We start from the raw sequence: 56,498 nt of genomic DNA on the forward strand, positions 1-56,498 counted from the left end.
TCCTTGATTTCCCCCACTGCTCCACAGTTTAAAATTACAAATGAAACCATTCACACAGGGTGGCACGGTGGCGCAGTGGTAGTGTTGCTACCTCACCACGCTTCCCGGGTGGAGTTTGCATGTTCTCCCCGTGTCTGTGGGGATTTCCTCCAGGTGTTCCGGTTTCTTCCCACAGTCCAAAGACATGCAGGTTAGGTGCACTGGCAGTCCTAAATTGTCCCACACTGTGTGTGTGTGTGTGTGTACCCTGCGGTGGGCTGGCGCCCTGCCCCGGGTTTGTTTCCTGCCTTGTGCTGGCTGGGATTGGCTCCAGCAGACCCCCGTGACCCTGTTGGATGGCTGGATGATCAAAGAGTTGCTCAGTACTCGAGTAGTCTTTTCACCAAATACTCTTTTACCCTTACTTGAGTCATTTTTTGGATGACTACTCTTTACTTCTACTTGAGTAATATTATTTTGAAGTACCGCTACTCTTACTTGAGTACAATTTTTGGCTACTCTACCCACCTCTGCTCCTCACCAACACCTCTTCCAGCATCAACCCAAGCTTCTTCCTAGATAGATAGTCTTCCATCCAAGTACTGGCTGGGCCTGAACACGCTCCTCGGCCCTTTTCTCATTTTTCTGTCGCTCACTAGAGCCTTTCAGTCTGAGCTCATGGCTGCTTTTGCCTCCAAGTAATAAAACAAAGGCTCTAGAGAGGCCGCAGCTCCCAGTGGGGTTGCCCAAGTGGGACACAGGGATGTGAGAGAATTGTTTTGCACCAGCAGAATTCTAATTAATCATTTTCTTCTGGGAGGAATCTGCCCCCCTCCAGGGCCCTATTAATGTGACATTAGGTGGATTATATGGTAACAGCATTGGCCTTCCATTTAAAAATCACACATTAAACAGTATAAACAAGTGTAGGCCTGGGATAGGCATATAAAAACACCCTACGTATTATTCTGTTTAAGATATTCAAACAAGGAACATAAACCATAGAAAGAAAATAGAACTGATTTTTTTCTTTCTCCATTAAAAGATCAGAGAATTTTTTTTTTTTTTTTTAAAAACTGCACACCCGCTGTAGCTCACGGGGCAGTCTGTACATTCTCCACAAACAAACCCAGCGTCAACTCCTTACAATTGGCTTCAGCCCAACAGCTCAGACTCGCTTTTGATTATTTGAATTAAGATAAGAACTACGCAGTCATCACTCATTAACGACGACACACGCTGAACGGCCAACTGCAAGAAACACACATTAAAAAATGCAAGCGGGGTGCGTCATTCAGGTGGCGTTTCGAGGACTGTGTGGGCACTGTAGCCCTCAATGGAGCGAGCTCAGTAGTGGGTTCTACTTGCCAATCCATTTCTGGGTTACAGGGGCCAAAGACGGTCTCACCAGGATTTGGGGGTATGTGGAAAGGCCAAAAACAGGCCTGGTCTGAACTCTAGGCCATCGCAAAGATCCCTCTCACTCACTCACCCACGCACACCCCATTTTTACACACAGTGACAATTTGGAATTGATAAGTCACATATCCTTAAAAAAAAACTTTTGCTTGAGTATGTCTGGTGGTTTTAATTTTCATAAAATGGGACTTGCGGAGCTGTTCAGTCATAACAAATGTTAGGGAATAACAGAAATGAAAGGTAAACCTGATCACAGCAACTGACCATTATGGACATCAGGTGAATGTGGCGCTCAGAAGGTACATCATACAGGGTGGTCCAGATCTAATTACGCAGATCCAGATCGTCTGGATGCTTTTCATTTATGCGGGGACGATTCCAGTTTGCCGCAAAGACGATTCTTCATGTCGTCAGTTCGCACACTTCTTGATTTTTCGGGTGATTTTCTACGTAATAAACTTGATAAGTTATAGCGTGATGAAAATTGCATAATTAGATCTGGACCACCATATAGTGTGACCAGATTTTCAAAATCCCAAACCTTGACACTTGTGTATTATGCATACCCACACATAAATAACCCATCGTCATTTGTTTAATGCCTGCTGCATCTCATCGTCATCATCTGAGAGGGATCAGGACACTGTTGGTGGGGTTGGAGGATGAGATGATGCTGGTTGAGGACATTGTCCATTGTTGACTGGAAGGAAGTATCAATGTAAATAAACATCATGTTTTGAAACGACGATGTGAACATTTAAGACCTCACAGCCCTATTCCACAAATTACTTGAAATTTAAACAAACGTCCACTTTTGTCTGCCTTGCTTGTGGTGGCGCAGTGGTAGTGCTGCTTCCTCACAGTAAGGAGACCTGGGTTTGCTTCCCTGGTCCACCTTGCGTGGAGTTTGCATGTTCTCCCCATATCTGTGTGGGTTTCCTTCCACAGTCCACAGACATGCAGTTCAGGTTCATTGGTGATCCTGGATTGTCCCTAGTGTGTGCGCCCTGTGTTGGGATGGCGCCCTGTGCTGGCTGGGATCGGCTCCAGCAGACCACCTGTGACCCTGTGTTAGGATACAGTGTGTTGGACAATGACATGACAAGATCATCTAACCTACCTATTACAACTTAAACTTTATCTTAAAGCATTGAGAGGAGTGAGATGCATGCAGTGATTTTGGTGGGCAACAAGGCGAATGTGTCATTAGAGGATTACCGTCCCACGTACGCACAAGCAGCCAGTGACAGCGTTTTCCTACCCCACGCTCTTGTGCAGTCTGCTGGCATTTCATTAACTTGTATTGGGGATTTGTTTGCCATCAGCAGCGTGCTATTGGAGGTGATAAAGAGGGAAATATGCAAAATATACAAGTTGGCATACCTGTCAAGGTAAAACTGAAACAGTAAATTCATTCACAGTTAAAGTTATGCTGTACACTTCTTAAGAGTTCGCAAATTCGTCAAAGCTTTTCAATGGAAGATTTTGATATTTTTAAAACGATGTGCAGCGTGATCGGTTCAAGATATCTCAACAAACATTAAACTGTCTTGACCAATATCCCTGAATAAGTAGTATTTCAACTAAATTGGCCCTTTGGGGGGGGTGGGAACCGAGTTGTTTCGTGCAGACAGACATGGCTACTGCAATAGGTGCTTTGCACATTATATGTAAACATCACATGTGCCACCTCGGATCTACAGAAGCCAGGAACTCCCACTTTTTTATGACTTTAAAAGCATACTAGATTCAAGAAGAAACTTTAGAACACCCCTTTAGATGGAACTATAGGCACATGAAAGGAACCTTCAACTACACAAGTCCAGGAAATATACAATCTTCTAATCCACCCTCGCTTTTAACTTATGGATGCTAGGTAAACGGGATAAAGAACTACATTGGACTGAATGATAGTATCTCCAGCTATCCTTTTTCCGAACCCCATCTTCCATTATAGGGGTTCTTGTAGCCACAGCAGGCTACAGAGGTTTACTGCTACATCAGAAATCAAATGCTAATGTTTCCCAAAAGGTGGGATGGTTTCCAATATTTTGCAAAAAATGAATTCCACATAAAGATGATTGATATTTTGTTTAATCAGAAGCATTACTGAGAATACACTTCAACTTCTGTCACATATCCTTTTGAATCCAAGACAAGACACTCACCTTCCAGGGATTCACATAAAGATTTTAATTTACATCACATGTGGAAAATACGGGCCTTAACGTACCCATCTCAGTTCATAGTGATATCGGTGCTTGTTGAGTAAAACACCAAAAAGGACTGTGACCAATGCATTTATGGAGTTGGGACCATTCACATCTCTCTCAAAAAAAAAGAGGAAATCTTGTTAAGGTTTTTAACAAAAAAAATTAAAAACCAGTTAGCTATTACAATTCATCCACAAATGGCACGCTGACCAAATTTCCACTGGCAGCCATGGATTTTTTCCCAGAGACAAAAGTCTTTGCAGCCTAATGAAGAAAGAAAGAAAAAAAGAAAGACGAGAGGTGATCACTTTACATAATCTTGCAACTGGAGAAATGGTGGCCTATGCTAAAACAGAGTGACTTACTTTCACAACATCATCTGCGGACACGGCATCGATTTTCTGGACCACCATATCAGGCGGCGCATAAGCAGCACTGCTAAGCACTTGACAGCCAATCTCTTCAAATGTGCAGTCCGAGTTTTCCAGAGACATGAGATAGTTTGCCTTCAGTTGATTTCTGAAGTGATGGATGTGTAAAGGGAGAAAAACAGAAGCAAAGGTTGTTTGCTTGTGAGCTGAACTTAAAAGAATTTTCTAAAACGACCACTTCAATAAAAACACACACATATCTTTGTTCCTACTGTAACTGGGTGAATCCTTCAAAATTTAAATGTACAGAAACTAAACATGTTCCAGTGCCCAGCAGGGCTGTGGAGTCGGTAGATACAGTAAATCCTTCGACTCAGACTCCTTAGTTTCTGGTACTTCTGACTCCGACGTATTTAATATGCTAATGAAAGGAAGGCAACACGTCATTTAACCACAAAACTACTGGCTAGGAAGCTGACTCTCTACCGTATTGGCCAGTTTAAACAAAAGACAAGAACCCCTGAACACCCATCAGGCCATAACACACACCTCCACCTACATCATTACACTTGTTTACACTCACATGAACTTGTTAAACACATTATATCTGAAATAAAACGAAAACACTTTGTGTAATTTACCATAATCCAGATTACAATATGTGAAAGTCAGGTTGTATGATAGCTCATCTGAACTTCACACTAGTAGTAACACAACTATGCACTGGGCTTTATTCTTACATCAGAGAAGTACTTCATTAGGACTACTGTTTGTGAAATGGGACATTTGAACTTGCTGTATTTTTTTTTTTTTAGTACAAATTAAATTTATTAGGAGTCGGAGTCAGTACATTTTTGCAGACTCCGACTCCAGGTACCCAAAATTGTCTCCGACTCTGACTCCACAGCCCTGGTGCTCAGCATATTACAATACAATACAATAAAATATATTTTTGTATAACCCAAAATCACACAAGAAGTGCTGCAATGGGCTTTAACAGGCCCTTCCCCTTGATAGCCCCCCAGCCTTGACTCTCTAAGAAGACAAGAAAAAAGCTCCCAAAAAAAAACTTTGTAGGGGAAAAAAATGGAAGAAACTTGGGAAAGGCAGTTCAAAGAGAGAGACCCCTTTCCAGGTAGGTTGGGTGTGCAGTGGGTGTCAAAAAGGGGGTCAATACAATACAATACAATACACAGAACAAATCCTCAATACAGTATCAAAATCAAAATGTTAGAAGTACGGAGCAGAATTTAACAGTAGATGATATCACATAATATGATTTGGATATGTCTAGAGTCCTGGAGACTCTCTAGACATCAAGCTGCCTCCCCCATTTGGCCATTCCATGGCTGAAACAGCCAATCCAATGAAAGGACCCCCCTTTCCCATGATTCCTGCAATCCTCCATCAGGGATGACTTTACCTTAGGCAGGCAAAACATTAACTAATCCATAACAAACATATTTTCAGCAGCCCGACTTCCTCACTTAATCTTATTAAATGGAGGGCAGAGTTGTGCTGCGTTAGCTGTTAGGTGGTGAAGTGGTGAGAGAGAAAGCCAATTAGAGACCAGGGATGACTAGTGGGCCAGAAGGACTAGGCCGTGGCAGGCAAAAGTACAAAAAGGACACACAGCAGATCAAGCCCAGTTTACTCTTATCACATGTAGATATTTATTCAGAGACTTCATAAGATATGGAGAATCCTGTCACCTAGCATCTCTGATTTCCAAACTCCATCCTCTTAGTTGATTCTTAAAATGAGAGCAGAGCCTTCCTACTTCACAATCCTAATTCAGGCCGTTGATCAACATTTTCACTCAGCTCTGCATAAAGCAAGTGCCTTCTGATTTTCATGAAGGCAAAATGTGCAGATTAGTTTAAAGAGTACAGCCACTGAAAGGCAGCATACAGCATCTAATAATTTCATGCACATTCTTTCCCATCGCATTCCTAAACTGCGACCCTGCTTGATGTAGAAAGGTATTTGAGATGCCACCCCTCTAATATCTCTTCATTTTGTGCTTTTAACCTTCTCAAACAGAGCATCGTGTGGTGACAGGAAATAATCATTATGCCATCTGAGTGCAGGGTCAGTGAATGACGATGGCACACCTGCCTCACTGCTGTTGGCACTCTTATAATGACTGGCAGGCAAACAGGTAGGTGAAGTGGCCAAGTAGCTAAGGCACTGAAATGAAATTAAGTATGTCATGAAAGCACACTGCAGCATAGCAAAGAGTGTGTGTGTGTGTGTGTGTGTGTGTGTGTGTGTCTGCATGGTTAATATTCGCCAACACATCTTGTTTGTAGTCGTATGTTTGTATACTATACACGTAAGAATTTCAATGTGCTATCAACATGCAGGTTAGGTGAACTGGCATTGATAAATTGGTCTGTGTGTGTGTCTGCATTCACTCTACGTTGGACAGGTCCCCTGACCGGAGGATTTATCCTGCTTTGTGCCCTATGCTTGTAGAGAAAAGATTCCAGCTTCCCACTCAGGGAAGAGTGGCTAAGTGGGTTAAGAAAATAGATGTGCATAATAATAAACTCAATACAGCTAATAACTTTCTAAAATCAATCCAAGGCATAATTCAAATTGTGAAAACTGTCGACCGTCTCACTAGGATTCCCGCTCTGGGAATGCTCTACACTCCCGATCATTCAGACTTAAAAATCTTCACATATCTAAATCTTGGATCTAAAATCTAAATCCCAGTTCATGAACAGCAAAATCCAGAGTAACACCAGAATGAAACAAATGTATGCAATGGAAAAAATCTAACTGGGGTATCCCATACTGCATTGCTTACACAAAGACTCTGCTTGCTTGCTAACTTGGGAGAATCTCAACTGTGTGGAAAAAGTGATGTTTTAAATTTTCTTAACCTGAAAAAAAATTAAATGTGCTCCAAGGATAGGTTCAAGAATTTTCTAGAATTTAGGGTATTGTAAAATCAACTTGCTATGTATTTGCTTTTTTAAATATATAAAAGTATGACTAAACAAATTAAGCTCTCATCATGGAGCTTTTAATTTGGGAAGGGGAAGGCACATGTATCCATTTATTTGAAATTTTGTATTAATAGTGTCTAAGGCTTGTTCTTGCCTTGTATTCTATGCTAGCGGGGATAGGCTCCAGCAGCGCACACACACACACACACTATATATATATATATATATATATATATATATATATATATATATACACACATACACACAGTTAGGTCCATAAATAATTGAACAGAGACAACTTTTTTCTCATTTTGGTTCTGTACATTACCACAATGAATTTTAAATGAAACAACTCAGATGCAGTTGAAGTGCAGACTTTCAACTTTAATTCAGTGGGTTGAACAAAACGATTACATAAAAATGTGAGGCAACTAAAGCATTTTTTGAACACAATCCCTTCATTTCAGGGGCTCAAAAGTAATTGGACAAATTAAATAACTGGAAATAAAATGTTCATTTCTAATACTTGGTTGAAAACCCTTTGCTGGCAATGACAGCCTGAAGTCTTGAACTCCTGGACATCACCACATGCTGGGTTTCCTCCTTTTTAATGCTCTGCCAGGCCTTTACTTTCAGTTGCTGTTTGTTTGTGGGACTTCTGTCCAAAGTTTAGTCTCCAACAAGTGAAATGACTGCCCAATTGGGTTAAGATCAGGTGACTGACTTGGCCATTCAAGAATTTTCCACTTCTTTGCTTTAATAAACTCCTGGGTTGCTTTGGCTGTATGTTTTGGGTCATTGTCCATCTGTATCATGAAACGCCCGCCGGCCAATCAATTTGACTGCATTTAGCTGGATGTGAGCAGACAGTATGTCTCTGAACACCTCAGAATTCATTCGGCTGCTTCTGTCCTGTGTCACATCATCAATAAACACTAGTGTCCCAGTGCCACTGGCAGCCATGCACGCCCAAGCCATCACACTGCCTGACTCCACCGTGTTTTACAGATGATGTGCTATGCTTTGGATAATGAGCTGTTCCACACCTTCTCCATACTTTTTTCTTGCTATCATTCTGGTAGAGGTTGATCTTGGCTTCATCTGTCCAAAGAATGTTTTTCCAGAACTGTGCTGGCTTTTTTCGATGTTCTTTAGCAAAGTCCAATCTAGCCTTTCTATTCTTGAGGCTTACGAGTGGCTTGCACCTTGCAGTGCACCCTTTGTATTTACTTTCATGCAGTCTTCTCTTTATGGTAGACTTGGATATCGATACGCCGACCCCCTAGAGAGTGTTGTTCACTTGGTTGGCTGTTGTGAAGGGGTTTCTCTTCACCATGGAAATGATTCTGCGATCATCCACCACTGTTGTCTTCCGTGGACGTCCAGGTCTATTTGCGTTGCTGAGTTCACCAGTGCTTGCTTGCTTTCTTTCTCAGGATGTACCAAACTGTAGATTTTGCCACTCGTAATATTGTAGCAATTTCTCAGATGGGTTTTTTCTGTTTTCGCAGCTTAAGGATGGCTTCTTTCACCTGCATGGAGAGCTCCTTTGACTGCATGTTGTCTGTTCACAGCAAAATCTTCCACAAGCAAGCAGCACACCTCAGATCAACTGCAGGCCTTTTATCTGCTTAATTAATAAGACTTAACGACGGACTTGAACACACCTGCCATGAAATATCTAACACTCTCTCCCACTGGGAGAGGACGCTGGCGTTGAATGTTCGCCGCTTCTCCCTCTGAGTCTGTAGTATTGTTTGTTGTGGATTTTACGCATTTTTTTTATCAAATTTTTGTTGTCTATTCACCTGTTGTCTGGACTTTGTTTTTATTGTTTGCCGTGGATTCTACGGATTTTTATCAAGATTTTGTGTCTACTCACCTGCCGCCGGGAAATTCTGCTTTACCGTTTGTTGTGGATTTTGCGGCATTATCTAGATGGTATATTTTTCTCCCTCTTCAGTTGGAATGGTGCTCAGCTATTCCAGTTTACAACTTCGCCGACTAAATCCTGTAACCACTCCTGGAATTAACATCCACATCATTAAAGAACTTGGACTTCTTCGCCGTCCTCGTTACATTCATAGAGGCTCTGGTCGGAAGTTCATTTTCATTAAACAGCAAAAGTGCTCTGCTACTAACATTCCATCCTTTTGGTCACCTGTCGCACGTGTGATGCGTCATCAGAGCACCGTTGTTTCAAATACTATAAACATTAGAAGTATCGCGAGATCTCTTCACTCTTGCGTGGGAAACAACCGAGCCACTGTGAGAAATACCGCGAGATCCTTACATCCCTGGCTGGATTTATTTTGTGGAGCAGATTCCATGCTGCGTGGAGTGGATTTTAATGTTTTGAGACCTGTACTGAGATTTACTCCAAAATTGCTGGTCAAATTTGAATTGTTTAATACTCAATCCATCAGCAATAAATCCTCACTGATTGAAGAACACATCAGGGAGAAGGGACTTGACTTCATGTGTCTAACAGAAACCTGGCACCAGTCAGAGGCTTACTCTGCCTTAAATGAAGCATGTCCATCTGGCTACAGTTATTTGGAAGCAGCTCGCAGCACTGGGCGTGGTGGTGGTTTAGCCATCATCTATCGTCAGGTAATGGGGGTGTCCCCTATTTCGTTACCTGTAACATCTTCCTGCGAGTGTCTTGCATTTAAATGCAAGCCCCCTTTTCCCATGACTGTTCTTCTTATCTATCGACCTCCAAAACCTAACTCTGCTTTTATTCGAAATGACTGATCTTCTCACAACATTGTGTGCTACCTCTGCCAACATCATAATCCTGGGAGATATAAATATTCATATTGATAATCCTAAAGGTTATCTCACTGTTGATTTTCTTGAGTTGTTAGATTCCCTCAACTTACAACAATATGTTGATGTCCCCACACACTCTAGGGGTCATACACTTGACTTGGTTATTTCAAACTTTGCTTTAATTAGTAAGTTACAGGTTTATGATCTTGGTATTTCAGACCACAAAGTAGTGTCAATGGAGCTACCCTTTTTCTCCCCTCGTACCAAACCAAAACGGCAGATTCATTTTAGAAATTTGAAGAACATCAATGTGGATGCCTTGGCCCTGGACCTTAAACTTCTTTCCACTGATCTTACCAGTTCCAGCTCTGTTGATGACCTCGTTGATCTCTACAACCAGTCTCTGAGCAGTCTCCTTGACTTTCATGCCCCTTTGACGTCTAGGTCCGTCTCATTTTCGTGCTCAGCACCATGGTACACCTGCAAGCTGCGAAAAATGAAGGCGGCTGGGCGTGTCCTTGAGCGACGGTTCAAGGCTTCTGGGTTGACTGTTCACAAACAGGCCTATAGGGAACATAGAAGGGCGTATGCGGAAGCTTTGAAGGTTGCACGGTCCAGATTCTATTCTACCATCATTACAAATAGCTCCAGGGATCCAAAAAAACTTTTTTCTACTATAAATCATCTTCTTAAACCTCCTTCATGTGCTCATTCCGAGGCCACTGATGAGAGGTGTAATCTGCATATCAATTTTTCAGACAAAAGGTTTATAACATTCGCTTAAACCTCTCTACCATGGATTTTCTGTTATCCTCAACTGTCGACCAGCTGCCTGAGACTGTCCAGCCCCTTTGCTCCTTCTCTGTTGCCACACGGGAAGAGGTGGAGGACGTCATCAGGAAAATGAAACCGTCTACCAGTTACCTGGACCCTTTTCCCTCAGCCTTGCTGAAGGCCAACATTTCTGCTATTTCTACACTTATCACCGGGATTATAAACCAATCCCTTTTGGTTGGCCATATTCCATCAGCACTAAAAACTGCTGTCATCAGACCACTAATAAAAAAACCCACCCTGGATCCTGAAGTTCTGTCTAACTATAGACCCATCTCTAATCTTCCATTTCTTTCTAAAGTTCTGGAAAAATAGTTGCAGTACAACTTCGTGATCATCTCAAACTGAATAATCTGTTTGAAAAGTTTCAGTCTGGTTTTCGCCTGGCCATAGCACGAAACAGCCCTGGTCAGGGTCACAAATGACCTTCTGATGTCAGCAGATACTGGTTCTCCTTCTTTACTCATTCTCCTTGACCTGACAGCTGCTTTTGATACAATTGATCATGATATTCTTCTTCACCGTCTGCAATACACCCTTGGACTTTCAGGAACTGTTCAAAATTGGTTTACATCTTATTTGACCGGTAGAACTGAGTATGTCGCACTTGGCAGTGCAAAATCTCACACCCATAATGTTACCTGTGGTGTTCCACAGGGCTCTGTGTTGGGCCCCATCCTTTTCAACATTTATATGCTCCCCCTTGGAAGTGTCATTAGCAGACATGGTTTTCTTTTCATTGTTATGCCGATGACACTCAGCTTTATCTTAGGACTACTCCCACCTCCTCTACTGCTCCTCTGCCAACATCTGCACTGACTATTTGTTTGGAGGAAATAGAGGCATGGATGAGGCTCAACTTCCTTCAGCTAAACAGATCTAAAACAGAAGCCATTTTAGTTGGCACACCACACCAGCTTCGTTCCACTACCATCACCAGTATCACCTTCTCTGGAAAAAGATACCTCTTTCTACATTTGTTACAAACTTGGGTGTTAAAATGGATTCTCAACTAACTTTTGACACCCACATTAAACATCTCTGTAAGTCATCTTTTCACCATCTCAGGAACATTGCTAAACTCCGTCCAACAATTACCCTGGCAGATGCAGAGAGGCTTGTCCATGCCTTTGTCTCGTCCAGGCTGGATTACTGTAATGCGCTCCTCATTGGGATTCCTGGCAAGAGTATCCAGAGACTCCAGTACATTCAGAACAGCGCTGCCAGGATCCTGATGAGGGTGCGAAAGCATGACCACATCACTCCTATCCTGAAAACCCTTCACTGGCTCCCTGTACCACTTAGAATTGAGTACAAGGTTTCCCTCCTTACCCATCAGTGCATCTATGGATCTGCTCCCTGTATTTACAGGAACTCCTTATCCCTCATACTTCCTCACGCACCCTCCGCTCTGTGCATACCAACACTCTTCAAGTTCCCAGAACTAAACTTAGCACTATGGGTGATAGAGCCTTTTCTTCGGTGGCCGAGGCTGTGGAATTCCCTCCCCGACTACCTGAGAGCCCCACAGTCGATTGATGCCTTCAAACAAAGCCTAAAAACTTATCTTTTTAGAAAGGCTTCCTGTTAATTTATTTCTGTAGATTTTTTTGTTTGTTAATTTTATTCTTCTTTTGTAGCACTTTGAGATTGTTTAATATAAAGCGCGATATAAATAAAATCTATTATTATTATTATTTATTATTAAATAGCCTTTGAGTCAATTGTCCAATTACTTTTGAGCCCCCGAAATGAAGGGATTGTGGTCAAAAAATGCTTTAGTTGCCTCACATTTTTATGCAATCGTTTTGTTCAACCCACTGAATTAAAGCTGAAAGTCGGAGTTGTTTCATTTAAAATTCATTGTGGTAATGTACAGAACCAAAATGACAAAAAAGTTGTCTCTGTCCAAATATTTATGGACCTAACTGTATGTATATATGTTATACTGTTATTCTATAAGATGGCCCTTCAATGATTTGTAGCGGTAAAATGCATTGCACTTGTCTTGAACATATGGCACATCTCAAATATCAACACTCTTTTATGAATTCCATACCAAATGGCATATAACAGAGACAAATGCATTGTACGGTGCACTGGAAACGTTAGATTAGAAGACTTAGATGGGTAGCACCGCTGGTATATAAATAAATAAATAAACACACAGACTATTGTGTTGATCAACGTAGTGTATTTTAGGCTGGAAAAAAACACCTCATTGTAGGCAGTTCTAACAACCAACCAATTAACCGCTTTTATGCAGTTACAGCATAGGAACACCACTCTTTACAGGTGTAAAATAATGCAATTGTTATTGTGCATTGAATAATTGGCTTTCTGATGTTTGCATGCTACAATTGAGTTGGATATTTATAACAGTTTTGTGGAGGAGTCCAACGCGTTAGCCACTTGACCACACAGTCGGTAAATCTTGTTCACTACTTGTGTACCCAAAGCAATCACTCCAACAATCCACAAAGTACTCTGCAGCAATATGAAAATAAACGTACCTTACCTGAATAAAACATTAATATTGAACGTTATACATACACAGCTACTAAAATACATACAACCACTGTTCTAAGAGGATATGAAATGTTTATGAATATGAGAAAACAAAATCTGCCATTTTCTTTCAGGACTTTCTGTATGCTAGCTCAGGGGTCCTCAATCACGGTCCTGGAGAGCCGCAGTGGCTGCAGGTTTTTGCTCCAACCCAGTTGCTTAATAAAAAGCACTTATTGCTAAAGTAACACTTCTGCTTCACTTTAGTGATTTTGAGCCCTTATTGCTTAATTTTGTCTTAAACAGCTATTTGAATTGCTCCTTATTATCAATAATATGCAAATGACAAGACAGAGCAGCATTTCTCCATTTAGCTTATTTACATTTACATCTGTGTGTATTTATCTGCACTATTGGGTTTAATGAAATACTTGGAAGAAAAATGAAGAGAAAAAAAGTGAAGGACTGAGAATTACTCGTCCATTTTAGCCTTCAAATCATTTGCATGATAGAAAGGGAAAGAAAATCTAGGATATGAGAATGAGCTGACATAGCAGAGTTAATTTAATTGCATAGCTTGTTAGTGCTTTATTGGCAAGAATTGCTTTCTAATTAAGCAACCAGGTCAGAACAAAAACCTGCAGCCACTGCGGCTCTCCAGGACTGGGATTGAGGACCCCTGTGCTAGCTCATTATTTCTCACGGACATCTTGTTGATGTACTCACATGCATATCTAATAAAATGCAACATTTAATGTGACTCGTAACAAGCGCATGTGCAAGGAACTTACTTGGCTCTGGTCAGGTCTGCTACTGTAATCCCACCTTGAGCTACTGCCTTGGCTTGGGCCATCGTTGCTTTAATTACCTGCAGACAGAAGACACCATTAGCAACTGTAGCTTCTCTCAAGTATTTCAAACCTTGTTACCCCATCTTCTTTGAATATTTGTATTGAAAACATCAGAATCTGTAAGCAATTACCTATTCAGTCATTTTCTGTACCAATTGTATTCCCCCCGAACATTTTTGTTGTCATTTTTAAGTTACCTTCTCCTAATGAAACAACTAGCAAGATTACAATGGGACAATAAAAATAAAAAACAAGAGAGTGTGCCACCATGTCTGAGACTCCACATATAAGGGTGTTCTGGTACATTGGTAGTTTCCAGTGATACCAGCTGTTTTCTGTAGGTTTTCATTCCAACCATTTTATTAAAAATGAATCCCCTTCTTATATAATACGGTGTACCGTGGCTGTCCGTTTGTCTGTCCAGGATTTTAAGTCACCTGTAGCTTGCAAACTCTTTGAACTATTGACCTGAAATTTGGTACACATACACTACGTGACATCTACTATCCACTTTCAGGGTGATGATCGACCTCCAAGGTTATTCCTCTTTTTATTTTATTTTATTGTAGAATCAACTCTCGGAAGCGCAGCAGGGCGGGCGTGCAGCACATGCGTATGGGCGCCGTTCTCAACCCCCTACCTCCTTCGCCGTCACTTCCCCTACCTCTTCATATCTTAAATCATTCTTGAGGCAGATTGAAGACTTAAGTGCCAACATAAGTGAAAAATTAAGGAAAACGTACAAGTAATTGACACACAAACACTGACTTAATCAGTTTTAAAGTGAAAAGATGCCGACGGAAGAAGAGACGAAGCGGGCCGTTAGGTGAAGTAAAGAAGAGCTGCTCAGGAAGTAGCAAGCGCATCAACCTCTGAGCAAACGAATGGTAAACGTACAGAGAAAGACGATGAAAACTAGGAATGCGCAAGTCAAGTGGATTCACTGCACGTTATCGTGCAGTACGCCATTACTGCGATTACATAATTAACACAAATTCTGCCTGTCCTTGGTTACACAATAAAATCCCAGCATTATGTCATTTTTGAGGTATGGAGTATCCATAAATCCATCCCTTTTTCTAGTATGGAGGGAGGAAGTAGCCGACATGGAATGGCCATCATCTATAAATGTTTCCACTAACCCAGTTTAGAGATGCCAGTCAACACAGCCGCACGTAACTGAACTATGGCACAGGTGAAGGTTGATCGTTCAGTAAGACTTTCCTTTTTTTCTTTCTTTTTTGAAGTCGCCACTTGATTACTAGAGTTGACTCCATAATTGCTAGTGATGTTCTGATCCATCAGCTGCTGACCAAGATCAGACGATTTCACTCCAAATTAATTGAATTTGTTCATTACTTGATATCAAAAAATGATTTTTTTCAAACTCTTGGGAAAGGCGCTATATAAATATAATAAATAATAAAAGCTTTACAGTTATTGTATAAAGGAGCACAGCACTCTTAAAGTACCATGGTGCTCGAGGAATCCCACCTGTCTTTTTGCTGTTGCACTTTCTATAAACAGACCGCAGACGGCCAGACTTTAGGAGAGAGGAAGACGGGAATATTGGCCTTTACATGAAAGAAAGTGGAGTAATTAATGAAGGAAAGTTGTCCTGTGCATGGAGAGGAATGGCAAATGTATACTGTCGCTTGTCTAGGAGAAGTTGGAGTGCAAGAAAAGAAGAGGCAGGAGTTAAAAAGAGAAGGAATTCAGACCTTTTTAATATCGTCCTGTAATTATAACAGACCCTCCTTGTCCAAGTGTGGACATTGGGCTCGCTTGTGTTTAGTATGACATCTCACATTTTCATTTAATGGAAAAAAAAAAGATGAAGAAAATAAATCAGAATTATTATTGGAATCAACCAATTCTAGTAACATGATATCTGTGATTGGTGTCAGGCCTAACTTTAGTAATTATTAAGTAATACGTGTTCTGCAAACAGCTCATCATATAGAAGACAGTCTAAAAAGCAAGATTTATATACGACAAAAAGTAGGGAAAAAAAAAGTGGACCACTTTTTTGACCAATAATAAAAATACAAAATTGACATTTGTTGGCAGAAGTGGTGTACAATATAGAGAAGTCACCATTATGCATTATAGTTTTTCCAGGATATTCCATCAATCCGTCGTCGATCCAGGTAAATCTAGTTTAGGGTGGTTTAGCTCAAGTCTACCACAACCCAAAAAAATATAATAAAAAAGAAAATAAATAAATATATGGACACTGGTTTCAGGCCACACACAGGGTGCCACTCACAAACTGTCATATAGGAGTCACCGGTTTGCCCAATCTGGAAGTGACAGGAAAACCAGAGCATCTTTTTCTAGTTTATATAAATAAGTCAGTTTGCAATTTATTTTTATATAAACAACACAACTTTTACATTCTTCATAATACACAATACCAAACACCAAGGCCTTTGTGATCTGTACGCCGATTAATGCATTTGCACCTTTTGTACAATTATACCTTATGTAGAATCGCGCACTCTAGACAATCCGATTGTACTAAAAGCAATGCTGCTTATTTCCCTGACCTTCATCAATTACCCGTGGAGTCTACCAATTCACAGACACAACATAAACGATAAAGTAGTACTTTAATCAAAATAAAGACCATCCTAGGAACAGGACCTTGTCGTATGCTTTTCAGACAGTGAATCAAAGTCAAATTAGAATACCGGTACATTATTTTTAAATGTTGGCAACATGCCGGGTAATTCAGTTCAAACTTGTGCACTGCATACGTTTCTCAATTTAGCTTGTTAGAAATGAACAGACCCCTGTTTGTCAGAGATGCCCCCTAGCATTTCGTCAAACGCTTTGCCGGTCTCCTCTATTTAAACCTCACTAGACTACAATTTTCACCATCCATCCTTTAACAAAGGGGTGTTCAACTCCGGTCCCGGTGGGCCGCAGTGGCTGCAGGTTTTCATTCTGATCCTTTTCCTGATCAGTGGCCAGTTTTCGCTGCTAATTAACTCCTTTTCCCTTCATTTCAATAGCCCCGTTTTTAAGCATCCAGTCCTATGAATTGATTGGTTTCTTCATTGAATGGCAGCCAATCAGAAATGAGATATGAAACAAGCTCAAAGATGACCAGTTGAACTGGAATGTCAAACTCCAGCCAATTTCACTCCAACCAGTCCCATAATGAAAAGCCGATTCTTGCCGTTCATTAAAGCCGTTACTGAATATCAGGACTTATTGCTGCTCTCATTCTGCCACAGTTGACTCTTGATTTTCGGTTTCTTCTATGATGTTTTGATGACCTGAGCAGACCAACATGACCGAGACCGTCACCTTTCTTTATTTTTCAGGTAAGCTGGTCATGTGGCGGCTTGTTTTGTGTCTCATTATCGTTAGGCTGCTCATTAAGGAAAAAGAAACAACTAAGGGGTCCAAATCACGTCAATTAAGGCAAAACAAGTTAATTAGCAGCAAAAACAATTCACTAAATAAGAAGATGGTTAGAATGAAAACCTGCAGCCACCACAGCCCACCAGGACCGGAGTTGGAGACCCCTGCTTTAACAGTTAACTATATGGGGTAACATCGAGTACAAGAGCCCTTCTTAATGATGAACTGCACACTAACCCTCTCATTTGGCTCAAGTGGAAGAATCCTAACCCACCAACTCATTTTAAATAGCGAGAAGTATTTACATTGCACAATTCAAAAGTTATTTCTTTATATGGCTGCTCTTCATGAATACTATTCTTAACTGAGTGCAAAGCCCCTCCGTTTTCTAACTTTCACTTATTATAATCACTCCAATTCTTGCACTCTTATTTGGTGGGGAACAGTTTTGCACAGGACTGCTGGATGGCACTTTAAATGAACTATCAGGCTTACTGAGACAGTGACACTCTGAAAACGAGAAGAAAAATAAGAGGCAGGTGACGGTTCTTTGCCATTCTTATGTAAACGCGCTAATTGGCCCAATGGGGGCCTACATTTATATTGATTTTATTTATTTTTTTTTTTTTCTGTTGCAAGACCCAAGGCATGTTGTCCCTTGGGAATCCCAACCCTTCTACTGCTTCTCTTCTAAGAGTCAATGTGCACGGACTCATTCTATGTGCCGAGGGCTACGGCGACCTTAACAGATATTACAAATCGGGAGTGCGCCCCCCTCGACGTCCTCGTTTACTGAGAGAGGGGAAAAGGACATCAGAACCACTTCTAGTTGCACACTATGTCTCAAACCTCATGTCTCTGTTTCTCATCATAACTGATCGATAATATCCATATACATTCGTTTATCTCTATTTATCAAACTTTTTATTAAAATGATATTTTCGCACTTAGGGAGGTCGAAAGCGGTGGTGGAATTTTTTTCATGGTTGCATATGCATTACCTCAATTATGTGCAAAGTAAAAAGAGTTATAGTCAACTAAAATCATAGAAAAAGTGTTAGTCTAATAATACGCTACCGTGGCTGTCCGTTTGTCTGTCCGGGATTTTAAACCACCTGTAGCTCGCAAACCGTTTGATCTATTGGCCTGAAATTTGGTACACCACACAGGCCATCACAGATTTATAGAAGATGTGAAGGGGACCCTGTGTTGTGTTTTAGAAGAAAATCACTTTGCGTTAAGACTCCTGTACTGATTTCAGGAAAAATGAAGTCCTCAAAAATCAGGAGCTTAACATGTCTAAAGCCTTTTCATTCTCTGGCTGGTTTCACCAGGGTCACCAGAGTCTGCTGGAGCCAATCCCAGCCAACACAGGACGCCAGGCAGGAAACAAACCTCGGGCAGGGTGCCAGCCCACCGCAGGGCACACACACTAGGGACAATTTAGAATCGCCAATCCACCTAACCTGCATGTCTTTGGACTGTGGGAGGAAACCCACGCAGACACGGGGAGAACATGCAAACTCCACGCAGGAAGGACCTGGGATGTGAACCCACAGGTATCTTAACTGCCAGGCAGCAGCGCTACCCACTGCGCCGTGCCTCCCGAATGTAATACAATTTATTTTTGTGAGGCCCAAAATGAGTGCCGCAATGGGCTTTAACAGGCCCTGCCTCTTGACAGCCCCCCAGTCTTGACTCTCTAAGAAGACAAGAAAAAAAACTCACAAAAAAACCCTTGTAGGGAAAAAAATGGAAGAAACCTTAGGAAAGGCAGTTCAGAGAGAGACCCCTTTCCAGTGTGGTGTATGGCCGGCCGTTCATCCCGGCCAACACCCCCAAGCTGCCAGGTGGAGCTCTCCCTGCAGCAGGAAAGTGGCCCGAAGACCAGCAGGGCATCATGGACATTGGAGTCTTTATACACAGCCCTGATGGATACCGTGGGGGCCACTAGATGACACTGCAGGGAGGAACGATGTTTACTTGCCTTACGCCCCGGAAGTACGTCCGAGTCACATGGACAAGGGGAATGACGTGCTTCCGGGGTGAAGAAAAGGACTTTTGATCTGACCTGGAAGTGATAGAAGATCACATGGATTGGGGATTGGAACACTTCCAGGTCAGGGACTATAAAAGGATTGTGGCAGCGGTAGGAGGGCAACGCGTCTGGGAGTGGTGGAGAGTTTACTATTATTGAATTATTGTGTTTATTAATAAGTATAGTGGAGTATAGAGTGCTTGGTGCACACTATTATTATAAAATTATTATAAGTCTTATTGGACTTTTATCTGGTGTCTGATGTCTGGTCCGAGGGTTCAAGGGGTCGACAGTGCCCCTATCTTTCACACCAGGTAGGTTGGGCATGCAGTGGGTGTCAAAAAGAAAGGGGGTCAATACAATACACAGAACAGAACAAATCCTCAAAAATAAAATATGTACAAGTATGGAGAAGAATTTAACAGTTGATGATATCACAGAAAACGATTTGGATTTGTTTAGAGTCCTGGAGACCTCGGCCATCAAGCTGCCTCACCAAATTTGGCCATTCCACACGTGAAATAGCGCTGGCACAGCCAATCCAATGAAAGGACCCCTCTACCCCACGATTCCTGCGATGCGTTTTAGGTTTATACTTACGTCACCCGCTGATGCAGCCTGTGAGATTGTGTAAATGCCAAACAGTCCAGAGTCGGAGTAGGACACGTTGAAAGCGGACGCCTGTGTATGAAAAAGAAATATTGATAGGAATATGGTGTGTGTGTGTATATAAAGATTTTGCATGCACTCTGTAATAAATAGGATCCTGCTGCACAGAGCATTACAAGTTGGTAAGTTATGCTCTTGATTAAAATGTATCTGTGTCAATACTCACACAAAATGGTTGCGCTGTTGCTTTGGCAGCTCCCTGGTAGAGTTTGTTCGTGCTGTTGCTTCCCCTCAGTATGTATGGCCCTGCTCCCAGAAGGTGCTGAAGGACACCGAAGGCAATTGCCTCAGGACTGCCTGATGATGCACCCTCTGAAACAATGGCCGCATGAACCAGACTGTCGCCATTCTGCACCCGGATGTCTCCTGAATATTACATAAGTAAATATTATAAATATAACCTTATACAGACATCAACATTTATAATGAAGGGAGAGGTTTTAGCAACAAGTAGAAAATGTGCAACTTTTTCTTAGTACAAATCTACAAGTAGCATGTATCAACTTTTTGCAGTATATTTGCTAAACTGCCTAGGCCAGTGGTGGCGAACCTATGGCACATGTGCCGTCGCCCCAGAGTTCGTTACTAGAAAGCCAGAGGGACGCGGGGGTCCAGGCTGCTCCCTTCCCCTCTCTCACATCAGCCGCCCCTCTGCCCAGCAGCCCAATGGGAGCGCGTCCTTCCTCTCCATGTCTGGTGTAAGGCAGGCGGCTCACGTGTGGTGCGGACGGCAGCCTGTTGAGTCTGTGGCGAAGGTGATTCCCGTGGTGGGGTTGGAGAGGATGTGGTGTAGTGGGTCCATAGCTCAAAATTGAAAAGGCCAGTTTTAATAGATAATCGCCGCATTCGCAGCCTAGAGGGTTGCGTGGTAGTGCGCCCAGGGCCGTTCCTGGGAGCTTCATGATGCGGGTGGTCCTCTCTTAAGTGCACAGGTGAGGAGTCGTCCGGATCTGTAATTGTTGCCGGGAGCTGCTAATTGCCACACCTGATCCACGGCCCCGTAATATATAATAGAAGCGCGAGGCAGATGGAAAGGGGGAAAAAAGAGAGAGAACGGGAATGAAGGTTAATGGGGAAGACCTGCGTGAAACACTTGAGAAGATAGAAGGGGCGACAAAGGACAGCACAGTTAGTTCTGAAAATGAAATCCTTAAAGTGTGGAATTCTCTGCCAAATAATTTTAAGTCAATGAAAGCACTTGGGATTGTTTGGATCATCTTATGCTTGCGAGGTTAGGGTTAGGGTTAACAGACGAAGAGATGACCCGAGTGCTGCATGTGTTGCTCTCAAACTTACAAAGCATGAGCCAAGCTTAGACAAATTATCAGCATGCACGCATACAACAGCAAAAAACACATTCATTGTTCAAAAGCACGCCGGATGCTTTTACCTTTCAATAAAAAGTTGTTTGTATCATTGAAAGCTCCGCTATTGTGTTTTTCTTTTAAGACAAAAGATGTTAATGTAGGAGTTATTTTTTTCTAAACTAAAACATCAGTATTCAGGTTAAATTGCCGTGGTGGCACTTTGTGATAAATAAGTGGGTTTTAGGTGGCAGTTTGGGCTCTCGCTCTCTAAAAGGTTCGCCATCACTGGCCTAGGCCATCTGCCGGCTCCAATTTGTATTAGGACTACAGCAGTTGCGTTACTTATTACCCGAATTGTAATAACCAAAACACAAATGGTCATATGCCTCATCTCTGATAATGCATACAAAATGAAGCTCATGTGGTGAAAGGCTAAATCTCTCTATTATAATAAAAAAATCTGGGGTCAAGACGTGATTTTCTCAGAGACACTTTAATGTCCTGCAAGATAAGGAAGTGAGACAAAAGGACAGCTGCTGTACAGGCTTTTAAATGAACGACGCGCAGCGCGACATGCAGATCACGTAGCAAGGCAGCAGAAAACCAGCTGATCGAGCATAGAGGAGGTTAAAAAAAAAAATGTATTTGTTTCCCATTGTATCACCATTTAAGAGGGGGTTTTGGAGGCACGACCGCGTCTCCTTAGCGTGCATTCAGCCCCCCTCGTCACAACGGGTGAGGCTGAGACGCGAAGTGGCTGGCGCATAGCGTGCCCAGGGGAATAAGTCATTCACTACAGCTTTATTACTGGCAAATATCAAGAAATAAAAAATGAATGAAAATAGGAAAATAGGGAGCAGGTTGAGGAGACTCTGGAGAGGTGGAGATCTGCTCTAGAGAGGAGAGGAGTAAAGGTTAGTAGGACCACCAAGATAGAATACGTGTGTGTGAATGAGAGGGAGGTCAGTGGAGTGGTGAGGATACAAGGAGTAGAGTTGGTGAAGGTGGAGGAGTTTAAATACTTGGGATCAGCAGCACAGAGTAATGGGGAGTGTGGAAGAGAAGTGAAGAAGAGAGTGCAGAGCAGGGTGGAGTGAGTGGAGAAGAGTGTCAGGAGTGATTTGTGACAGACGGGTATCAGCAAGAGTGACAGTGAAGGTCTACAGGGCAGTAGTGAGACCAGCTGTGTTATGTGGGCTGGATACGGTGACACAGGAGACAGAGCTGGAGGTGGCAGAGTTAAAAATGCTTAGATTTGCATTGGGGGACGGACAGGATTAGAAATAAAGACATTAGAGGGTCAGCTCCGGTGGGACAGTTGGGAGACAAAGTCAGAGAGGCGAGATTGTGCTGGTTCGGACATGTACAGAGGAGAGATGCTGGGTATATTGGGAGATGGGTGCTAAAGATAGAGCTGACAGGGAAGAGGAGAAGAGGAAGGCCTAAGAGAAGGTTTATGGATGTGCCGAGAGAGGACATGCAGGTGATGAGTGTAACAGAGGACAGAAAGATATGGAAGAAGATGATCCGCTGTGGTGACCTCTAACGGGAGCAGCCGAAAGAAGAGGAAGAAGGAAAAATGAAAGACATGAAAATATCAATCTCTTTAAATTGTATATCCAGTTAGCCAAACCTGGGGGGCGGGCAAGCGAAGCGAGCAGGGGGCGGAGCCCCCTAGTAAATAAATAAAACAATGAATCAATCAAGATTGACCACATAATGCAATACCAGAGTTGAAGTCAAAACTGAACAAGGAAATTAAGCAAACAACAGATGTGCAGCTGCTGTTGTTCTCTCTCAATCACTGGCAAGTACAGTGTGCTTTGACTCCACGCTGGCACAAGTGACCTTCAAATATGAAAGAATGTAATCTAAGAGTGTGCCATGTATTCCAAAGCGTATCGGCAGCACTTCACGAGATGAAGCCTTACAACCACACATTAGTACCTCTGCCTGGTAGGCAGCCTTTCGGTCATGCTGTGCCATGTTCAAAAATAGGGCAGTCATCGAGCTGCTCCTATTTGCCAACGCTGCAGACCAGAGTTTGTTGCAGAAAATGACAAACCTAAATGTGTCATTTGCAACAATATACAAAAATAAATGCTAAGATTAAGTACGGGGAGCAGAGATCTTTAAAGTATGGGACGCAAATCACCACTGCATTAAATGGGAATGGTCACGTATGGATTGCAACGTGTGTTGTGGTGAGATGCCATGGGCTGTTTAAGCAATCGTCATCCCTCCACTCTGATGATTCTCCAAGGGGAACACCCCCAACTATGAGAGATTTTACATGGTGAACTAACCACCCATCCCCCAACCCCAGGGGCCACACAACTGCTGGTGATTGTCAAAGGAGAGATCCCCCTTTGCTGCTCTGATGATTGGCAGCGATTCTCCAAGGGGGATCCCCCGCCATGGGTCTGGACTTCATGAGAAACTCTTGGTGAAGACGGCATAAGCCATTTGCGTCACAGCCTCTTCTGTGTTGGTCAGCTGGTGTGTAGCAGGCAGAGAAACGGAGATGAAACTGGTAGCTCGCAGTACTCCTCTCTCTCAGGGAAGTGTTTGCGAGCTTCTAGAAAACAGATGTGATCGTGCACATCTGAACATACTTGTTTATATGTGAAATGCATTTTTGTTGTAGGAGTACCACTATTCAAATTCAGGGTCGAGCGGGGAGAGGGCCGACAGAACTGACTTGTAAAGCAGGGACCCTGAATTACAGTCCTGCACAGCAACACGTGCTTATTAACTCAAGCTAACCTGCAAATCTTTGCAATGTGGCAAGAAATGCAAAATGCACAGAGAAAATAAATGCAAAAAGTCATCTGGGTAGGGAAAGAACAAACAGCACATGACCACTACGACTTATCTACGCTTTGTCCTATAGCCAATAATGTTCACTGACCTTTAATACAATTTAAGAACACCTGCCCATTTCCTGGAACTATTGTGTACAAAAGTTACGGAGCCAGCAAATTAGTGGAGGAGCAAAAAAGCCTGGCACATTAGGAGACACACGACACTGAAATTTAAGATTCCTCTTATTTACAAAGAAAGAAAAATATGGTAACTTTTGAACTAATTACTACTTTAGGGGCATTTTACCACTCTCTCACTGAACACTGTGTGTGCAGAATTCTCGGGCACTTTAAAATGTTTGATATACACTGTATTGCCAAAAGTATTGGGGACCCCCCTTCCATGGCCTCGGGTGTATAACATCGAGCCCCTCGGCATGCAGACGGCTTCTACAAACATTTGTGACAGAATGGGTCGTTCTCAGGAGCTCAGTGAACTCAAGCCTGGTACCCTGATAGGATGCCACCTGTGCAAGAAGTCCATTTGTGAAATCTCCTCGCTACTAAATATTCCACGGTCAACTGTCTGTGATATTATAACAAAGTGGAAGGAACTTGGAACAACAGCAACATCAGCGACAAAGTGGTAGGCCGCATCAAACCACAGAGCGGGAACAGCACATGCTAAGGGGCACAGTTTGTAGAAGTTGCCATCTTTCTGCAGAGTCAACAGCTACAGACCTCCAAACTTCGTGTTGCCTCCAGAACAGCTCAAGAACAGTGCATGGAGAGCTTCAAGGAATGAATGGGTCTCCATGGCCAAGCAGCTGAATCCAAGCCTGACATCACCAAGTGCAATGCAAAGCGTTGGATGCAGTGGTGTAAAGCCCACCACCCGCCACTAGACTCGAGAGCAGTGCAGACGTGTCCTCTGGAGTGACGAATCACGCAATCCGATGGACGAGTCTGGCCAGAAGAAAGGGACTCGCCTGACTGCACTGTGCCAAGTGTAAAATTTGGATTATGGTGTGGGGTTGGCCTTAGCCCCTTAGTCCCAGTGAAAGGAACTCCTAATGCTTCAGCATACAAAGTCATTTTGGACAATTTCATGCACCCAAATTTGTGGGACCAGTTTGGGGATGGCAACATGACTGCACTGCACCAGTGCACAAAGGGAGGTCTATAAAGAAATGGAGGAGCGAGTTTGGTGTGGAGGACCTTGACTGGCCTGCACAGAGAGAGCCCTGACCTCAACCTGACAGAACGCCTTTGGGAGACTGCGAGCGAGCCAGGCCTTCTCGTCCAACATCAGTGCCTGACCTCACAAATGCTCTCCTGGAAGAATGGTTCAAAATTCCCAGAAACACACTCCTGAACGTTGTGGAAAGCCTTCCCAAAAGAGTTGAAGCTGTTAAGAGCTGCAAAGGGTGGGCCGACTCCATATTAAAGCCTATGCATTAAGATGGGATGTCACTAAAGTTCATGTGTGTGTAAAGGCAGGCGTCCCAATACTTTTGGCAATAGAGTGTACTTAAACCAGCTGACCACCCAGGCCCTTACAGGGCATTATAACAACAACCTTCTTTTTATGTAATGCCCAGTACACAAACAGAACTATTGGAGAATGTCAGCCAGGACGGCAGTGGTGGTTACAGAATTCCTTTCACTGTTCCTGAATGGCTATTTAGTATTATTAAAACTGTGAAATATATGTAATAGAAAAGTAAAAATAATACTTACCTCCACGATAAACTGCTTTGGCCCCCGGAGAACCAGATCCGCCCCTTATATTGAGGAACTGCTCTCCCACCTGTTTCAGCACAGAGTGGTCCACACCTGCCACCACAGCAAACAAACAGTTCACAATTCATGGACTTTGTTTGTCGGCTCTTAATGTCAAAGCTCACACCTTACTGCACACTCACCGAGGCCCACTAGAGCCATTCTGGCACTTGTGAAGTTATTCTCAATGAATCTGTGAAGCTGTGGATTGACGTAAATTTAAAAATAAGCATCTGCCACATTAGCAAAAACCAAAACGTTTAAAATCCAAAAGGTATTAAAGCATAACAGAAAGAAAAAAAAAAACAGAACTGTGCCTTTCCTTACCTGGTCTGATGTTATCTTGCCTACCATGTAATCTGGGCAGTAGAGTGAGTTGCAAAGGGCACTTTTATAAGCAGCAGCATGCAGATTTTCCAGTACACCTGCAAATAAATTTACCGTAAAAAAAATATCATTCACAACAAGTCACAATTCACCCCCAAAATATTAACTTGATTATAACATCCATCCATCATCCAATTCGCTATATCCTAACTAAAGGGTCATGAGGGTCTGCCGGAGCCAATCCCAGGGCGCAAGGCAGGAAACAAACCCCAGGCAGGGTGCCAGCCCACCACAGGGCACACACTAGGGACAAGTTAGGATCGCCAATGCACCCAACCTGCATGTTTTTGGACTGCAGGAGGAAACCCATGCAGACACGGGGAGAACATGGAAACTCCAGGGAGGACCTGGGAAGCGAACCCGGGTATCCTAACTGCGATGCAGCAGTGCTACCCACTGTGCCACCGTGCCGCCCCTTGATTGTAACAATCTGTTTAAATATAAAAATATATTTATGTGCCCATCCGTTTACTGGACTGAGCAAATCCACTTCCGTAAAGGAGAAGGAGCTATGGCCTATCTCAGCAGTACGGGATACAAAGTAGGATCCCACTCTGGACGAAGAGTTAGTCCACTGCAGGGTAATCTCCGGCAACCCACCACACTCGCTTATCAAGTCAATGCGTGGGCACGCATACAATACACTCCATAAACACGGGATATCAAGGGGGTCCCCAGGCTTACTGCAAGTTCAGTGACTGAGGTCACAGCCAATAATGGCAAACCTTTCTCACTTTTAATAAATATCGTTGTTTACAAGTTCACAAGAAACACATTTTTTGCCTTTCTAAATTATTCATAAAAAATTAACTTCCAATGCTTCGGTTGACTAGGCACGCACAGAATTTAACGGATGGCGCTTCTGCCTCCATTCCAGAAGTAAATCGGTATTGACGGCCCTCTAATGGAATCCACTTGGATTTGCATGTTTATTTACGGTCTTCTCTGCAGTCGAGTTCAGTTTCTATCAGGAAGCAAAGCTGGTCTCCTATACACCGCATCCTCTTTACTCATTTCTACAAACTGAGCTTCAGCTCATTGCCATGTTGACAGGAGACATTCTTCTTCAGCTTCACCTGTGTGGCGCGGGAGAGCAGGGCTTTGCATCAGAGTACGTTCCTGTTTGGAGCTAATCATTTGATCATAGTGTGTAGATGGCATCACTGTCTCGGTGTTCGTTGGGAAATGGCCTGTTCTGGTTTGGGGACAAACATCTTTAGGAAGGCAAATACCTTCTCACGTGACGAGAAGTCATCATTCTGCACATTGGTTTCTGACTTAGATGTTCTTTTTCTAACAAATGCTTCATTCCTTCCTACCTCATTCCACTTGATGAGAACAGAAGAACTACTGGTATCACTTTATGCAGCTCCTTAAAGGAGGCCACTGGCCTTTTGGTTTATCCTGGAGTATGGTCATCGGTTTTGGAGGGGCAACCGGATATTTTTCATGTCTTGGTGTTTGCCGTATTTCCTCCAATCCCAATGGGTGGCTTTCACAATATTCCATTTGGATCGTGACAGGTTCAATCGCATATAAAATCTATTAGAATTGGCAGCTATGCACACTTAATGGGTGGGTTACAAGATCTAATTAAAGGTGATAAAGGGAGAATAGATTTCTTGTATAAACAGTCAGCTCAAATTTCAGCGAGGGTGAGTAGACTGGATATCCACTGTGCTGCGCGTGTGTCTGTACGTATGTGTCTGTTTTTATCTACATTTTTTTTTTAATGTGTATACACTTACGGGGCGGCACGGTGGTGCAGTGGGTAGTGCTGCGGCCTCGCAGCTAGGAGACCCATGTTTGCTTCCCGGGTTCTCCCTGCGTGGAGTTGGCATGTTCTCCCCATGTCTGCGTGGGTTTCCTCCCACAGTCCAAAGGCATGCAGGTGAGGTGCATTGGCGATTATAAATTGTCCCTAGTGTGTGCTTGGTGTGCGGGTGTGTGTGTGTGTGGGCGCCCTGCCTGGGGTTTGTTTCCTGCCTTGCGCCCTGTGTTGGCTGGGATTGGCTCCAGCAGACCCCCCCATGACCCTGTAGTTAGGATATAGTGAGTTGGATAATGAATGGATGGATATACACTTACATATAAAAAACACACACACACACACAGGCTCAAACAGAAAAAAAAGATATTCCAAAAATGTACTTTTAAAGAAGCACAAAGAATAATTAAGAATTTAAAAATGATCGTAGTTCATCATTTTCCAGCTCTAAATTTCACTCCGGTACTAAATGAATACTACTTGTTTTAGGTGGCGTGTTTAAAAAAATGTAACTATTAAAATTTTTGCTTTCGAAAGATATCTGCACATATAGATAGTGAACATGATGTCTATTTGTCTTAAAAAAATACCCACCTTAATAGAAGGATATGCATCTGTGTGTCCATCTGGTTTGCATGTCTGTCATTCCAACAGATGACGCATCACAAACATTTGCAGTAATGAAAAGCGTTGCATTTGTCATTCCAACAGCTAGTGCATCGCAGACATTACCGCTGCTTTTATGAATTTCATACCAATGGCACAGAACAGTGACATATTTTCCAACACATGCTGCTTCACAAACACTTGTAGTAAACAAATGTTTATGATGCGCCATCTGTTGAAATTATAAATGCAATGCATTTTATTGCTACATGCACTACAAAATACATTCCAATATGGTGCACTGCAAGCATTAATGCTGATGTCTACGTTGATTACTTAGATTTCAATCCATCTTAGACAAGTAGCACAGCTAGTAAGTAAAAAGATAAAGTGTCTGTCTGTGTGTCTGTCCGGTTGCTAGGTCTCTTTCATTACAAAAGAGTGTTGGTAGTAAAATGTATTTCATTTATTATTCCATCCATCCATCCATTTTCTAACCCGCTGAATCCGAATACAGGGTCACGGGGGTCTGCTGGAGCCAATCCCAGCCAACACAGGGCACAAGGCAGGAACCAATCCCGGGCAGGGTGCCAACCCACCGCAGGACACACACAAACACACACTAGGGCCAATTTAGAATCGCCAATCCACCTAACCCACATGTCTTTGGATTGTGGGAGGAAACCGGAGCGCCCGGAGGAAACCCACGCAGACACGGGAAGAACATGCAAACTCCACGCAGGGAGGAACCAGGAAGCGAACCCGGGTCTCCTAACTGCGAGGCAGCAGCGCTACCACTGCGCCACAGTGCCACCCCTCATTTATTATTACACATCACAAACATTTGTGGTAATGCATTTTTATTACTACGAAAGTTTGTGATGCGCCATCTGTTGGAATGACAAATGCAATGCACTGTATTCCTCCATATATTAAAAAGTACATTCCAACGGATGGTGCTCTGCAAACGTTAACACAGAGGTCTACAATGATGACTTGGGTTTCAGCCCATCTTAGACTGGGGGCCTAACTAGCTTAAGTAGAAATCTTTATGATTATAAAAATGTACATTTAGTCAAGTCTGTTTAAGCTTTCACTACTATTACACACACACACACACACATTTATATCACATCTCTGAATACAGACAGTGACATACCAAGCTGAGGTTGCTGGAAAGCAACTGCTTTGTCGGTTTGCAGCCGTGGCTTCAGTTCATCAACTTCCCAGCGTCGGAACTCTGGAGCCGTGGTAACATTGATCAAATACTCCATTACAGTGTCACTAAAAGAAAATACTTTGTTAGCTTCCTGATAGCACTGAACATCATATTTAGAGTTCCTACTTCTTGTCAACTTGTCAATGCACAGGGTACTGGGTTCAGCAGATCTCAGTTTTGATGGACGGTGATCAGCAGTCATGAAGATACAATTCTTGAAGAGGCCTCTCTGATGCAAATTCCATCAAACCTCAGGTGTAATCCATACATTTGTACTTGGCAGGATAACCAGTTATTTTCCTACATGTATCAACTCCTCTAATGGGGCAATATTGCAAGTTTTCACAGAAAATTGTGTGTGCTGTCCTGGTTTACAAAGAGATAATTTTGTCACTGCTAATAATAACATGCCACATTAAACTATTTTGCTTTCGATGCAACTCCACCCTTCACAGTTACATTTTACTTTGTGCAATTCACTTTGTAAATACAAACAAACAACATTTTAGATTTAATAGATTTCTAGATATTTTTTATCATCAAATATATAAGAATACAAATGACTATTTTCTAACCTACGTAAGCTTAGATTGGATAAACAGTTTAGTAAACAGACGTGGATCCTTTCAAAATATTCAATTTATTTAAGGTTTAGACTTGGTAGGCGTTGTAAGGTTTGGAAACACAGGCCAAAAAACAAGCAACAAAATGTTTAAAGATTTGTAAAGTGTGATGGACGGCCGGCAGCTCAACCCGGCCAGGACGCCCCAAGAATGAAAGGCTGGGGGAAGGCAGCTACTTGTGGACGCCGTCCCTCCCAAAACACTACATGGCAGCTTCCCTGGAGTGTAGTGGTGCCCCAGATTACCACAAAGGCATTCTGGGACATGAAGTCCGTTATCTCAACCCTGCTGGGTGCCATGGATGCTGCCGGGGTGGGTTGGCTGTGGAAGGACCAGGGGAGTTGTGCTTCCCTTACAACCCGGAAGTACTAGGAAGTCATGAGGACGGAAGCCCCAGAATACTTCCAGGCTGATTAAAGAACTGGGATTCACCATCTGACCCGAAAGTGCTGGCTAATCATGTGGGAGGAAGACCAGAAGCACTTCCGGGTCAAGGACTACTTAAAGGACTACTGGGAACCCAGCAAGTGAGCCAGAGTCGTGTGGATATTGGACAAAGCTTGATGGGAGGCGTGGAGGAGAAGAGAGACACAGAGAGAGACAGAGACAGACAGACAGAGAGACACAGAGAGAGACACAGAGACAGACACAGAGACAGACACAGAGACAGAGAGAGAGACACAGAGACAGACACAGACAGAGAGAGAGACACAGAGACAGAGAGAGAGAGAGAGACACAGAGACAGACACAGAGAGAGAGACACAGAGACAGACACAGAGACAGAGAGAGAGAATAGTAAATTGTTGTGTTTATTGCCTATGATATTGTGGATGTAGTGCTTGGGGCACTGTTTAAAGAAGAAGAGAATTATAAAATTACTTCTTGATGCTTTTAACTTGTGTCTGTTGGAATAAAAGGGGCAATAGTGCCACCTAGCGTCCACGCATTTACAAAAGGAAGATTTTAAAATTCAGGTTGACTAGGACTTATGTAAGCCCTGCAAATGGTTTCCAGCTCTCTTGTAAACTGTGTAATACCAAACGTGAATATTTCATAACGATAAAGAAAAAAAAATACCCACATGTAGTCTCTCACACATTCAACGGAGTAAACCATATTTTCTTTGGAGGAAGTTACACTGTGTGGGGGCAAAAAAAAAAAAATTAATTTAGCAAGAAAATTTGCAGCCTCTAATATGCAAAGCACTTTTCCAATGCAACTTCACAAAGAATTTCCTGTTTCATTAAAATGAATTAGTTCTGCACTGTGGGTTAATTTCTGTTGCACTTTAATAAATACAACAACAAAGAAATGACATCTACAAGAGCCTTTAAAATACTCCAGGAGTGACACACACAAAGCAATTCCACATTAACTGTGCATTAAGACTGAAATCATTTTGAGCTCATTTTTTTTTTTTATTACATACTAGGGGGCTTAGCCCCTTGCTCACTTTTCTTGCCAACCCCCTTTTCTGTGCTGGTAGCCAGCCACTTCGCATCTCTGCCGCTCGTGTTGTGAAGATGTGGGCTGAAGACCCCCCCCAAGGAGACACAGTTACTCCTCCAAACCCCCTCTTAAACGGTGATACAATGGCAAACAAATTGTTTCTTTTTTACCTCCTCTTTGCTCCATTAGCTGCTGCCGTGCCACGTGATCAGCATCTCGCGCAGTGCTTCGAACATTTAAAAGCCTGTACAGCAGCGGCCTTTGTCATCTACTCTTTGTCTTTTGTTTCCGGCCCCAGGCGTGGTTAAATGTATGGGCACAAAGTCCTGTCTCGCAGGACGCGAGTTCTTTATATTTTTTAGTTTATAATTTAAAATAGGAATAAGAATCTGAAAATCTAACAACACAATATCTAAGAGAATCTAAAGGGATTATGCTGTATAACTGTGTGGGGGAGTTTATAAAAATAACCATAAAAACATATGGTTTTTACTTTTTGGATTTTCACCTTTCACGGGGGGTTCTGGAACACAATCCCCGCGATCGAGGTGGGATCACTGTACATATGTACAGCACCTCATTGGGACGGACAAGTCAGACGTTTCCTTCCTTTTTAGTCATTCTGGCACGTGTGTATTTAATTATGTATTTTTAAAATTTTATTTAATGTACTTTTGTAAAAAGCCTAATTTCCCCCTGGGGACACAAAGGTCTATTTACCGTATATACTCACGTTTAAGTTCTCCCGTGGATAAGTCGGGACTTGATTTTACCGTTTAATTTCTGGTATTTTATAATGTCGGTCGTATAAGTCGAATGTGGAAAACTCACACTATTGGTCCAAGAGATCGTGATATGTTAACGCCCACCTGAGAGAGTCACCACGGAGCACACAGCCTTTATTTCTGTGTATTGTGCCTACGTGACCACACGGTGATACCCGCACTATTCTGAAGCGACGTTTGCACTGATTTGTGTTTTTTGTCTCTCACACCCTCATACACCTTTATCGTAAGAGCATCCCTTATCTACGATCAGAAGAAAATATGAAACTGGTTTTAAAATTAAAAATCGCTGAAGTGGCGAAAGTAACTGGTAACTGCGCTGCCGGCACACAATTTGATGCGCCCGAGAAACTGTTGCGAGATCGGAGGAGGCAAGAAGAATTCAAAATTTAAGTGTCGCATTTTTGGATGGGCGTACAAGTCGGGGTCTGATTTTATGATTGATTTTTTTCGGGTTTCAAGACCCCGACTTATATGCGAGTATACAGTATACGGTATCTATCTATTTGGAGACCCCATAGAAAGGCTTTTAAACCATACAGTGAAAACTAAAGTTAGACAAATATAATGAGGAGACATGGGAGTATATTGAAAATATGAGAGAAAAAAAATCATGGACCTGTGGTAAAACTGTAAAAGGTGTTTAAACAAGCATTGATTTTTTTTTTTTTTTTAAATAAAGATTTGTCAATTTGTGAAACTCATGCCTTATATCTCTCCGTTTTCTTGTTAAAGATTGATTTGGCACATTCTTCAGACTTTATAAAGTCGTTAAACTCCCTCACTCTCGTACATCACACACCCGTAACACAGTGAAGACAGTTTCACATTTTCTGATGTTCTCACTAACCTCAAAGTTCCACCTACGGCCTCAACACCACGTGTGATCTTAAATGCTGAAGCTCCCTTTGTCGTCTGAAAATGAAAGAACAGTGGCGTCAGAAGGTGAAGGACCAGAAAACGCATCATATAAAACCATTTAAGTAAAGATGGTCAGCTTGTGCGACAATATATGCAATTGTTTTAACTGGCAAAAAGGATTAAGAACAGAAGAAATTAGACAACCGAGAGAAGACCATTCAGTCCATCAAGCCCGTTGAGACAGAGCCTTCTGACACTGGGCAGTGCGTTTAGCTCCAGAATGTCTTGATGGTCTTGGGATTTCATTGTTCCCTGTGCAGATTCAAGGCCTCCCCGTGTCAGATGCTGTAAAGCGGCCCCAGAGCATAAGCGAGCCTCTTGCATGTTTCACAGCAGGCTTGGTGTTCTTTCCTTTAAAAGCCTCTTTTTTTTTTTTTTGAGTGGATGTGACTTGCCAAAAAGCTCCAGTTTTGTCTCATCTGTCCAAAGGACATCCCCCAAGAAGCACTGTGGCTTGTCAATATACATTTTCAGCAAATTCCGGTCTGGTGTTTTTATGTTTTATTCCTCTTTGGAAGTTTTGTCCTTGGCTTTTTGACTACCAATTTAATTATCTTTCTGTTCATTCTGGGGTCAATTTTAAAAAGTGGCCAAGTCTAGGAAGGTTGGCTACAGTCCAAAGGATCTTAAATGTCTAATATTTGACACTGCTGTCACAGGACCATCAAGCTGTTTGGAGATGATGGTCTTCTAGCCTTTGCCTTTCACATGCTCGTCTATCATTTTCTTTCTGGTCTCCTCAGATGCCTCTCTCTGGTGCATGTTCAGTATGGGACACACGATAACACCAGTCAGCCGAGTGACACATTTTCTCCATTTCTGAATGACTGACTGCACGATTCGAGACACGGGTATGATATGAATTCAAGAAAACATCGAGTTTGAAATATCACTCAAATCCAATTATTGATGATCTTTTTAAGGGGTTGCTTCACATGTGTGCAGGCCACTTTCGAAGATCTTTGTAGGATAAGTGACAGTTGATCTCTTGTCTTAACTCAATGACATCTCAAAGGCATGCAGGGACACGGGGGACAACTGCTTGTCATTTCATCACTTTTCAAGGGGCAGACCTCATTTTAACATGATTTGTAAGGGGGGCCAACACATTTCTCCACGTTTGTATGGCTTCTCTCTGGCTCTTGCACTGGCATATGCTATTCGTCTGTATTTTATACTTTTGCTCCTTACAAATTCTTAGTGGACAAACTGCTTTCTGCTGTTTAGAGGTAAACTGCCAGTTATCAGCAGCTACATGGAATCTACACATGAACTGAATAAGTAAAACGTATTAATGACAGGGCAGACATCTGAGATTTTGCATGTTTTCATATCTAGCATCATGCTCCCGTTTTCATAAGTTTGTGTGCTACCTTTTTAAGGCCGCCTTGTCTTAATTGCCTTTACCACAATCAACAAGTCACTCTTCAGCTCTCCAAAGAAAAATAAACATCACAACACTTTAATCGTTAATTTACAAGACACCGTTTTCAAATTTTTATAAAAGAGGACTGGCATTTCCAGTGCAAGGTACCACTCCGAACAAGCCAGCAGCACCACTGCGATGCTTCTCCATTTAAAACATACGTTAGAAAAAGACTGCCTCAAACTATACAATTCAAGAGACAGACAGGAAAGGCACAGATAGATAGATAGATAGATAGATAGATAGATAGATAGATAGATAGATAGATAGATAGATAGATAGATGAAAGGCACTATATGATAGATAGATAGATAGATAGATAGATAGATAGATAGATAGATAGATAGATAGACAGACAGACAGACAGACGTGAAGGGCACTATATGATAGATATTAATTTTAGCATAGTAGGTAAGACAGACGGAGATAGACATTAATTTTAGCATAGTATGTAAGACAGATAGACAGACAGACATTAACTTTAGCATAGTAGGTAAGACAGACATATTAATTTTAGCATAGTAGGTAAGACAGACGGACAGACAGACATGAAGGGCACTATACGATAGATATTAATTTTAGAATAGTAGGTAAGACAGACAGACACAGACAGATAGATAAGGCACTATATAACAGACAGACAGATCAATCATTTCCACAATAAGAGGGCAGTATTGTTGAACTCTGGGTAGAGAGGCTCCCAGAATTCCCTCTCGTCCCACATACTATTTCTGTAGGCGTTGCCCACCATCCTTGTGTATATTTTCAGGTCTCTGTCTCCATCCACCATTGTTGGTTACTGATTTTTTTTTTTTATGCTGCTGAGACATAATCTAATATGACTGGGAGGAGTTACGGCCCTTTTTTTAATACACAGAAGCTCTTTAATTCTCCACGCTTACCAGATTTGCAGCAAGTCTCAGCAGGTGAGTGATGCCGAGGTTACTGCAGTCCTCGAACCTGCTGCCAGCCCTCACAAACACACCGATCTTTGAAGTCGGAGAGTAGTTTTCCAGGGAAGCAATGACAAGCCCACTGGGAAGTTTTGTAACCTAGAGACATATAAATCTTATTAAAATGAAAACGTCACAAAAAAATAAATAATAAATGCAGGAAAAGAATTGTTTTAATTAAGTACAAGCAAATGTTACATTTTAAAAATGAACTTGCTAATTCAACAATGATAATTAGAAGAAATGAAAATGCAATGCATGCACATGAATAAGAAAAAGATGATACGTTAATGTTTTGTCTTCAGATTTTGATGTAACAAAATGATGTTAAGGAAATTTTATTGTCAGGAGGATGGGAGTAAGGAAGAGAACCACAGCACAATTAGTGTCTCAGGGAAACTTCATCCAAAACGCAGGGTCATCAGAAGCTCTCTAGGATTTCAAAATGTTTACCTTTAAAAATAAACTCACTTTCTTTCTCTTTGTTTTTCGGATACACAAACTTTTCTGGCCACTCTGCTCACCTGTACGCTCCTTCTAAAACTCAGTCAGGAGAGGCCACTAATACAAAATGAATCTGGGACCTCCAATAAAACTAAACGTTCACTTTGTAAGTGTCATGAACGTAGAACAAGCACCCTGGCCAGCTGGGATAAAAGAAGGATTCATAATGGAAGAAACAGGCAAAACGAGCCTACTGGGAGCAGTTCATTTCCGGTGGTACTGTTCCTCAAGGCTGGACCACTTTAGGAAATCCGCAGGGTGGCATGGGAGTTGGAGTTCAGAGAAGCAGCCCAGTTGGAGTCTTTGGGGACCGCCAGAGGTCTGCCCTGGTTTATGTATGACCTGGAAGTGATTCAGAGGACTGAGACAGGAAGAGAAGCCCACCACCAGAAAAGAGAGCCCACCACCTCACTTAGATCAAGTCAGAGTTGAGGGGCAACAGGCAACACTCTTGGAGGTTGGAAGGAGGAAGAAACCAGGGCTGTGGAGTCGGTAGATAAATGCTCCGACTCCGACTCCTCAGTTTCTAAATCTTCCGACTCCTCTGTATGTATATACTATGCTAATGTATTTTCTACATCCATTGAAGGAAAGGAAGGCAACATACATGACATTTCACCACAGAACTACTGGCTAGGAAGCCAACACTCTACTATAATGCCAGATTAAAGACAAACACAATTGATTGGCGGGTGTCCACATGGACGGGCAGATCCAGCTTGCCGAAAATCTTGACCACCGCCCCCATCCAAAGTAATGTGATGCCTCTGTCTGCTGCAGTGGCCGTCTCCTCTGTCAGCCAGCCGCAAGTTTAGTGCATTGTGTCACTCACCGGCCAGCTGATCAGCAGAACGAGCCTCTGCTGGAGACAGGTAGGGAGATCTGTGTTCTCGGCTCTTCGCCCCTTCACTAGCGCAAGCGAAGGGGAGCCGACGGAGCTGAGAACACACCAGATGATTTTTCAGGCGTTTGACGCATGATGACTCGTTGAACGGCCGAAAAATCGGCAGTGCATCTGTAAATGTATGGGGGGCTTTAGGCTAGGTGCACAGTTCCCTGTAACAGTGGAACACGACACAATGGAAAGCGGTGCCGCACCTTACCTGTGCATTACATCTCATATAGTGACGCATACAGTCAATGAAAAGCATGCTTCATGGTTACTTGACATGTTCGTTTGTGGTAACATTATGCACTGCATGCATTGGGCTTTATTCTTACAGCAGAGAAGTAGTTCATTATGACTGTTTGTGAATTGGGACATTTCAACTTACTTTTTTAATTCCCATTTAAATTTAGTAGGAGTCGGTTAACTTTTTGCCGACTCCGACTCCGGGTACCCAAAATTGTCTCCGACTCCTCGACTCCGACTCCACAGCCCTGGAAGAAACGACAGCATTTTGTATTCTGACTGGTGTTCTTACGCACGTGTGATTGTTAAAAGGTGTCATGGACACTTAAATGATATCTTTTGTTCAAATCCAGAACCGTGTGGGAGGATTGGGGCTCAGTGGCGGCCCCTGGTGGTTACAACGCCTACTACACAAAATGAAAGGTGTTTATATTTAAAAAGATCACATTTTGAAATCCCAGGTGACCTTTCTAAGCAACCCTGTATTACATTTCCACAATTATGAATATGCAATTTAAATCGGATGATTTTTTTATTGAATCAAATGAAGTTTAATCCACTGCAACATAAAAAAAGACTCAGAATTAATTTCAGATATAGAATTTAAATATATATATATTAGTTTACATACAATCCAAAAATTTCCCTAGTGCGCCAAACAATCACCATACTGAATGAGGTCAAAGTGCACAAACACAGTCACACCAGCAAAGAACAGCCATCCGATTGCAAATCATCATTATGTTTGCAACTCAGGGGGCACATACGTGAACATCTTGTACAAAGTGCCTCACGCCTGTGGGGGTCTGGAGACCCTTATGCTGCTCACTCAAAGAAGGACTGCTCCAGGCAGCATAGAACCGTCTCTGTGGGGGGGGAAAAAAAAATAAAAAGAAATAAATAAAGATCAAAAGAACACTGACCTGGACATCCTGGGGAGTGCGGCTCACTGTCTCCGTTTGAAATTTGGGGGCAGCTTGGGAAGAGAAAAGTCTCCTCTACAAATCAGAAAAAAGAAGATGGTAAAGTCTTTGTAGCATAAACATCGCACCCGGCATTTGGTGTTGAGGCACCCGAGACATCAGGCTGACGATTCTTCCAGCTCGACTCATACAGCAAACATGAGAAGGAAATTCTGATCAAATAAGACCGCTCTCCGTTTACCGTATATACTCGCAGATAAGTCGGGACTTGATTTCACCGTATAATTTCCGGTATTTTAGAATTTCAGTCGTGTAAGTTGAATGCGGAAAACTAAATTAGTACAAGAGATTATGATATACTGACGCCCACCTGAAAGAGTAAGTACAGGAGTCTTCACACTAAGTGATTTTCATCAAAAACACAACACAGGGTCCCCCTCACATCTTCTATAAATCGGTTAAGGCCAGTGTGGTGTGCTGGGCTGGTGATATCACTTCAAGGGAATCAACAAGCTGAACATGGATCTGTAATGGAAGGATTTTTCTAAAGAGAGGGGGGGATCAAGAGAGCAGATGGGCGTTGGTCGCTCAGCGCAAAAACCAGCTTCAAGAAGGAAAAGTACTGGGAATATGGCCAGAGGGTTATGCTGACTTGTTTTTCACTTCGAGGGGCTTTTACTGTATTTTTGTGTGCCTCCTGGTACCAGACGCCGTCTCCGTCAGGATAAAGTGGCATGCTGCCTTGTTTTTCACTTCAAGGGGTTTCACTGTGTGCCTTTTGGTACCAGGTGTCGTCATCATCAGGACCAAGTGCAAAACAACACCGCGTCCCGTGGAAAGGTGTGTGTGCTGAAACTAATCACTTCTGTATACACTGCTTACACGTAAGCCACTTTGGGCAAGGACGCTCAATTAGTATATAAGGGAAGGTTTCGCCCTCAGTTTCTTTGGAGGCTCAACCGTGGGGACAGCGCGCACCGCCCGGTAAATGAAAGGCTAAAAGGGTTGGTCCTTTGACAAGACTGACAAGTGGGCCCCCTCAGTCTACTGGTCTAGGATGAGGGCTCTGGGTCTTTTGATGTATGTTACTGTATGTATGTATGTTATTGTAAGTATAAGTTTGTCTCTTTATTTCTATAACCCATTCATATGTATTTAAATGTTATAATTGATTAAGTAAATAAAATAGAAGTATTGGACCTCTTCTCTCTGATTCTTTGCCTACTTATGTTCATATCCCTGGAACCATTTTCCCGCAACAAAACAGGATCACACTCTGGACCCTCTGGAGCAGGGGTCGCCAAGTCCGGTCGTGAAGGACCAGCACGGTTGCAGGTTTTCATCCATCCAGCCATTATCCAACCCGCTATATCCTAACTACACGGAGTCTGCTGGAGCCAATCCCAGCCAACACGGGGTGCAAGGCTGGACACAAACCCCAGGCAGGGTGCCAGCCCACCGCAGGACACACACCCACACACCAAGAACACACTAGGGATAATTTAGACTCGCCAATGCACCTAACCTGCATGTCTGTGAACTGTGGGAGGAAACCCACGCAGACACGGGGAGAACATGCAAACTCCACGCAGGGAGGACCCTGGGAAGCGAACTGTGAGGCAGCAGCGCTACCACTGCGCCACCAGGTTTTCATTCTAACCCTTTTTAATGAGTGCCCAGTTTGTGCCGCTATTTAACTTCTTGTGAATTCATTTTAATTGACTTGCGTGTTTAAGATTTGTTCCCCTGCTTTGCTTTGTTTCTTTCCTTAAATGGCACCCAAGCAGAAATGAAATGTGAAGTGAGCGGGCCGACAGAAGACCAACTAAGTCAGGGCCTCAAACTCCAACCAGCTGCTTAATGAGGTGCCGAGTCTTGTCATGAATTAAACTCGCTCTTTAATTCTGTGGCTTGTTGCTGCTCCTGTGGTGCGTTAGCAGACATTTCTGAAATTGTAGATTTTCTCTTTTCTAAGAGAAGATCAGCATTCCTGAGCCCTTCATCTTTCTTTATTTTCAGATATTGTATAATGGACAGCAGTTGTTTTGGCTCATTTTGCATCTCATTATTGTTTGGCTGCTAATTAAGGAAAAAAAAAACCAAGGGGTCCGAGTCTTCAAGAGCAAGTCAATCAAAAGTAAAATTAAAAAGAAGTTAATGAGCAGCAAAAACAGGTCACTCATTCTGAAAAGGGTTAGAATGAAAAACCTGCAGCCAGGGTGGTCCTTCAGGACAGGAGTTTGCGACCCCTGCTCTGGAGGCCATAGAGGAAGACAGGATGAAGACCATACTGAGTGCCATTATGAACAACGCTTATGCTCATCCTCTCTGCGACACACCAACACTGAGGACTTGCAGCCAACAAATCAGCAGGAAAAAAAACAAAACACGCAACTGGGGGTCGTTTGTGCCAACAGCACCTCATTGGGACGGACAAGTCAGACGTTTTCTTCCTTTTTAGTCATTATGAGTCACGTGTATTTATTTATGTACTAGCGACTGGGAGCCTGATCGAATCGCGCTACAAATTCTACATTTGTGAAATCCATACTTTCTCTGCAAAGAATTTTTGTTTAAGTCTTTGAAATGATTTTGTTATCATGGCACTGGTTTGTGCTCTAAATAGACCTTTTCGGCCGATGTAATGAAGAGCTTCCTGTTTAAACGGGACTGCGAGACGTGAACTCAGCTCTTCGGCGCACCTCATTTGATTTTTTTCCGGCAAACAAATTTTTGAAAACAAACCGTATTTTACGACTCTAATCAGAGTCGGAGTAATAATTATGTTGACGTGGTCATTTTAGATCTGAGAACGGCTAAAATTTAAACAGTGACCGTTATTAATACCCAGCCGTCATTACTCAGTTTGCCAATTGATGTCAGAAGGACGGATGCTAAAACCGAACTGCCCAAAGATAGATTTCGCCGTACCAAGCAAATGGCGATACGTTCTAAATTACTTACGGCTCCGGAGCTGTCGAAGGGTTTAACTCAGTCGACGATGTTAGTCCTGGAAAGTACGCCCCACCAAACCAACCGAACTGACTGTTATCTGCTCGAACCAACACCGACTTACTATACTCGGCCGTCCAGCGGCGTCACTGAAGCAGTCGAACATTCTTAGCCAATCATGTGATACTGCGTCCGGGTTTGGCACGTGATAGATAGATAGATAGGATAGATGGATACTTTATTAATCCCAAGGGGAAATTCACAAATAGGGAAAAATAGAGATAAAAAAGGTAAAAAGATAAAGTCATATACGGAGCTGCTGGAAAGGCTGCCACTCGGATGCGGCACCCGAAATCATCAGTTGATGTTCTAAGTCCCATTGCATGGTTCTAACTTGTATTGAGTCGAGGTATTGACGTGATCACCATACATATGGATAGTATCAAATTATATATAAGGATTTGTTTTTACTTTATTTAATGCACTTCTGTAAAAAAGCCTAATCTCCCCCTGGGGACACAAAGGTTTATTTACTGTATATACTCGCGTTTAAGTTCTCCCGTGGATAAGTCGGGGCTTGATTTTACCATATAATTTGTGGTATTTTATGATGTCGGTCGTATAAGTCGAATGCGGAAAACTCACACTATTAGTCCAAGAGATTCTGATATGCTGGGAGTCACCATGGAGCACACGGCCTTTTTATTTACTATGTATTGTGCCTACGTGACCACACAGTAATACCCACACTATTCCGAAGCGACATTTGCACTGTTTTGTGTTTTTTTGTATCTCACACCCTCATACACCTTTACCGTGAGAGCACCCCTTATCTACAATCAGAAGAAAATATGAAGCTGATTTTAAATTAAAATTCATTGAAAAGGCGAAAGAAATTGGTAACTGCACTGCCGCAACAAAATTCAGTGTGTATGAGGAACTGGTGAGACTGGAGGAGGCAAGAAGATGTAATAAAAAAATTGAACTGTTGCATTTTTGAACGGGCGTATAATTCGGGGTCTGATTTTATGATCGATTTTTCAGGTTTCAAGACCGGACTTCATACGCGAGTATATACGGTAAGTTGAAACCAGAAGAGACTCGTGCAATGGCACCGTTAAATTATATACATTTAGCTATAAGATCACCAAGAAGAGGAAGAGGAGGCTAGGAGCATGCACTGATACGTCACATTAATGCACCCACCACGCGATCCCAAATTAGGACCCTAGCTAGCGCAGCGGTGCAACACACCTCAGGTCTTCAGGTCTATATTTATATCTACTCCACCTTAATAAAATAGGTTTCTGTGTTGGAGTGTGTGATGTGCATTGTCTACCATAATATCTTAATTGTTGTTTTAACAATGTGCCAGCTGATATTATCGAGTACGTCACTCAGTTTGCAAAAAACAATCAAGAGCACACCTTGAGAGTCTTGGCATTCACGGTCGTATGTAACCTAACAGGGCAGATTACCACGAGCACATCACAAGTGAAGCTAGCGTACGTAGCTGCCTAAAACTGAGTAAGCAGACAGCGCAGGGACAAAACGGCCCTGCAATCTACGTCATTAGATTTCATCGCAAGACGTGGATCACCCTCACTCGTGTAGAGGCGGTCCAGCTAGGAAAAGACGGCATTCTGCAAACTACGTCAGAAATGCCGTTAAAGACAACTCGGCAACAAACTTGTCTCACCATCTGCAAAGTGAAATCGAGTGATTATGGATTATTGTGGGTGTTGGGGGAAAGAAAAAAAAAAAACATGGCGCATCACAAACATTGGTAGTAATAAAATACATTGCATTTTCTATTCCAACAGATGGTGCATCACAAACATTAATACTACTTCAACAAATCCCACACCAAATGGCATATAACAGAAATATATGCATTGCATTTGTCATTCCAACAGATGGTGCATCACAAACATTGGTAGTAATAAAATGCATTGCATGTTCTTTTCCAACAAATGGTGCATCAGAAACATTTGTTGTAATAAAATGCATTGCATTTTCCATTCCAACAGATGGCGCATCACAAACATTTGTTGTAATAAAATACATTGCATTTGTCATTCCAACAGATGGTGCATCACAAACCTTAACATTGTTTTAATGAATCCCACACTAAATGGTAAATAGAAGTAACATATTCATTGCATTTGTCATTCCAACAGATGGCGCATCACAAACATTGGTAGTAATAAAATGCATTGCATGTTCCATTCCAACAGATGGTGCATCAGAAACATTTGTTGTAATAAAATACATTGCATTTGTCATTCCAACAGATGGTGCATCACAAACCTTAACATTGTTTTAATGAATCCCACACTAAATGGTAAATAGCAGTAACATATTCATTGCATTTGTCATTCCAACAGATGGTGCATAACAAATATTAACACTGCTTTAACGATTGCCACACCAAATGGCACATAACAAAGATACGTACTTTGCAGGGTGCACTGGAAATGTTAACACGGAGCTCGATGTTGATTACTTAAATTTCAACCCAGACTTAAGGATCTTTGCAAGACGTCTAAGTACTGCTATGTCCTTTTTGTAGCCTGGAGACCAAAACTGCACACAGTATTCTAGATGAGGCCTCACCAGTGTGTTATAAAGCCTGAGCAGAACCTCCTTAAGACTTGCTCCCCACACATCAATGACAAAAACATTTTTTTCAGTCACACATGGAAGAAAAGTCAGACACAGATGACCACTTGTCCACTTCTCATCAACAAAAAGCTACTGAGGAGAAGCCGTTCTTCAAGCGCACATTAGGCCGCACTGACTCCATGAATTAAGCTAACAAATTAACTTGAGGTTTACAGAAATATGAAACTTGATGCATTTACAGGAACAGTGCATTAGCATTCAACACGGGCGTCACGTAATGATTACATCTTGCCTGAAGAAGGGGCCCGAGTTGCCTCGAAAGCCTGCATATTGTAATCTTTTTAGTTAGCCAATGAGAAACGTGTAGCGATTTGATGAAGACACATAAGTGTTCATTTGTGAATTTTTTTTTTCCTGCCCTGATTTCACTCTGAGACGATGATGAGACAAAGCAGACATTAAACAAATGAGGACGAGCATCACGGGTGGGCACGAGTTAACACACAGAAAGGAATGCTACACAAGTGTCCTTTGAAAATCTGGTGACCCTCGTTAAGGCTGGACACTCGGTGCTGGCAGGAGTGCCCACTTCTCAGTTCCAGTTTACCCAGTACAAAATGGTGAACAGAATCAGACCGTGTGGAGCTACTTACACTTCCAACAGAGCGCAAACTTTACTGAATTGGTGGATTTGTTAAACTTACAGTCGTGGCCAAAAGTTCTGAGAAGGACCCAAGTGTTGGTTTTCACAAAGTCTTCTGCTTCAGTGTTTTTAGATCTTTATGTCAGATGTTTCCATGGGATACTGAAGTAGAATTACAAGCAGTTCAGAAGTTTCAAAGGCTTTTATTGACAATGACATGAAGTTTATGCAAAGAGTCCATATTTGCAGTGTCAAGAAGGGCAAAACATCCTCCGAGAGTAGCTCGTCCAAACCATCCAAGAACAGTTTGGTGACCAAGAATGAACAATCCAGCATGATGGAGCACCGGGTCATAAGGAAAAAGTGAGAACTAAGCGGCTCTGGGAACAAAACATCGAAATTTGGAGTCCCAATTGAGATCTTGTGGTCAGTCCTCAAGAGGCAGGTGGACAAACAAAAAAACCCAAATTCTGATTCGGCAAGAATGGGCTGCCATCAGTCAGAATTTGGCCCAAAAGTTGATGGACAGACAGCATGCCAGGGTGAATTACAGAGGTCTTCAAATAGAAAGAAGGGCCAACACTGCAAATATTGACTCCGAACATAAACTTAATGGAATTGTCAATAAAAGCCTTTGAAACTTCTGAAATTCTTGTAACTCTACTTCAGTATCCCATAGAAACATCTGACAAAAAGATCTAAAAGCATTGAAGCAGGAGACTTTGTGAAAATCAACACTTGGGTCCTTCTTTTGGCCACAACTGGGGTGCCCACATTTTCAAAAATCCAAACCGGGCTGACCAAAGTGTCGTCGTTCCAAAATGAGCCACAACTCATTAATTCAGGGAGTGTGGGGGAGTATCATGCATCCTGAAGAGATGCACAAGAAATCGAAGTCCTTTGGGTCCCCCAAGGAGTATCCTGCACCTTGTGGAAATGGACATAAAAACCAAAGTTTGGTGGTCACCCATGGAGTTCCCTGCACTTGGTAGAAATGCTCAGGACATTGAAGTCGCAGTCCCCCGTGGTGTATCGTGCACCTTGTGAAATGGCACATGAAATTAAAGTCCATGTGTCCCACCATTATTTTTCGGTCGTCTATAAATGAGACCAAATGGGACAATGTGTTCAATTCCAGATCGCGATGCTTAAATACGAGAGGGTCCAAGAAAAAAAAGAAATAAATAAAACGGGAAGTCTGCTTAGCCTAACCGGGACGCAGAGCCTGATATCAGGATGTCGGTCCCCATAGCTTAACCAGGAAGTCGTTTATGGTAGAAAACACGTTAGCCTGTGATGTCTGTTCAGTCCCACTAATAATATTTTTGGTCTCCATACGCGTCTGAAAACGATCACAATGAACGACCTTCACTCAGCAGAAACCCACGGACTGAAAACCCCGATTTGAGAGCAGAAACAACTTGGGAAGGAAAGGAGACAGTGTTTGATGAAGATCCTTTAACGGGTTGGGGGGTGGAGGGGGGTGCGACCTTCACCCTGAAAACGACACCCATAAGTGCACAACTCAAACGACTTTGTGGAACCTCAAATTTATGTCAACAGATCTCCCAAGACACACAGGCCCGGCCGCAACTGTCAAGCGCCTCCACTCGCTCGGTCGCTTATTCCGAAAGAACACGAAACGCCGCAGCCGGGTCTTTAGAGAATCCTTACCGAGAGCGATCCCACGTTGCGAATTCCCTTCATCTTTCACTCTCCGTCAACTTAAGGAGCGGGCAACCGACTGACAGACAATATGGCCGGCCGGCGGACGTCCTACCCGGCATGCCACTGTCGCGAATGCCTGGCGCCCAGCGAAATACGGCTGCTGACGTCACACACATGCGCGCGCGGCGGAGTGAGCCATTTTGGCTCTAAATGGATGCTACGGAGTCCGTTTCTTCTTTTTGAATTAAAATCTCGTTATTATCCATGAAAATGCAATGCTCATTCCAGCGCAGACAGAACATAAGATTTAATGTACCAAAATCTTATTATTATCCAAGAAAATGCGATGCTCATTCCAGCGCAGACAGAACATAAGATTGAATGTACTGTGTCATGGAATAAAATAGTCCATTCTGCAAATACTCATGCTAATATTCCCGATGGGTTTGGGTGAAAGGCAAAAAAAAAAAAAAAAAAAAAAAACAAAACAAAAATAACTCAACGACTCGGAACTAAACCAACACTGTGCCTTTGGGCTGTAGAGGAGCAAAAGTCAACGTCGTACTGTAGCGCTGGCACCGAATGCCGGAATGGATTCTTTGCTCTTTACATAGCCCTTTTAGGTGGGTCACAATAATTATAAAGGGCTGCTTGCCATGATGTACAAGATGGAATTCTGGCTGTCTGTTTTTTTGGTTTTTTTGTATAGGCGCCCCTGCTGCTGATTGTGAATCTGCTCATTTAAATTAAAGGAATGCCAGCCCATATTCTTGGTGGCTCATGCCTGGCTAATCCAACTTGTCAGTATGGTTACATAGCCCTCCCGTCGATGTCCCTGTCCCCAGGGACCAACTCCTTGAAACGGTGCACAGCTCTTCTGATTGGCAGGGTGGTCAAGTGATGCAGCAGGGATGTTAGATGCTGCGCCTTCTCTTTAAGTAATTAGCATTGAGGCAAGAACGACTACACACAGAAACACGTTTTGTCCTACTGCAGCCACTCTGGGTAAATGCAATCTCGGATTCGTCTCTGCCTTTTACTGATTTCTGAACTCCTCCACCCAGCCTAAATGGTGTTTTTATTTCTGTTTATATTATAAGGATTGACTCAATCTATTACTGGACGGGACTGCAGTTCTACTTTCTATATTGTTGTAAATGTTTGTGTTTTGTGCAATTTATTTTCACTACTACTGTATATAATGCTGTGGTGGTTTTATACGTTGTGTATTGTGTTGTTTAATTGTATTGACCTTGTTAGTGTACGGATGGAGCACCAAGAAAAATCCTACCAGTTGTTTTGCCTGACATTAAATTTCAATGTTGATGGCAAAATTATTACAGGAAGGATCAGGAGAAAGAATGGAGGCGAAGAAAGGGACAAGAAAACGAGACAACCCAAAAAGCAAACTTAAAAAGCAGAGTGTGTCCGTAAAGACTATAATCAGAGAATTGAGCGTCAGGTACGGGTCAGCCTCAGAAAGACTACATTTCCCATGATGCTTGAAGAGACATGACGTTATGTCAGTTTCCGCCTCCGCAGCCCGAGTTCGAGTTGCATTGTGGGAGAAAGCGAACATTTCTGCAAGTTGATAAGATCGGCTTGAATCTCTGGGCTTGTCCTCCGTGAAGCGCACGCCGAGGGGACGCTGCGTACTAGTCTGCTTTTTGATACACACGCTTGTTCCGCAATAGCCATGGTGAGTATTGTTGTTTAGAAGAAGCGCGGCGACGTACCGTGAAGCTTTTTGCACCCCGGTGGCTTGCGCGCCTTTAACGTCAGCGAGGCCTGGCGGGTTCAGGTTAAAGGTTTAGGTCGCTCGGTTTTAAGTGTTTTTTTTTCCACTCGGATGTTCGTCGGCATCTCTCAGTTAAGCGATAAGTGTCCTTGCCGGTTAAATTCCACGATGGGGTTGGACTGATGTGTATGCTAAGGTATCCGTCAGCACGTGTCTTGGGGATCAGCCACGTGGTGGCCAGAAAGTAACGTGTCGAGAGAAGTAATCGCGCCGTCTGTATCATATGCAAGTGATGTGTGTTTATGTGTTCACATGGAAGGTGCGGCGCTTTCGATCTGGTTCCGTTCAAGGCTGGATTCGGGGATACATGTGTGCCCTCGTTTACACGTACTCCCCTATTCCGATTTCAAAGCCGCATCTTTCGGTTGATGAGGACACTAAACCGCATCCCATACCAGTCTAAAAAATGGCCATAGCGTGACCAGTTTATGTATTGCGTCCAGAAATTGGACTAAATGTCCCGTTTTTAGGCGGCCGAAACGCTAAAGGGACAGAGACAAAGAGACTTCACTTTTATGTGCATTTTTGCAAATCGCAGTAAATTCCATGGGAGAAATCCTCTCCATACCCGGTCATCCGTTTTCTTTGCGTCTGGCACACTCCGTGGAAAAAATGAAACCTCCCTGGTCATCCCTTACACATGTGCCCTGGTTTGGGACTTTGGGTCGTGACTAGCGCGACCTGGTTTTAATGGTAACACCTCTAATCAGAGCCCGGGTTTTAGGAATAGTGGGAGGCGGAAGACCTCGCCTGGCACTGCCCGCCCAGCCGGTGCTTTTAGGGTTTTACAGACGGGGTCCCCGGTGGTTCTCGTGGCTGCACGTTTTTTTTTTTTAATAATTCAGTCGCATTGCAGATCTTGCCGTTAGTGCCATGTGTCCCCACCACGTCCCAGTGGTCCAACTGCAGTGTGATCTGGAAATAAATCTTTAGCACAACTTCAGCATTTAGTGAATCTAATTCTTTTAATTAAGGTGCTTGATGTTTTCGACTCCGTAGACCCCGCCACCCTTTTCAGGATAAGGGGGCTTACATAATGGATGAATAGATTATAGGCAGATTGGAGCCTCCAGTTCATTCCCAGCATAAGTTGTGAGATAAGTATATATATTTTTTAATCCGGAAGGTGCACCAAGAGGATCAGTAGAAGGATCTGGGTAAGAAATGGATGATTGGGGAGTGCTGAAATTTTCGGCCCATATTTGCAGAAAGAGTTCATATAGCAGCTGAAGTTTGCCCAAGGTAGAATTTATTGGGGGGGCATTTTGATTTAATGAATTAATTTGTAGATACGTTTGTTTAATTACCAGCCCTCCCCTTTCTGCATGTTACTAATATGGTGTTTGTACTGTGATCTAATTATTGCACATTTCAAAGTTTAGAAGACTGGTTTAACTTCTTCACGCTTGTCCTGCGTCGTCTTATTTACTGACAGTTCAGTCCAGTAGTGAATCATCGGGGGCTTCTCTGGACGAGACATTGAAATAACTTGGCTGCTGTTTGGACCTAAATGACCACCTCCTTAATGTTCAAAACTGTGGGCTGTGATTAGGATTTGCAGAGGTCAGGGTCTTGTGATATTTTTTATTTATTTATTTTTTGCTGTGCACTCTGAATAAAAATCCAAGTGTGATTTGGAGAGGAGTTCCCCATGAAGTTTTGTGAATATCTGTCCACCATACATGTGAAAAGCAGATGTGGGGTCCTACTTCAAGTTTTGCGATAGCCTTATCCAAAGATCAGGGGCTGACTCGCATAGGATTACCGAACAGATCAGGAGCTAAATGACATTTTTTCTTGCCCATTCCACAAAAACAGAGTTAAGAAGCTAAACCAACTCCACTCCAAATTTATCCACCTTACTAATGGATCATTTTTAGTGAAGAAAAAATGCCTTTGTCGCTCTGATTGAAGCGCACTTTTTCCAATCTTCTGGTCACTACTCCTAGAATTTGTAGTTGACCACTTTAAGATAATGTATCTGGTGGGTTGATAGATGGGTCTTTATACTTAGTTTGTCCCCAAGGTGCTCTACTGGTGCACATTGGTTAATGTGGCTGCCCGGTCAAAGACGTGCATGTTGGGGGTGATTTGTGATTCCAGATTGGCCCCTGTGTTGCTGTGTGGGCATCACAGTATACTGGTGCTTCACCCTGTCTTGTGCCCGGTGCTGCTGGAAATAACCTCCAAACTTGTATGACCCTCCCAAGTGTGAGGATGTTGTGTGCGTTACCCATTTTTAGGGGTGGATACATCAAATTTCTGTGGCTTGCCAAATATTTACACCACTTTACAGCCTGGCATTAGTCCCACGTTGGATGACTGACTGACCTCACTGCCACAGTGCATCTGTATTGGCCACTCTAAGAAATACCCCTATTGACCAATTTAGTGCACACTTGGCTATTATACATTAAAGAAAGTTAACTTGCACAGCATATTCATGATTATGGGTTTTATTTGACAGGCTGATGCAGATGTGAATCCCAAAGCCTACCCTCTGGCAGATGCCACCCTGACAAAGACCATCCTTGACTTGGTACAGCAAGCAGCAAACTATAAACAGTTACGCAAAGGAGCCAATGAAGGTAAGAAACTGCAAAACAGCAACCACGCTCTATTCATAAGTGGTGTTAGGCTTTGAATTTCACAACAGGATTATGGGAAGTGCACCTGCTATTTCTAAGACCCCAGAAAGTGCAGGTTCAGAAACACAAATGTGGCTTATTGAATGGTGGTATGAAGGATCACTGGCTTTCAAAACGCTGTACATGCACAAGGCCATGGAAGGGGAACACAGGCTTTGTATTCATCCTCTAAACGTAACTGACATTGCTACGTTGGTCCACCCAAAACATCCCCATCATGTCTTTCCATGTCCACCAGTTTCTGCATACAGATACGGCTGTGATAATTGTACTGAAAGCAAAAGCTGTTTTTTTGTTTTTTTATATTTCTCTTCCTTTCCATCATAAGCTGATGAATCTGTAGACATCCTACACTTGGAAGCAGCATGGCAGCCAGCCTGCTGTCAGTGTTCCTAGTGCTTTATTAAGTCACATTTGTCTGACAGAATATGTTTATTAATTTTGGGAATGCAGGGCACATTTAGGATCTATAGCTGTTCATAGTTTTGTCGTATTTGGCTCGCTTGCAAAATTAACTTGAACAGTCAAAAAAAAAAATGGACAGGAGCCAAAGATTTAAATGTAGTTAGCCAAGAGCCAGTGGCATATTACACATCATTCATCTAATCGGAGGGCTTGTCAAACCAGATTACTGCAGTTACTGGTCTTGTCACCTGAAGATGTCCGATTTACGCGACTAGATATTGCAGGTCATGACAAATGAGACGACTTCCCAGCTCAGTTTCACGTTTGCAAAGTCTCGTGAGCGTCCTCCATTTTCTGACCCCCAATAACGTGCATCCTGACTGAGCCGGTGCTTTGCAAATGTTTTATAGATGCGGTGAGTTCATCTGCAGTCTCCCGCAAATACAACCTCCCCTCCACGGTGCATAAATCGCACACCATCAGACAGATCTCCATTTGTGAGGTCATTCATTCCTCGTAGCTGCATTACTCCGTCAGTTGAGCACTCATTTGTTGTCCGCACTCCTGCACACAACATGACTGACTGGACTGAGACACTTGGATGTGGCGTTCATGAGAGTGTGAAGCAACTGTTTCCAACTCGACTAGATTACATGAATGAAACCTACACGTGAAAATCACAGGAGGAGTTGATTAATGTGGTAGGGTCTTTAGCTGCAGTGTGAACCCTGCCAGAGCGACTTGTTGGCAGTCATGATTTGAAAAGACAACAGCAGCATTAAAAAGTGTGCATTTTAATAAATAATTAAAATGAAAGTTTCCACAATTAAATTTGGTATTTACTACTTCATGTTCAATGTTTGATTTTTTTTTTTTTTTAGCAGTATTTTTAGTTTCCAAACAAGTCAGTGAATAAATATGATACTTACACAATTGGTCCATGATGACCATATTGTTATTTATAAAAACACATGTTGGAATCCCCGTTTTTGTTGGCACATGCCCGCCACACCAGTCAATTAAATTAGGGCCCTCCTTCCTGCCTACTTTTACTTCAATGGGTTTGAAAATTCACCATCGACTTAAAGCAATACTCTGCCCAGAGACAATATATATATTTTTTTTAAACGTTACGTACCTTGTGTAGTTTATAGTGTAGGCCAACAAATATTTTTAATCTTGTGCTTTTGTGGAGAAATTGAATATTCCAACTCAATGTGTTGACCAACGCTATCCAGTGCCAAACGATATGGAAAAAAATTGAAGACCTGCCTCGCCCCCTCATTAACTGGTGTAGAATCCCGTCTTCAGTTCAAACGCACAGCATTGTGGGAATGACACCTTCCTTGTTTACATTCAATCCCAGATTTTCACGAAGTAACTTAGCACTGTTTTAGCAAAACAAGCACACATTTTGAGCATACAAATGGATGTCAGACACATGGATTATGTGACACGGCCTACATGAGAATTGTTTTTCATTTTTCCACATCATTTGGCATCATACAGAGTTGCTAACCTACGATTTTAACCATGTTGAGTTGGAATCTTCTTATATAATACACTACCATGGCTGTCCGTTTGTCTCTTTTGACTTCTTGACCTGAAATTTGGTACACGTATACTACGTGACGTCTACTATCCGCTTTTTAGGGTGATGATTGACCTCCAAGGTTATTCCTCTTCTTATTTTTATTTCATTTTATTGTAGAATCAACTCTCGGCAGAGAGCCATCACTTCCCCTACCTCTTCATATCTTAAACCATTCTTGAGGCAGATTGAAGACTTACGTGCCAGCTTAAGTGGAAAAATTAAGGAAACGTACTAATTGCAACACAAACACTGACTTAATCAGTTTTAATGCGAAAAGATGCCGACAGAAGAGAAGCAGCCGGCCGCTAGAGTGGAGAAAAAAAGAGCTGCTCAGGAAGCGGCAAGCGCATCAACCTCTGAGTGTGAATGCTAAACAGAGAAAGAGGAGGAAAACTAGGAATGCTCAAGTCAAGTGGACTCACTGCACGTTATCGTGCAGTGCGCCATTACTGGTATTCAATATTTAATTTCTCCACAAAAGCACGAGATTAATAATTTCTTGGCCACCACTGCAAACTACATGGGATATGTATCGTTTAAAAGGAAGCGAAAATCTGTTTTGGGTGGAGCATTCCTTTTGAGTTCAGATTCTGAATGTATGGCGTTTAAAACATTAAGAAATGTTTATTTTAGCATGGCATCTGTATCTTTGTAAAACTGGAATTAATTTTGACATCTTAATTACAATATTCATCTTAAAATTGTGCGTTTTTTTTTTTTTTGGCATTGTGTAGCATTCCTGGGTGACTACACCCTAGCAGAGATGGGACATTTTTAGAACAAGTGGTTTCTGAGATATCAAAACTGAACACAGAGACCCATGTACAATGATAACTTCCGTTAAAAGTGACTCAAACGAGTTACACTGCATTTGTCTTGTTACAGGCTGCAGGCCTTTTGTTTTTGGTCCAGTGGGTCTCCCCGTGTCCTTCAGCCTGACTCTTGTCCAATTGCCTAAGAAATTGTCAAATTCGACTGATATTTGTGTGGTCTGATCTTGCATAGACATGGGACTAGGCCTATAGATTTTCTGTGTTTTTGCACAAATAGTTGAAATATAATATTTAAATATGTGTATATACACACGCAGAGGCACATGCAAGTGCAGCCATGCACACTCAAAAGACGTTTACAAGCAGACGGCTTGTTTGCTCTACCAGAGTGATGAAGAGAAGAAATGAACAGCCACCACGTGACAATCTGTCTGACCATGCAGTTTGTTTGCTTCATTTGACCCAGTGTGCTTAGTTTCAAGCTTTGATTCAATCTCCTGTTCATTTTACTCTATGGGCTCATTTATACTTCACACTCAGAACGCGTACGCGCCCGCATCATGGCTGCCACGCGCGTTCCCAACGTTCATTTCAAGCGTCCTCTGAGCAGGTCCTCAGAAATTAACGCGACGCGTGCAGCGAGTTGCAGTACCAGCAAAAAGTCGGGCGCAGTGTGCTAAAAGTCGGAACGTGACGTCAGAGTCTCTGTTTACTATCTACATGTGACAGCAAACCTCTATGGAGATCCTTCGGGGATCGATGTGCGCGCTTTGCTGTTTGATGAATGGCTCAAATACAGCGCTACACATTATGTTGCCGATGTGAAGTTGCAAAAAAAAAAAATAGACGGCACAAAAGATGGTATGTGAGACTTTTAAAATGTATCGTGTCATTTATATATGTCTTTTTCATTTTTTCATTTTTGCAACTTAACAACAGCAACATAATGTATAGCGTTATATTTGAGCCACTGAGAAAAAAATAAAGGACACGGTGAAAACATGTATTTTGTGATTAAAGTGGAAATTTCGGCTTTAACCTCGTAGTTTACTTTATCATTAAAGCAGACGGTCGTAAACGTCATCCCAGTTTTTAATCGCTACGAGCTTCTTGGACCTGACAGCTGGTAAAGTAAAACAATAAAAAATAGACGGCACAAAAGATGGTATGATTCGTGTCATTACGATCGGGAATATGCGACGCTTGAATATAAAAGCACCACGAATGCATCTGTATGTCGGCATTTTGCTTCAGCAGCGGAAAGCAGCAATAGATCACCAAACAGAACAAATTAAATGTATGATATTCCAACTCTCTGCACATTTAGAATCTTTAGATTTATACTTGATATCACTTTCATGATGAAATGCAATAAAATGTGTATGTTACATTTTACATATAATTTAGTTATGTTTCTGGTATATCCTGCTTGTATTCCACACTGTGCTCCGGTTTCCTTCCAAAGATCTGCAGATTTGGGGATTTGGTGCCGCTAAAATGACGCTAGTGTATGTGTGCTTGTATTCACCTTGCGATGAACTGAGGCCTCGTCAAGGGACTGTTTCTCAGTCGTGCCCAATGCTTCCTGGAATGGACACATCCCTGGATTGATGGGTTTAATCAATAAACATCCTTTTCAGAGATATTGCAGTAAGGTGCTATTGGAATTTAATAGATGTTTTAGACAATTCACAACACAGAGAAGCCGAACATGTTCTCACAGCGATAATATCTCGCACTGCCACCTGGTGGATTCCTCCAGATTTACGTAAAGAACGTGCGCAAGTATAAACACTACAACGCTTGCGTAGCAGGAGCGTCCGTTGCAGCATGCGTCGCGTGAAGTATAAATCCAGCCTATTTGCGTACGTAATAAACGGAAGGTAATGAACCAGATTGTATGTTTTTGTTCAGTACAATCGGTTGTACTATAAAATCTTCTGTTGTGTGATTTCTTGTGCTATCAAAAAAAGTGTAATGTACAGTACATGGCAGTACTGGGTAGATCTTTCCATGCTGATTTTTTTTTCTCCCCATGTCACAAATGTAAATTTTTCCTCCTTTCCTGTCTAGCCACGAAAACCCTCAATAGAGGAATTGCAGAGTTCATTGTGATGGCGGCAGATGCAGAACCCCTGGAGATCATCCTGCACCTCCCTTTACTCTGTGAAGACAAGAACGTCCCCTATGTGTTTGTACGGTCCAAGCAGGCCCTGGGGCGAGCCTGTGGAGTATCCCGTCCTGTGGTTGCCACATCAGTGACTATCAAAGAGGGCTCTCAGCTGAAGCCGCAGATTCAGTCTGTCCAGATGGCTATCGAAAGACTGCTGGTCTAACCGCTGCAGAAGTGCTGGACGATGAGGACTCATTTTTCTTATTTGTTTAACTAGCGTAAGGAAATTTTTTTTATGGTAAAAATCCTTTTTTTTTTTTTTTTTTTGTTGTATTAGAAAGGTGCGCTTTACTTTTGAAAGTTTATGTAAACTTTTTTCCTTTTAAATGCACATTTCAAAGTTTTGGAGAAAAGGGCAAGAATGGGGGACTGACAGACAGAGTCGATTTTTCAGGTGTTTACCAAAATTGGGGTGGTGGGTGGGGACTGAAACAGTCTGTTCTGTATGAAAAAAGCTATTTTGCTTTCTTATCCAAAATAAAAGTAACATTTTGTAACAAACGGTAAAAGAATAAAATGATTTAAACTTGACGTTTGACCAAACAGTGAAAAGCTGGAGTGGAGGGTTTAATAACAAATACAACGTTGAAGAAGACTGTAGTTGTATACGTGGAAATGGGGGGGTCCAACCTGTCCGGTCCAA

The 56,498-nt window shown here is 42.5% G+C and overlaps 2 protein-coding genes across 3 annotated transcripts; one reads left to right on the plus strand and one right to left on the minus strand.

Annotated features, from left to right (window-relative positions):
* Positions 1 to 3,474: 3,474 nt before the first annotated feature.
* Positions 3,475 to 46,592, minus strand: LOC120542132 (cytochrome b-c1 complex subunit 2, mitochondrial-like). 2 transcript variants are annotated; one of them, XM_039774311.1, is made up of 14 exons: positions 46,471 to 46,592; positions 38,577 to 38,651; positions 35,967 to 36,116; positions 33,568 to 33,632; positions 31,565 to 31,621; positions 29,800 to 29,924; positions 26,207 to 26,304; positions 26,023 to 26,080; positions 25,838 to 25,933; positions 20,153 to 20,352; positions 19,918 to 19,998; positions 13,848 to 13,924; positions 3,977 to 4,130; positions 3,475 to 3,875 (listed from the first exon to the last, which is right to left on the minus strand). In XM_039774311.1, the coding sequence occupies exons 1-14, from the start codon at positions 46,501 to 46,503 to the stop codon at positions 3,792 to 3,794; spliced, it is 1,353 nt and encodes a 450-aa protein (XP_039630245.1). In that variant the 5' UTR covers positions 46,504 to 46,592; the 3' UTR covers positions 3,475 to 3,791. The 2 variants fall into 2 exon arrangements, with proteins under 2 accessions (XP_039630245.1, XP_039630244.1); XM_039774310.1 differs by lacking the exon at positions 38,577 to 38,651 and adding an exon at positions 38,421 to 38,519 and having other exon boundaries at positions 46,471 to 46,589.
* Positions 46,593 to 48,009: 1,417 nt separating this feature from the next.
* On the plus strand, positions 48,010 to 56,195 carry snu13a (SNU13 homolog, small nuclear ribonucleoprotein a (U4/U6.U5)). Its single transcript, XM_039775443.1, has 3 exons — positions 48,010 to 48,163; positions 50,730 to 50,850; positions 55,756 to 56,195. Exons 1-3 carry the CDS (start codon positions 48,161 to 48,163, stop codon positions 56,016 to 56,018), a joined length of 387 nt encoding a protein of 128 aa, XP_039631377.1. The 5' UTR covers positions 48,010 to 48,160; the 3' UTR covers positions 56,019 to 56,195.
* Positions 56,196 to 56,498: the final 303 nt, after the last annotated feature.

Source organism: Polypterus senegalus, chromosome 13 (assembly GCF_016835505.1).
Source record: "Polypterus senegalus isolate Bchr_013 chromosome 13, ASM1683550v1, whole genome shotgun sequence".
In the NCBI taxonomy this organism is placed as follows: domain Eukaryota; kingdom Metazoa; phylum Chordata; class Cladistia; order Polypteriformes; family Polypteridae; genus Polypterus; species Polypterus senegalus.

Excerpts from the sequence above, each read along its gene's own strand:
- LOC120542132 (XM_039774310.1), bottom strand. The coding sequence starts at position 46,503 with ATGAAGGGAATTCGCAACGTGGGATCGCTCTCG. Across the intron at positions 36,117-38,420 it reads ACTTTGTACAAGATGTTCAC|GTTACAAAACTTCCCAGTGG; the intron begins GTATGTGCCCCC and ends ATATGTCTCTAG. Across the intron at positions 29,925-31,564 it reads GAATGTGTGAGAGACTACAT|TGACACTGTAATGGAGTATT; the intron begins GTGGGTATTTTT and ends ATTTTCTTTTAG.
- snu13a (XM_039775443.1), top strand. Across the intron at positions 50,851-55,755 it reads ACGCAAAGGAGCCAATGAAG|CCACGAAAACCCTCAATAGA; the intron begins GTAAGAAACTGC and ends TTTCCTGTCTAG.